We start from the raw sequence: 68,714 nt of genomic DNA, 5'->3' as shown, positions 1-68,714 counted from the left end.
ACAGTCAGGACAGCCTACTTCGCACTCCTCGAAGCACACTTAAGATATGGGATAGCAGTATAGGGTGCCACCTCAAAATCAAACATGCAAAGAGTCTTAATTCTACAAAAGAAAGCAGTCCGTATACTGGCTGGACTCAATCCAAGAGACCACTGTCGCAGAGCTTTCAAGCAAAATAAAATACTAACTGTCATTTCTCTATACATAATAGAAACAGTAATGTATGCCATCAAGCAAGAACTTGAAAGAGGTTACAATGTGCACACTCACAACACAAGAACAGCCAGCCACTATACCCTACCACAACACAGATTGGCACTATTTGAAAGGCAGCCAACTTATAAAGGGACCAAATTCTTGAACATCCTGCCTGAAAAAATAAAAAACACTAACTGTACCAAGGAGATGCGGAACTTGCTAGTCAAATGGCTCCTAGAAAGACCCTTCTACTCCATAGAAGAATTTGAGAACTGGAGAAGAGAACCCCTACAAGACAATGATATCTACGCACCATGACGGGGACGGGACAACAAGTCCAACTTCAAGGAAGGAAGACACATATGAATATGACTCATGTACTTTTCTCTATGATAATGTACACAGTTTGTAATAAATAAATAAATTATATAAGTGGCAATAGCTTGATTTAATTATCAATACACATTGAATCGCAAAAATGTTTATATATATATGTGATTAGAATATTGGTTAGTTAACTTGGAAAATAGAGTGAGAAATAAAACACAATCTTATAGACTTCTAGAATCTTCCAAGATGAATGCAGAAAGAAATTAAATAATTTGGAATAAATTTAATTTAGATAACTTTAAATAAAACAAAATAAATTATATTTAATAAGAAAAAGTATTAAATAAATTAAGAAGAACAGTACTAGACCACGTGTTGCATAATAGGCCTCACTATGGATAGAATGAGTGACATCCTATGGAAAGCCATGTTCTTTATTGAAATCGATCTTGTGAATGTAGAAATTGTTTCATACAAAATTTCATCTATAGCCTTATTCATTCTCGAGGTATCCTGTAGACTGAGACAGAAGAAAAATTTGGCAAAGCCCCTGAGTGATTCACTGACTTCGCCAACACTCAGCCAATGATGAAAACAATATATAAATATAATATAAAATGTACTGCTGACACTATAACTTAGTGGAGTAAAATTATAAAGTGTCGCTTTGGAATCAAGACGAGACATCCTCCTTTCTCTTTTGAGTACTGAAAGAGGGAACATGTGAAAACTATCTGGAGTGATATTTCTTACCAATGTCAAAGGCAAAGTCAAAACTTTATTCACAATGTTACAATTTATATCTGAATAGCCCCTTTGTTTATGTTGAACCAACCCTTCCCACCATAGCTATGTTAATTGTAGTAAACTCGGTTGCTCCACAGTACTTAGAGATCATACAAGAAACTCAAATACAATCATGTTTTAATTCAAATTTCGGGATTTAAAGTAGACTGAAACTTAAGATTTTAGAGGTTTTAAGCACCATTTAACTGGCTTTAAATTAAAAAAATAAAAGTAACAAAAATAAAGTTTAGAACGTGTCTTTATATCACAAATATTTCTTTTCTATATTTTGAACTAGTCTGTATCACTGGCTATTACAAGTGATTTAAAAACCTAAGAAGAGATCAAACTTAATTTCACTGTTTTCACACTTCCATTTCTGTTTTAGATTTTTTTCTTTGCACGTTTCTTGGCACATGCAGGAAAATTAGCCTGTACAGCGTCTTCCACTGTCAAAAGTTTTTAAATTAAAAATATGTTACATTGTGTCCTTCAATTACTTCTCTTCACTATCCGAATAAACACTGATAGTGAAGTAAACAGCAGAGCATCATGGGAAGTCATGTGACTTACCTGAGCACTGTCATTGGCAGACTTGGATGTGGCGGAGTTTGAAAACAAACATGGTTTGACTCTGGTCAGATTTGGTGGGTTTTTAAATAAGATTCGATGTGTTTAGAAAGAAAATAATTTTATTTTCAAATTCAGTATGTTTCAAACTAGAAGATTTGTAGAGGTTTGATACCACGCGTCTCTAATATATTAAAAAATATCAGCTGAAACACAATTTGTTTTTTACACTTACATTGTTGATTACTATTGAATTCAATTTAAATAACAATAATGGAAAAATAAGTTTAGTTAAACTATGTTTTAAAATACTTACACAAGAATATATATATATATAAAATATTCTCTTTGTTTCATAATGAATGGTGAGTTCTGAAACCTATCGAGCACCTTTATTTTAAAGTCATTTTTAATGTGGAAATAAGACGAATGAGGCGTAGTGGGCCTATATACTGAAGTGATAGAAACCTAGAAAATTTTACTAGAAGATGTGTGCTAACTATTCTTGACTACACATAGGTATGTATTTTTAAAGTTTTATTTTGTAAAAAAATTTAAAGCTTCTAATGAATGTAGTGCGGCAATCTGTACTGACCATACGAGTTGCAAGGATAAACTACAGCAAAAGTAACGCGATCTCTCTGCAACCTTGATGTGGACAGTGCTGCTGGCCTTTCCAGCGCAAAAGGTTAAAACTTCATTTCACAAAAACCTTTTTCTCACTATATAGAAAATTTTGCAATGCTTTTTTTGAATAAACTTTTATGTAGTGCGCTGAGTTTCAGACTGAAGAAAACAAAATAAAATAGATATTTAAGCTAGAATATTAAAATTAGTATTATTTTAAATTGCATATTGTACTATTTTAGCACTGGCTATTATAATTACAAAACACTTCAAGGCACTTGGGTATCCAAAAGGTTAAACACAACTGTCTTAAAACCCCACCTTACTATAATTGTACAGTTAACATCTACAAAAAGAAAAATATTACTGTTTTGTATCTATATGAAAGAACCACCTTGTCTGAATTGTGAGTTCTCCTAAAGAATTACTCAATATTGCAGACTATTTCTTAAACTTTGCTCTTTTATTGCTGATATTCAGTTAGGTTTCAATACACAAGTAATGTTGTGAAAGGTAAAACTAAAACATTTCTTACTTTGTAACTAATAGTCCTTCTTGCTTGTATGTCGGGCAAAGTGTCACAGATGCAGGATTCCTAATGTCAGACTATTCCTGCTCTGATTATACCAAAGTACTGTGACTAATTAGACAGATGGAATTCCTCTGTTGGCCACCAGTATTGGTCTTTCACATGCGCTACTTTTATTTAGAACCACTTTTAACACAATTTCATTGCTACATAAACCATAGTAAGTCAAATGTTGGAGGATATAAGACTGATATTAGGAATTTTGGCAGGACATGGCCCTCTAAGGAAGCACCTTATGAAGGTAGGCCTTAGCCAGAGTAACGAATGTAGACTCTATGGAGAGGAGGAGGAGTCAGCAGAGCACATTTGGTTAGATTGTTCTGCCATTGTAGAAACTCGGAAAAGATACCTGGGAGCATATCTCCTCAGCCCCAAGTACATTAGAGAACAGGAACCCTTAAATCTGATTGGTTTTTGTAAAAGCCTTGGACTTTGAGGGCACAAAATTAAAGTAAGGGAGGCGCAAAAGTCCTTTCAGGACTAAGCGCAGGGACAAACTGTCCTTTTCCCTCAAGGAAAAAAAAAGTAAAATTTTGTCTTTGATTGCTTTGTCAGTTGCATCAACTATCTGTTTGTGTTGATGTTTGGTTCATTATGTGTTGTTGTCAAGTGCAATACACATTTTTTCACTTGTACTAATATATTACAAGGAAGGAGTACACAACATCACGAGTCACGTAACAGGCTTCACTAAGGTTGCACGCAAAATTTCAGACTATGGAGTGAGATGCACCATCATCGATCTCAGTGTTTCCAATATAAAAGTGAAGCGTCATGGAAAATTCAAGTCGGTTAGTTGGTAGGTTCTTTCTTGATGTATCGTATGGATAGACAGAAATTATATTTTTCACCCTCTTGAGTAATAAGCTTAACTAATACTCAGCCAATTAACCTGTTAATTCAAACTTTTAACCTAAATAATAAGGCTAGAGATTTCTGGAGTCTAGTGGGGAAACTGGAATGAGCTTAATAACTGGTAGGTAGTATAGGCAACCAGCAATAGGCAACTCTACTGCACCATGCTGTGCTGTGTACACTCCAGAGGCTTTCACGAGCCAGGTGGTTCGGTGCCAGGAGGGTTTTGAAACGTTTTATGAACTTTAATCAAAAAATTTAATTTTGTATTTTGTAGTCAGTGAGTATAAATTTCTGGTTTCTTGTCACTAAGTGTTGTTAAAACTTTAAAAAAAAACTCGTTTTAGAATTCTTTTTTATTGTGAATGTTTTTTTTCCTCTAAAAGTGTTATAAATCAGTTCACACTTTATATTTAAATATGAATACAAAAGAAATAAAACATCTTTTATTGTGATTTCATTTTAGAATATGTCTAAAGTACTATCAATTAAGTGTCTAAGTTTAAGCTTGTGTCAATTTTAATAAAATACTTTAAAATAAGATTTTTTTTATTCCACAACAATCTATTTTTTAGTTATATAAGAAACTAACAAATCATCAGCCCTGTACAAATGAAATACTTTTTAGTCTAGACAAGCAAAATATGTCATTTTATATTTTAATTATATTAATTTGAAATAAAAAACAAATCTCAGATCATTTGAGCAGGAGAGATGATATCTTCAAGTATGACTACATCTCTTTAATCAATGTCTAAATTAATTTAAAGGAAATATATCAATCAACTTCTTACAAAAATAAAGTACTCACTTTAATGTATATCATGTAATTACAAAATATTACATACATTACACACATAAAAAACTAACTGCTATGAAATATTCTACAGCTTGCAAATAAAAATAAATTACAACAATAAAAATAACAATTCTTTCAAAGAAATTGTAAAGCTTTCCTTTGAAAAGTGATTTTATCACTTTTGAAACAACATTTAGCAAGTGACAATGAAGGACACAACCTAAGCTAAACAACACATCATGAAGGACAAGCTACAAAACACAATCCACTCGACTTCCTACTTCCGTGACATATTATATGCTAAGATTTGTGACTACTGATAAACTAAGACTAATAACAGATTTATAATGTCTGGTTTCACCAGTTTATAGCATTGTAATGAAAACTCGTTCAACAAGATTTTATTAATATTTTTTTGTTTTCGACAAAAGTATATGAGTATAGAGCCCAAAACTAGAGAGTCCTAAATAAAAGGTTTCTCACAGATCACCAAAGCACATCATTGGTATTGCTTAATTTATGATTTTAATGCATGTGAGGCTGCAATATTTACATTACAGAACTTTTATCTACATTGCCTTACAATTTTAAGTAAGAAATAACCCAATCTGCCTCATGTAGTGATTAGCATACCAGAACAACTCCAAGGACCAATATGTTTTTGATTTCAATCAGTGAAATTTAAATAAACTAAATAATAAAAATTATGAGATTATGAACATGAAAATATTTTGATTTAAATTATAACATGAAATTTAATTAATAACATAAAAAATTAACTTCATTAATCTGGCATTAATCACACTTTGGTTTTAAACACCATGTGCACAGTCTAAGACGTCAAGCTTGAATGATTCCTGGAAAAACACCACAAATTGTTCACTTAAAACATAAAAAATACATAATTTAAAGTGTTTAAAAGAAAAAATATTATTTATTAATTTGAAAGGAGTGTAAAATTCCTTTATGAATTTAAAATACTGTATAAAACGTATTAAAACATAATATTTAACCAGTAAAAACAAACTAAATTACTGATTTAAATTGGATGATTAAATTAAAGTACAAACAAAATATTGCAATTAGTACTATTGAAAAGAAAATATTTATGTTATTTTTTGTTTTAAAGTACATGGACTCAAATATCTTTAAGCCCAATAATCCATTTAATCATATAGATTGGTAATATTGCGGGATGTGGCATTCTTTGCTGCAACAAAACTTGTTTCACAGCCACTGGTATCTGTGCTCACAAACAATTTGATTTGCAATGGGTTAACAACTTCACTATTATGCTGAATTATGCAAACTTACACGTGGTATAGATAAAAGCTACGTTACATTCCCCATAACAGGTCTACATGTAAAAACTTAAAATTTCCTAGAGTATAATTTTGACTATTAATTCATTAAAAAAGCCCATTAAAACAAAAATACTTATTTACAGTACAGAATAAGTACTGCAATGGTAGATCTTTATAGAGCTTTGAGCTTTATATTCTAATACATGTGAAATTTGTATAACTTGTTGCAATAAAACAAAACAGAAAATTAAATTTCAAATTTTGTTCCGAATTGTTTAACAAGCACAACAACCAACTTAAACACAAAACTTTCAGACAAAATACAATACAATATATAAAAAACACAATTTTATACATAACATAGATCTCTGTATTTCTTTAAGAATGTTTTCATCCTCTAACAATCAACATTTCATAACATTGTCTCAAAACCAGAAGATTATCCAAGACATATACAAACAACAGTTGGTTTTCAAGGCATACTTTCTTTTTCCAACACTGATTACAACAGAGTTTATGAGACTGGAATAATAGCAACTAAAATTATTTTAGTATTAAGCTATACTAAAATAAATATATTGACATAACATTGAATGAAAACATTAAGCTATTTATTTAATAAAGTAAATATACAACACTTAATCATTCATCAATATTTACGAAAATATAAAGTAAAAGTAAAATATAAATAAGTAAAAGTATAGTTTAATGTATTCGTGGAAAAGCAGAATAGGGCTACAGTAATAAAGACAGTCTTCTAAAGTAAGTTTAAAACTTGGTAACATTTGTCTTAACCTTGCGGTTTACATTATAGAACTGCCAAGTTGGTTCATAACAAAAAATTAGGTAAAGAAACACTTGTAAAGATAGAAAAAAAAACAAGCAGGACCGATAAATAACAAATATATTTTAGCTGTAAATGCAAAAGGAAATAATTAGGCTAAATGAGTCTTCTAAAATAAAATAACATTGAAATAACAGATTTTTAGAAATAAAATGTAAACCAAGTTTATAAAAATAGTTTATATTAATGAGATGTGAAAATAAAATGTGAGTATGTTTAATTGTTTTGAACCTTATGCTAGATATTAGGTAGCATTTGAGCTTTGAGTTGAAAAATTGTGCTTTGTCCAAACAGGAACTGTGTAAACAAACACAAAACAATTAGTCAAAGCCTGTCTTGGCTAAGGCAGTACGTAATTGTGGCAGGTAAGAAGTTTAGTTAGTGCTCATGCATTTTAACTATATTTTTACTAATAATGTTTATGTAGGAAGCTTCTTTTATAGACTACCTGAAAGGAGTATACTAAGTTATCACTACTGTATTTATAATTGATTTAAAAGGCTCATATAATTATTTATTGTATAAAATAATTATGTATAGTATATCAAATAAATTGGTCTTAAAACACAACCCCAAAAAATTAATTAAAAATATTTTATGGCAACTCTTACAATTTCCATAAACAAAATAAAATGTCAAGACATAAAAAAGCCTTGTAAACAACAAACCTGTTTTTATTTAATTTTTTTTAGATTAAACTTAACTAAAAATATAATTTTACTATTGGCAAAAACTTTAATCTAGAATGTAAATTGACATGAAAGTAATTTCATATAAATCGTAAACATTCTTTTTAATTGTTTTTCATATATGATCCAAACAAATTAGTTGTCAACATAGTTGTCAAAGTCTTGTTGCACTTTCATTCTCACAGTAATTTCTTTTTATGAAACTACACAAAACGTTCTAAATGCCTGTCATTTTTCAGTTTCATAAAAGACAACATGTACTAATGATTTTAATTTTGCTATTTATACAACTTTTAATTTTTTATCTTGAAATACTTGAGATAAAGATCTTGAAAAATAAAAGGCTGTATTGCATGTGTTTATGAACTCTTTTTTACGTTAACTGATTTCTAATGATTTTTAAATACTGTGGCCTACGATTTTCAAGTTCGAGAACTTGTGAATGAACTTGTATAATGTACATACAAAATACAAAACAATAATTAAGAGAATGTTATTAAACATTTTTTTGAAAAGCTTGCAAATATATAAAAATCAGGCTGGAAATTTAATGGGGTAACATTGCAAAATAGATACAAAGGGTTAATATTGCCTTATTTAGTTTTAGGAATTCTTGCTCAGAATGCTCAATGAACAAAGATTTGCCCAATGGCGTAGTGTAGCAGGTACAATGGTTATCGCATAATAACCGGATCAAGCAACATCGTGCGTGGCTGCAGCTTGGATGGATGACCGCTGAGCGATCCTGTCCTTGCGAGCAGCCCACCTGTCCGGCCATAGGTGGTAGTTCGGAAGTCACCTTTAAACCATTAAGTGTCCCTAAGTTAAGTGTTAGAGAGACCCTATTTTACCCTAACTTCACCTGGTAAAATAAGACATCTTTACTTAACTTTAAAAAGATTTTGAATTTTACAAGAAAAATAAGAACTAATTGCCCAATTTTTGACATTATACATAACACTAATGTCAAGGGACCAGAAAAAAAAGTGCATGATAAGCCACGATTTTGAATTAAAGATTCAATTCGAACTACCCATGTTCCCTACTGTATATTTTACTAACAGTAATTATTCACAATTCACAACAAAATAAAATTCTTTACAAGTTCACACTATTTTACAATTAATTTATTGTTGTAAAAAAAAATAAATCAGGACAGATTAAATTTATAGTTGTTATAATTGAACTCATACACATGTGCATGCATGTACATGCACAACAAACACATACTTGTCTTGTATAAATTGGTTTACTTGGAGTTGGAACTTTACAGTAACATTGACAATTCTGGACATCATGGCTATTTTGGCCATGACCACAATTTTATTTTATTTTTGTATAGAAGACAACAATGATTAACAAAAAAATAACATTCGGGCAATTCATGCTTCATTAGTGAATATTAATGTAACCTTACAAAAATACTTTGTGATGTTTTAAAACTTATAAGACACATCTGATAAGTATTAACTATATATAAACAATAATACCGGTTCATTACAACATCCACAACACTAAAGCTAACTTGTTCATTTCCATAACCTAAGGTTGTGTTTATACAAATGTAAGTGCTTTAATATTTAATTTTAACAGAATTAATAATAAAACTTATCAAGGGAAATGTTTTAATCACTTACCAATTTTTAACGAATACACTTTCTAAAAAACTACAATGTTTTTGTATAATATATAGATAAATTACTATAACAAAACACTACAACAATTAGAAACATAAAATGACAAATAACTCTCTATAGATGAACATATAATTGTATATATATATTGACACTTTGGTTATTTTATTGTTTATTACTCACAAAAGGGAGCAACTGAAGTAACTTACTGGGAGACATTTTCAGTTCAATATTCCGACTAGTGTAAAATATAATACGATACTAGCCACCGGTAAGTATTACCAAACTGAAAATCTCACACTCAAATTCCTTTTTGTTAATAATAAAAATACTATTCATTGTTGTAAAATTAAATTATTTCAAAAAGTTGTGTATAAAACTAAAAGAGGTATTTGTTAAAATGTTTCTCAGACGTGAAAACAGCACAGAGATTCGGACTAGTCTGTATTCCTAAGTACAAAATCTATACAAAATCATTTTAACATTATTTGGAATTGTTCGTTAGAAACAGTCTTTTAACTGACTGTTTATGGATCCAAAATAATTAATAACTACAAAAAATCTTAAGTTAAAAATCATAACTTATACCCACTCAATAAAACATAACGTACTTACAGTTACAGTCACACACACTTTGTGCAAAATTTAACAGTGGTTTTTACACATATTATTATATTTACAGGATAAGGTCGATTATAGATTGACAATTAGGCACATATCACAATAGTTCATACTGTTGTTGGTTTATTCCACCTTTAATCTTTTACTGTACTCTTCTTGCTGTTTCTCTCTCCATTCTTTCTTTGGTTTCATCCTCTTCAGTTGGCCGTCCCTGGAAAAGAATCATAGAGATACAAAACAAATATTTATCTCAGATGAACTGTTAAATTTATGAATATCAAACATAATATAGTTAGTGGTATTGCTCTGTGGCAACTATTATTTGAGTTGATAAAATGTACCTTACCTATATTTACTCAACAAAAAAAAGTATTCAAATTTAAAAATTAACTTGACATAGCCTTAACTTTTTAGTTGGCCATAATGTCGCATATGGAAAACATTTTGAAATGTTTTTTTATTTGAAATGTTTTGATTTTATAATAAGTGCTATTTATTAAAAGAATATCACCAAGATGATAGACTTGGAACATATATGTATAATTTTCAATCAAGATTGAATCACAAACAGTACTTGCTCAGTCAGGACTTGAACCCAGGTCTCTCCAGCAAGTTATATTATGGAGTATGGAGGAATTTGTCTTTATAATAATTAGCTCATTGATATAAAATTAGAGAATATTTTAGAGGTTTTTAAGACAAAAGTAAAGGGCTATTTATTGTTAGTGTTTTTACAGTGTAAATGAATTCTTAATCGAAAAGCAATAAGCTTTTAAGCATTATTTAAATCGTGTATCTTTGTTCATGTGTGTGTTAGGGATTTTGCTGTTTGCTATTTATATATATTTAATGCTTAGTGTTTAACTATTTTAATGCCAACATCCGTACGTACGGACGCTTGAAAAACTACAGAGAAACACCCACATCTGTATATACGGACATTGCAAAAACTACCGAAAAATGCTGATGTACATATGCATATCAGCATATGTAACTAACATATCAGGTAGCTCAATATATCAGGAAGTGTAATGTATCAGGTAGCCCACGATAACTTTTTTACATATTACAAATTTGTTGATATATAAACAATCTGAATAAACCAAATTACAATAAAAAATATTTAATGCAATTTGGATGATTAATTAACTGTTTAGTTAAAATTTAGTGTAAAACAACACAAAAAGTGAAAATGTTGCTTTCTAAGACTCAACATAACTTTTACAGTTATGTTTATAGTGGAATAATTTTTCAAAGTGCTATTTCTCATGTGAAACTGAAAAAATAAATAGTCAATAAATATTTGTATTTGTTTAACTTTTAAAATTAAATTACATTTAAATATAAGATTTATTTTATAGTTTTTATCATGGGAAATTATTTTTATGCTAACTTATTTTAAGTGAAGTCTCACTAATTCAGAACTTAAAGATATCCTGTGTATGTTATAAACTACATGTTTGAATCTCATGAGTTTAGATTAGGCCTATGAGAAAAAGTGAAAATGGAGGTAGTGTACAATTTTAGTTGTTGTTTATAGTAGTAACAGTTGTTTTAAGAAAATATTTTTTCAAATGCAATTTTGGATACAAAACTAGAAAAATGTTCAAAATGTTTTTGGTACAGTACCATTTGTGTTTTTTTAATATAATAAATTTTTATATGCATGTTTTTATGCTTTTTTTAGTTAAAATACTTATCTGAACAGTAAATTAAAAAAAATGTTTTAATAAAATGTTACAAAACTGCTAAAAAGGCTTAGCAATCCTTTTTCAGTAGTACATTGAATGAAATCTTATAGGTTATGTGTTTTTAAAACTAATAGACATATCATCTACCATATGGTAATTAATTACTGTTAAATGGTGTTATATGACTTGCTTTGATTTTATGAGAAGCTGGTTCAGGGATTCTATCAAACAAAAAAGAGGCAGAGTTGGTTAAAAGTTGAACATAACATAAGTGTTAGATTTTTCTTTAAGATTGCAATATGAATACAGTTAATAAATAATTTAGATTCTTTTTACCATACCAATTAATTTTGTGAATGTAATTTTATGATAGGCAGATAAAATCAGGACATTAGAATTCAAATGTTTGAAGACATCTCTTAAAAGAGAACATAAAAGAGTTTTCCATCCGTCATTTCCAATTGAGATTTGATTGAAGTTGATGCTTCTCAAGGACAAAAAGTTTATTTTAGTTGCAGTAGTCGCAGTCGGTACAAATGCTTTACATTACATCTAATCAATGGAAATGTCTGCATTTGTAATACTTTATGATTTTAAAAAGTTAAAACTAATGAAATATGCAATGAAATTGGTTCTGTTACAATTACTTTAGGGGTTTGTGTTTGTAAGGGATGTCTTACTTTAAATAATGATAATGAAATATACTATCTTAAAATGTACAATAAGATTCAAAAAGTTGTCCAGTTAATTAATGGGTCGTAAAGTAAACATACATGATTTTAATGTACATTAGATTTTAAGATTTGAAGTAAACATCAGAGTTTAATAATAATATATGTTATTGTTTAATTGAGACATAGAAAAGTTATGTTGATCATGTATATTAAAAATATTAGATATTTAATTAACTATTATTGCCTATTGCCTAACTTGGCAAACCTTCCTGTCTAAAGAAAAAAAAATTAAAAGCCTATCTATAATATATCTTATTAGTACAATTTTGATAACATAAACCATGTTCAACTTTTAACCAACTCTGCCCCTTTTTTTGTTTGATAGAAAACAAAACGTTATTTGTAAACAGAATAAAAATTTAACAAAATGTTAATTGAAAGGTGAATGAGACTCAGAATTCCCAAAAAAATTGCTGTAACTCAGTAATAAAATATTGAATGACAGTATTATAGGTATTGCTGGCAAATTTTTATAATCATTTTATCGTTTCAAAACATCCATCATCAATAGTGGGCTTTATGGACAATGGCGTCATTCATGGCTTTCAAATATCAGATTTTTTCTTACATCCTTGATTCCATGTACAATGTTTATGTGCTGTTTACAATTTTCTAAATTGTTAATATTATTTTTTATTGAGTACAACAAACTGTTAACCTGTAAAATGGCTGATGCAGCCTCATGTAATCAGGAGCTGTACTGCCGAACAGCTAAATTATAAAAGTATAAGTGGCCTTGAAACAATGTTAGAATACAACCACAAGCTTTACAATAGGAACATGCTCCTTAACTACCTTCCAAAGAAATATACATGTGTTTATGCGCTGTATTATGTATTCATAAAGTATAAAATTGTGAGTTTATTTAACCACAAAGAAGGCACTACAGATGTGGCATTGTTGACAGCACTATTTACTATTTTTGAGAAAAAAACTTTCTCTTCTGTCTTTTTGTGCTGTTAAACACACTACTAAAAAAAGTGGTTAGCATTATTTCATAAAGTTTAAAATTGCATTAGTCTTTTTTATTGACACACTAGTTATGTATAACGTCACACAAAATCGTCCACAATGACATCATCTCACATACTTACCACATGAGGTCGACGAGGCCACCCTGTCGAGCAATGACAGCTTTCACCCTGTTTGCAAAGTCAATGGCTGTCTCATCCTTCTCTTGGTACATGGGTGGTAGGTACCACACGTCACATACGATCGCCCACGATGACATCATTAAGTACAGGTAGTGCATCATCGAAGAACGTGAACTATTCCAGAACGCGTCTCCGAACCGAGGGTCGTACTAAAAGCAGAGAAGAACCTTCAATCAGTTTTCCTCATAGTTCTTTTACAGTTTTGTATGTTTTGAGATTAATTACCAATAAATTATTTTATCTCCTATTACTTATTAGTAACCTAATATGTGTGATTATATACTTACATTTTTTAAAGAGTACTAATTTAATAACTGTTTGTGAAAATAAATAGGAAACATTCATTGTTACTAAATTATAACAAGAATGTGAAATTTCTAAAAAAATTTCCCACATGTGATTAAAATATTTGGTATTCACTGATTACTCAATCTAGTATTACCTATTTCAATAACCAAAATTGGACTATGAATCATTATAAATAAAGAAAACTTTATATGAAACTCATGTTGTCACTATATAAATATCATAAATTTTGATAAGGTTTAGCTATTTAATAATAATTCACGCTCTATTTCCTATATCACTAATAGCCCTAATAAGTTATGTTAAAAATACTTTAATAAAACATTATATAATTGGCTCTACAAATATTCAAATGATAGGAGAGAATAACACTGTCCATTTATTACAGGGTGATTCAAAACTAAACGGCAATCTCTCGGGAGCTTATTCTATAGCTAAAAACAAATAAAAAAGTTCATATAACCATATGCCCGGAAACGCTTCGTTAGCGAGTTACGCCTAGCGAAAGATTTCGCCTCCGGATTTCAGAACCCTTGGTGAAATCAGGCTGTATAAAAATGGTAAAGGTAGTTACAAAGATACAAATACGATTGTTTTTTATGTTTTTTTATCTGACAAATTTATTAAAATTCGTCCCAGAGCTGTAAATGCAATACTTTCAGAGATATCTTACGTAAAACACAAGAATTGGTGCAAAGAAATAACACATTTTTGTGTTTAACGTAAGATTACTTCCATAAATGTTAAATAAAGGTCATTTTTTCTTAAACAGATTTGTAGAACATTTAATTCTGAAAAGATTCATGTGAATTACTTATGAAAAAAATTAATAATAGGTATTGAAATTTTAGCTTTATTTAAAAATAAAACAGACGCACAAAAAATGCATATTCTTATATCTGCATAAAATATTAACTAATGTTTAGGTTGTGAGTAACAGCTGATCATTTATTCAAACACTTTTTAATCGTCATATTTTCTTTGCAAAGGTTGGCAATATCAGCTGATCAACAATTAAGTTCATGAAGTAATATTTGAAATAACCTTTATGGAGGTTTTTGGTATTGTGGCGTGTGAAGATTGTATTTTGTGAGATCCTGTGATTATTTGGAAATATTTTATACAAGTGTATAAAAATATTTTATTAAATATTTATTTTTTAAAATATTTTTATTAAATATTTATTTTTAAAATATTTTATTAAATATTTTTATAAAAGTGTATGTAATTATCTTAGTAAATAATGGCAGATAATGTAAATGGTATGTATTCGTTTGAAGAGTATACGGACATGATACTGATTTTACGGCAAAGTTAACAAGAATGGTTTTAGCTGGCAGTTCAGGAATATCGTGATACTTTTTCCACATCGAAGAACACCTGATCGCAAAACATTTGAAGCTGTGGAGAGACGACTTAGAGAAACTGGTTAGCTTTAAACCGAAGCGAATAGATACTGGTCGTCAACGTAGCGCAAGGAACTATAATAAAGAACAAGCAATAATAAATGCTGTAAGAATTATCACCAACCACAAGCACCAGACGATTATCACGTCAGTTAAATATTTGCCAGTCAAGCGTATTGGCGGACACTTCATGAAGCACAGTTGTACCCATTCCATATAACACGTGATTCAAGACTTATTTACCGCAAGATCTTAATAAACGGAAGATATGTTCTTGCCGCTGGTTAAGAAGAAATTGTTTACGACATCAGATATTTTCTTCGGCGTATTCTCGTTACTGATTGAATCCTGTTTTACTAGAAATGGAATTGTAAAATTTTCGTAATACCCATTACTTGGGCGTTACGACAACCCACATGAAACTGCGACGAAGCATTTTCAACATACATTTTCAGTCAATGTATGGCTTGGTGTTCTGGGTGATAATTTGATTGGTCCATTTTTCCTCCACTAATCTCGACTTAATGGAGTAGCGTACTTAAATTTTTTATAAGAACAAACCTGCCTACCCTCTTGGAAGATATTCCTGTTCAAAAATAGAATAAATGCATGGTTTATGCACGACGGGAGCACCTCCACACATTTTTCTAATGATGTGAAAAAACTATTTAAATTGATACATACGGTAGACAATGGATTGGTCCGAAATGGACCAGTAAAATGGCCACCACGTTCTCCTGACCTCACGCCACAGCAGACTTTTTCTTATGGGGTTGGATGAAGTCAATTGTTTATTCAAAAACGGATTAACACCATAGAGGAGTTACGTAATCGCAATTATCAGAGGCGGCAGAAACTATCAAGAATGCTCCAAACGTTTATGAAACGCGCTAGAAAAGAGTGGATTCGTCGTTGCGAAAACGTGCATTGCTAACAACGGAGGACACTTTGAGCAACTATTATAGATGATTATTACAGTTTTTATAAAGGTAAATACATTTTATGTTAATGTTCAGTCTAGAATAAATGATCAGCTGTTACTCACAACCTAAACATTAGTTAATATTTTATGCAGATAAGAATATGCATTTTTGTGCGTCTGTTTTATTTTTAAATAAAGCTAAATTTTAATACCTATTATTAATTTTTTTCATAAGTAATTCACATGAATCTTTTCAGAATTAAATGTTCTACAAATCTGTTTAAGAAAAAAATGACCTTTATTTTAACATTTTATGGAAGTAATCTTACGTTAAACACAAAAATGTGTTATTTTCATTGCACCAAATTCTTGTGTTTTACGTAAGATATCTCTGAAAGTATTGCATTTATACAGCTCTGGGACGAATTTTAATAAATTTGTCAGATATAAAAACATAAAAAAACAATCGTATTTGTATCTTTGTAACTACCTTTTACCATTTTTATACGGCCTGATTTCACCAAGGGTTCTGAAATCCGGGCGAAATCTTTCGCTAGGCGTAAACTCGCTAACGAAGTGTTTCCGGGGCATATGGTTATATGGTTTTTTATAACTTTTTTTACTTGTTTTTTAGCTATAGAATAAGCTCCCGAGAGATTGCTGTTTAGTTTTGAATCACCCTGTATATTGTACATATGACATTGATAGATTCAGAAACTATTTGACTGATCATTATGAAAATTTGTATGTATTTTTCCATGGAGAAGGTTTTATAATGCTATGCCAACTGATGTAACTCCCCACCAGGCAGCATTGCGAAAGATAAAAGTTTTAAATGTGCCTGCACATTTAAAAAGTTATGATGTGTATTTGTCTTTAAAATAAATTTCTGGTTGAACTTAAAGCGTTGAGTGGTTAGACCACTTTATAATAAAGTACATGTAGGTGTACAATGGCTATAAATACACTTTTGACAGATTCTCTAAATCGTGGCAACAAGGCAAACTCTACATCGGTGTTGGAAATATAATTCACTTGAACTAGAAGTGCTCATACAAAGGCAAATTGGGGGGTGGGGGGGGGGGGGGGTGGGGGGGGGGGGGGGTGGGGGGGGGGGGGGGTGGGGGGGGGGGGGGGTGGGGGGGGGGGGGGGTGGGGGGGGGGGGGATAATGAAATAAGTTATAACAGAAAATTATGTCTAGTTATTTTCAGAATCTAAATTGGAGTGAAAGTTTCAAATAGTCAAAAGCTCACAATTTCCAAGATCAACCAGAGACCGGAAGATCCCATTATCCTCGTTTTTTCATGTACGGAGATTTTCATAATGACCGGGAATACACAGAGACAAGGAATGTTACCAGTGAGAGACACTACTTCCTGTCCCGTACTGAGATCTCACAGAAAGAAACCTCCAGAAGCCAAAAACTATTAACTTGAGAGCGCCAATTCAAGGGTATTCAAAAAATATTCAAGCCAGTACAGGAATTCAAGAAAAAAAAGTTCAAGAAAAGCGGTTTCGATAAACTGGAAACTTTTAGACGCAAGAAGTTCTTATAGAGTAAGAACCTGGTTTTTAGAGGCTGAAGCCAGCAGCTTAGCAGTAGAATAAATAAATAAATAAAAATGCCTTTATAATAATCCTTCCTCAGTTACAAACAGGTTTTCAGGACAAATCAAGTCAAATCTTAACTTCTCACTGTGTATTTTACATTCTTTTTAAAACAACTAATGCAAAGAGACTTCAGGAAACCAGGGTGGTCGTTTTACAATATTGGTCCCAAAATATAAAAATCTGTTTTGGCCTTATTCAAGCCTCGCTATGGAAGTGAAGCTTTCGGTCGTGGCTGACATATTTCAACACCTCTTCCCGATACCGCAGTATCTCACTCAGTTACTGGGGCTCCTTAATAGGAGGACTTTGTGAGTCATGCAGATTGCCAACAGCTTGAAGAAGTCCCCCATGCGAAGCATGTTAACATCATCCTAATACTGTGACACATGATCATTCCGTCTCTGAGAGAACACAAATCTATCTCAGCGTTGTGTTATGAAGTTTGTGAATTCTCTGAGCGTCGTGCATCGCGATACTGTTCCCATAGGCAGGGTAAAAATAATAGAAATATTATCATACTAAATACTGGATGAGCTGGAGTTTTAAAGGCTCAGGCAACAAACCTCTAAACTGATACAAACCCTTCAGCCTCCCATTGGTGCGATGGATGTCTACATACATGTGGTCTGTAAAAGAGAGGTCACTGTCTAAAACGAATCCGAGAGTTTTGACCTAATCACAAATTGACAGGTTCTCGCCGCCAAGAGTGATGCCTAAACCCTCTCACTAAGGTTTATATGTGGTTTTGTGGTACTATATGTAACACAGAACACCCTATGTTTAATTTAAGGCCATTTTTGGAGGACCAAGACAAAATCTTTTCAAGATCACCCTGAAATAACTCAGGATTATAGGACAAGTGCAGCTGACAATCATCACCGTATAAATGTGGCGTGCAGCTCTAGACACAAGGTGTAAAATCTAATGTGTGAAAAGTATAAGCCCCAAGCAGCTCCCCTGAGGCACACCTCGCTCACTCTTAAGAGCAGTTGATATCTGACCCTTAAATTTCGTGACTTGTGTTCTGTGTGTTAAGTATGATTGTACGCACTCAATTGCTCTCGCTCCAAAGCCCCAATAACTCATGGTTGCGAGCAGTAATTTCTGGTTAATTGAACCAAAAGCCAGCGAATAGTCTAGGAGGGCCATCGGTGAAGATATCTTGTAGGCAATTCAGAAAGATTAGAAACTCGGATTATCTGAATTTCATGATAAAAGGAAGCTCACACTGCCAAGAAATATCCATCCATAGATTTCAAAACATTTTTAACAAGCATACATTTTCTATAATCTGGAAGCTTCTTGAAGCATGGGATTTCCATAGGCAAAGTATTTTTAAAGGATCATGATTCCTAGATTGACAACTTCCAGATGCAGGGATCTCCCGTAGCATGTAAGCTATCTGAAGTTGAGACACATTAAAGATAAAAACCTTGTGTCAGGAGCTCAATAGAAGGCTTCATGTGATCTATTGGAACCAGGTTTCTGGCCATTTTCTCCAGAGATAAGTAGCTATTATAGAGTGAGTGAAAACGTAATCAGTCCTAGATACTGGAGAGTTATAGAGCTTAGATAGAACAGTACTTCATTGATCGTAATAACAATAGGAGGTATAGGCTTTGGAGTATCAGGGGCTAGATTATTTCACAAGTGCCAAATAACCAGAGGTTTTCAGGAACTAGGAGGATCTATACGAATGTGAGTTATGAACTACGACAAAAATCTGTCTCAAGTTGTTGCCAGTAAGGTTAAGAGTAATTCTTATTGTTTCTTAGAGAAAATAATAGCTACTTTTTATAGCAGCATTCATCAGTTTACGTTTTGTTTCAATTATTTGTATGTATGTATTGATGTAAACAAATACAAATATAGCTTAATTTTAAATTTCCATTTAAATTGGCACGTATAAATTGGCAGGTTATAGACCTGAAACATAACAACCTGTTAATTATTAATCACTGTTTAAGTATTAGAGATTACTTAAGAAGAGCAGACTGAGCATAATTCAAGCTATGGGCGAACTGTTGTATTAAGTTTCAGTTGGCTCTGCGGTGTAAGTGAGAAATCTTCAGGTTGAAAATGTTCTTCTAACTTTTGTATGAACAGGTTACGTCTATTTCAGCCTGTTTAAGGCGAGAATATAACACAGAGGACAAGAGATAAGCTACTACAGCAGCGGTCCTGAGGGATACATAAAACATCTCACCGGACAAAATGTCTCAACATGATGTGTTTATATAGCTCTTAGAGTCCCGCAGACTATAAAGTCAGGCCAGAACTCTAAGGCATTATCTTGAGTACGATGTATGTTAAGTAAACCGCTGATATTTTCCTTTATAAGTTAAAATGCAACTAAATACATTACGTTGATAAACAAATAATAAGTAAGTAAAGTTACCTTATCATACATACTTAAGAAGAGAAGAAATGAAATACAAGTGACAAAACAGGAGAAAAATAATATCAGTAGCATGTAGCAAAAACTTAAAAGAAACTTTCTGCCGAATATGGTGATCTCCTAAAATAACACTGGTATACAGTATGATTCTTACATGTCATGGATTATTATTTAAAAAAGAAAGAAATAGAACTTTTCCAAAAAGCAAATCTTGCTTATCTGTTTCTTATAATTTAATGAGATATAAAATATTTATAAATAAAATATAATATAAAATTTTCAATAGAAAACATATTATAAATAACTATTAAAGGTAATACAATTTATGGCTTCATCTATAGAAAAGGTAGCAATATGTTTATGTTGAAAAAAGGTTAAAACATTTGACAAGTTTAAAAGTTCAAACAAAAGTTTGAACAAATGTTAAACATACTTATTATTAATGGTAGGTACATTTGTACATTACATATTAAGAAGACAACCATATGATGAAGAAGAAATATATAAAATTCTTTCACGTGTATTTCCTTATGAATTTATTGATAGTATTGAAATACTTGATTATACTGAAGAAATAAAAGTTCAAGATTTCTATTCAATTTTAACAGATTAGAAAATTTCTGAAAAATAGCATCAACATTAATTGAGTGTATGGATCAAATTAAAAGTTAATAATCAAGAAAACTATTTAGACTTGTACCGTATTCAAGATGTTATATACTTGAAATCCTTGGAGGTACAATTGAAAACTTTACATCAAATGTTTTCTTGGGATACATTGTAAAAATAACATAAATTAAATTACGATTGATTCATAATTACAGCATGTATTCAATGATTAAAAAAGGATTATAGGTAGAAATTCTCAATGTATTTAAAGATACTCGTATGTTAAAGCAAATAATAATATTTAATATATTTTGATTATAAGAACCAGAACATTTCTTATTATGTATTGATCTTTATGGCTGGGACCTTTCACTAAATTTACGTTATGATATAATTTGGATGAGTCCAAAACTTACACTGATGAAGAATCGAAAGAAATTATATTAAAACTTACTGTTGATGAATTATGTGATATATCCTTGAAGTTAAAAACATCCAAAAAAATGTAAAAGCATTGCGTGAAGGTCTACCTATTGCTCCATATATATAATAAAAAATAAAAAAAACAGACAAATTCAGATAAATAATGTACAACTACCTTAATGAAACTGAATAAGTCATTCATTCAAGAAATTTAAAGCGTTCAAATAATTTTGAAAATGTTTCAAACTTCCTTGTTAATACAAGGAAGTTTGAAACATTTTATTAGAGTTATTACCTTTTATCTAACTACATCTATGAAAGAATGTGTAGATTTTAGTACAAATATAAGAATTCTAGCTACAATTGATTTTGAACAAGTTAATAAACAGATCAGTTTTTGGAAAACCAATGGAAATTTTTTTAAATTACATGTGATATTAAACTAGGAAATGAAGAATTTTTAATTTGTCAATGTAAAAAATCAAATTTTTTAATGAAAATTGTTTATTGTCACACAAGTACAAACAAAAAGTGAAATGTAACAAACCAATATATTTTGTAATTTTAGTTTTACATCTTTATAAACTTCTTATTGTAGTTGGTTGTAATAAAACTAAAATTAAAGGTTCCTTTATCTGAGTATAAAGAATAATTGCATTAGGAAGTCTCAATGAATTTATATACGGCACTTCCAAATTAAGTTTTTTCAGAATATGTAACGACAATTCTGCCAGTCAACCTCAACCATGAGTTCCTTCCATTGATAAATCCTTAAATTTTCCTGAATTAATAATCAAGATAAATAATTATTTTAAACTATCAATATTATTAATTTTCAGTAATCTAGGAAGAAATAATATTATTTAAACGGTAAGAAATACATATACATTCTCAATAATTAATACCCCAATATCAATGGCTACTAAGGAAGTACTAAAAATTAGGATATGGTTGTTAGAATAATAATCATGCCGATCCTGGATATTGTCGCTAAGCTGTTGAAAAACAGTGTTCAATGCAAAAATTCCAGCCTAATGAAAGTATTCAGTTTTCTAATCATCTGTGGTTCGTGCTGATAGGTGAAAATGTTTAGTACAATCCTTACAAAATAATAATTGTTAATTATAATGAATTAATGATTTACATAAACGTCAACTATACAGTTTTAAAGACAACTTGATATTCAGCTTTGTCAGTTCAAGATAACAGTTAGTTTAAGTGGATGCACAGACAGAGACAGCTGCTAATTGACGCTGTCACAGATAGTTTATTACTTTATAATCGTGTAGCTGTGTCACGTGACTTATATTGTACAGCTGACTGACAGCTGACACTGGAGAGCTTTCTCTTGTTGTGAAACCCTCTCACTAGGTTTACATAATATAAGAGGAAACCATCGAATTATAATAATGGAACGCGCTCTGGGCCGGAGAAACCGAGCCGAAATCCTGGGCTGCGTTCCGAGTCTGCAGGCGCTGGAAATGGGCAAGAACTAACTCCGCCCATATGGCAGGCATTATAGTAATGATCTAACATCACTTTAAAACGCCTTCTATACTTAATACAATTGTTAGATACTACAATTTATTTATTATTACAAATGTTAGTAGCTGCTTTTCACCGTGGATTTTTATTTTTAGTTAAAAAAAAAACGGACTTTTGTACAATATTAAAATAACTGAGATTTTGACTTTTATTTTTCTTACAAAGTCGGAAACAAAGATTACAGGCATTAAAATATTTCCCAGATGAAAAAAAAACAACTTTTTATTCACAGTATTTTATTTCAAAGTAAACTACATAAAATTTACAAACATGACACACTTAATCTACGTGTTAGAAAATAAAATTATTTTGACCAATTTTTGCTTTATTTCTAAGTTGGATTTCTTATAATGTCAAAAGTTTTCTGTTTTTTGGATGTGATGAGATATAATTTAAAATAATAGTTTAGTCACAGTTTTAATTAAAAATAACTCGTGGCTTTCAGTGAATTCGTCAACTTAGAAGTGGTCGCATTTGTTTGAGATAACTAGAGCAAATAAGAATATTTTACAATTTTTAATACCGTACATCATCACTTGATCTACTTAATTTACCCTTAGATTTAAAATCAATAAAAAGTTAATGTGTTCTAAGATCAGCATCATTGGTATGGAGTACAGAACTCAGTGAGTTCTTGCCCACTTTAAGCGCCTGCAAATCCATGGATACACCAGTAACGCACAGCTGTGTGCGACCGGAAAACACAACATGTGGCTTATGGGCAGTGCGCGTTCCAGTAGTATAGTTCGTTGGAGGAAACTTCTCACAGAGTTTAGTATTAGCTAGCCTACCCTATTTTGTCACATTAAAATTGAATAACTAACTCCAAAGTCTGTAGCCTACATCAAAGTTATTACAAAATATTAAAATGGTGTGTATAGTTGTTTGTTGAGTATTTTAGAAGTATTAAACAGTTGTTATATTGAATGTATACAAAAATAGTAAAATATGAATAAAACACTATGGAAATATAAATAAGACTATAAATTTAATATTTTAAAAACACGTTTCTCTGTTAATATGTTTTTCTGTTGTTTTTAATCAAGATTTAATAAACTTATACCAAAACTGCTATTCCAAAATAGTTGGATTTTGATTATTTCAAGTCCTCTTTTATCAAGGCGATACTAATAGGATATTAAACATTTATAATTATTGTATGTCAAAAAACGGAAAGCTGTGCTTAGACTGGTGAATTAATCATATTTGGTATACACAAAAACTACCTAAAACAAATATCAGTCTATTACAGTTATATTATTGTAGCAATATTATCTTGAGGAAACGATAATTGTCCCAAAAAGTCAAAATTTTGATAACTATGACCTATTGATACGTGTTTATTTTAATATTAAATTAAATATGAACACATATTTGCAACAAATGTCCAATTTTGTAAATATTATTTCTAATTACTCGAATTCCAGTTAGAAAAATATAAAATAACCCTATAATCTTGATTATAAGATTATTTTTATTGAAGATAAATATACAAGTCATGATATACAAAATAAAAAATAAAAGTTATTTGATAATAAACGTCGAGTATCACGTTTTTTGTAATCTACACCATTCTCTAATTATATGTTTTGAAATATTTTTATAAATCAAGCAATAAATATTCAATAACCATCTGTACAATACTTAAAACTATAAGTTTTGAGTTTGAACTGCGCTAGTTGTCTAGATATATCGGTCGTCCCTTACACCCCAATACCTCTATAAAGTCATCCATAAGGTTGCTCAGATTTAAGTCACCTATTGCCAACTTTAGAACATTTTGAAATTTACAAAAGTGCCAAATATAATCCTAATGTATATTAAATAAATAAAGATTTCTTAACAAAATATTCATTATTTGATAGACTTGTAAAAGATATAAATTGATCACGTATATAAATTAAATACAAAGCTTAGCCACCAAGGCAGTTATAACATATGTCAATTTGGTCTTTATTTATTTACCTTAACTTAAAAGTACCTGAAGATGGATTCTTCGAATCCGAAATGTACATTGTATCAATAAAAAATACGAAAGAGTAGAAATGTGTATTTTTGTTAGTTATAAGTGAACCTTTCTTCTGGGGCACTATTCTTACGTAATACAATTTTCTTATTGCGGCTGAGTAATAAAGATAAGAACGCCAAAGATTATATAACGCACTAGACAATATGCACCTGTCTTCATATTTCACCTTAATTATAAAAAAAAAAAAACACAGTGTAATGTAATGCAAGAGAAATATGGTAATAACGTTACTAGATTATTGTATTTATATACTGGATTCATATTTTCCACAGAAAAAGATCAAATGCAAAGCAGACATCAGTAAAGCTTGCCACATAAAAGCTACCATATTTAATATCAGTTAGGGGCCACCCATAATACCAGCCAGTAATAAAGTATAGTGATGTCAGTAAATGAAATTTGCTAAGACCAAAAACATTTATGTGATCATACAAGATCACATGGTACAGAGTATGATAGTTTCAGATATTAAATATTTTACGGTTAACTGTTTATTGGAATCATTAAAAGGATTTTCAAAGACGCACAATGAGATAGAATAAACACCAGCGCTGCGAGAGATGTGTAATCCTTTCCTCTCATGTTCTTCTTCTCTCTTTTATTTTACTTTCTTTCGTTGGCAATGAATAAAAAATGTTGTATGTATATATATCACTTCATTGCCCGTGGTTCTGCTACTTAACTGAAAAACTACTTTTAACTATCATCATACAATCATATCCAATCTCAATCGTTGAATCCATCAGCCATTTTAGTAATTTTATGAAATTTTGCTCTTTGAGAAAATGTACGTATAATTCGACAAAGGTTACACAAACCATCCCTAACATTATGTAATGCTCGTGGAAAATTTAAAATGAGAACGTTTCACGCCAGGAGACATTTGGAAAGGTTAATTTAAACCTCTCTAGTGTCAGTCAGCTGTCTGTCTTGTGTACAGTATAAGTCACGTGACACAAACTCACGCAAGCTGTAATGTCACTTAGGCGAGCGCTGTCTCACTGCCTACTCAGTTCAATATTCACTGTAAGTTGGATTAAATAGTCAGTAGTGTATTGTATATGGCAAGTGTTGCGTAACAAAACAAAAAACTGATAGATACATGGAAGATCACTTATTATTTAACTACTACCGTCTAATTCGTATTAGAATAGACTATATGACAACAAACTTTTTAAATAGTTTTTTTGCGTAGCCTATTATGCCTGACTATAATAAAGAGAAATAAATAATAAATAATAATAGTAAAGAATATTAATATGAATAGAAATCGTGAATTTTGTGCAAGCTACAATTTCTGGAATAAATTAATATATGAATAATATAATATGAGTATTATATATAATAAATGAATACTTATTGCTTAGCAAACTATTCAATCAGATTAGGGCTACATGTATATTTAACATTACATGTAACAATACATGACAATACATTCTCAATACCAACAACAATACAAAGATTTATTTGTTAGTAATTTTTTTCATCAAATTGATGGTAAATGTTTATTTATTTGGATATGTCTTAAATAAAAAAATTAAGGTTCAATAAATCAAATCTTTAATAATATATATTTGCACTATAGATTTGTACAGTTTTGCCGACAGTTTGTCTTGTTTGTAACAGAGACAGAGACAAGAAAAGTTGGTTTTTGTTGTTTGCACGTTTTAATACCTGTCACCGCAAGTAACTCTGTCCACAGTTAGGTTGGAGTGATATAGTTAAATAGTAGTATTTACACACTCCCTAGTGTAACGGGTATAAAGAAATATTTATTACATTATGTTTTATAACAGTTGAATTGTGTTAAAATAATAAAATCTTAACCGATCCGTAAATATAACATCAGTTAAAGGTAAGTTCCTTATCAAATATTGCGGTATCATAGAAAGTGTCAAACCAAATCTAATAATTTTTATGGAAAATGGCAATATTTTATAATTTCATTGGAAAAATCAATTAATTTTATTCTAAAATTTTACACATTCAACCCACATCAAAGAGAAGTACCCTCATTTAGAAATACAGTTTTACAAACACACTTCCTTTATTTCTTGCAAGTGTAACTCACTTTATAAACAGTAGAATCGGTCATTCCAATTGGGCGGTCTCCTATTCGAATTCCAAAAACTCGTCCGCATTGTAAAATGTTAAGAACATTAACACCTACCTGCGAGGGGAAGTGTTCATGAAGCACGGTAATGCTGCTCGTCTTGTACGGTAGTTATCTCTGCCTCGTGTCTCATGCATGTGTATGTCTTGGCTTCTGATTAAGGCGGATTTGTACTTATAAAACAAAGTTGTTTCCAAAATGTAGAGACAAGGCAGAGTAAAAAGTTGCAAATACTATGTCATATGCAGACAATATTTAAAATGGTTTTAGTGAAGAACATATTTCTTTCTATAACCTCTACAAGCATACGCCATCCAGAATGTAAGCAATTACAGCATCCAATAATTTCAATCCATTTTAAAATCCAAAAAAATAAATAAGGTACAACTTAATGTACTGATAAAAATTTGAAGTTCACATAAATATGCAAAACATAAAGTAACTTACAATTAGTTGAGTAAAAAATAGAATTGTATCCTAAAAAAAGTTTTATACAATTTCAGGTAGCTCAAAAAGAAATGAACACTTTTGAGCACATAACGTAGCTATGGTGAGAAGGGTTTAATCAAAGTGAATAATGAGTTTACGCTCCAGATCATCTTTTTCTTAGTGCAGCGTCTAAAATCTGACGCTTCAGCAAACTTGACTCCTGGAACCTGGAGTCATGTTCGTCTGAAGGAATCTAAAAAAGTCTATACAGATTTGTAGAAAATATGGTATGAATTCATATGATGATTCGCGTGAATAATCTCACAAGTTTACTATGTTTAAATATAATAAAATTACTATATGGATTTTTAACATAAAAGCTTGTTGTTGTTTCCTCAAAGATGTTATGAATATAATCGAGATAAAAAAAAAACAAAAGCTTTTACCTAGAATACTTTATATTATTATATTTTATTGAATATATATAATATTATATTATTATATATACGTGTGACCGGTTTAACTGTCTCAATGAAGCTGAAATTTCCATTTTCTTATTATTGCTTCTTATAATGTTTTAATACTATAAAATATATTACAATACAAAAGGATACACAGGTAATAACAATAACGAATGCCAACTGTAAGATTTCTAGATTGTAACAAATAATAAACAATAATTAGGTATATTAATACTTCAAATATATCGAAGGATAACCGTATTCAAGAACAAATATAAAATCTCCGTTAATTATGTTTAAAAATGTATAGTTCCCTCAGTAGTAACAATAGAAATGTGAGTAATATTTTGAATAAAATGTTCAACATTTAAGACTACATAGAATTAAACATGAAGATCCGAAGTCTCAAAATGTATTTCGATTTAAAGCAACAGTTATGTATATGTTATGTTTTTACCCATCGCAATAGTAAGCCATATTGCTAGTTCAGGTTTGTATCAATAATAATAAAAAAGTAATCAATTTACCAGACACAATCGCACAGTCTTTCCTGTTCGAATTGATGTTTGGAAACTGCTGATTAGAAGATAATCCGTTTTATAAAGAAAATATAACTGTACCACCCCCCGCCCCAGGAATTTAGATCGGTAAACCAAACCCATAATGTTATACTATGTTTACACACACAAGAAACATATTAGCCTGCTGTAATAATGTCGCTAGAGCTTCTCAACTATGTTGGTGACAATATGTGACAAAGCACAAGCTTATGGAGGAGGCCAGGATATTGTAGGGGCTCACAATATCCGTGCATGTCACTCGTGTTGTTGTCATTGTGTCCCTTATCTTGACTCTCTCTGACATGAAAGTCATGTTTAAGGGACAAATATTTAGGTTTATAATATGCAAATTTGTAAACTAATTTCTACGATTTGTACCGTAAAATTGCTCCTTTACATTTAAGTAACCTGCTGCTATTATTACAACTATATTAAATAAACAGCTATAATAAATATCTAAACTATTAATACAATAAAATAGGAGAAAGTATTTTAAGTATTTGAAACCCATTATAGCGATTAATCTGAAGAGAACAAGAACACAACATATACTTCTCCACAGTTAGTTTGTGACGATGGAAGAATTATGAGTGAAACATGACTGTTTGAACCTCTGTAATCTTTCAGTGACAAAAGAAATCAGTAACACTGCGTTTCGTGACTTGCAATCTGATCCCTTCCTCAGGTGGTTGACTAACCTAATACATAAATACAATAGCCTATATGTTAAAATTTAAAACATCATGTCAATACGTTGTGATACACATGTCAGGATACACAACAGCCATATGTCAAATAAACGTATTTAATAAATACAAAAAAAAAACTAATTATTGAATCCAAACTAAAGAATGCAGGTGACTAATTAGAACTACTGAGGAAACTGTAAAACATTTTTAATGACATAATATGATAAACTTGTGTGCGGCATTGTTTAGTCGGATGATTTCAGTCTAACAAAGGCTTATCGTCGGTAAATTTTAATTTTAAAAATACAGCTAAGACTTATGACTGGCATATATGAAACAATGATGCCATACGCCACAACTCCACATGTTCAATAACAATCTATGTCAGTCTATAACAATGTCTTGCAAGTAATGACGTTAGCAACGTGAGTAAATTATCTATAACATACTCGAGTAATTCAGTTTATTTAAAAAATTATTTATAGCTATAAAGATATATCAGTTAGACCATGTAACAAGAAAGAAAAAGTTTCTTATGGATATTCTTGTAATATTAAAATAATTGATGTATAAGTCAACAGGATTTAACTCACTTTTATGCTACAAAGAACAAAACAAAGCGAGAAAGACAGGAAATTGCCTCACATTGGTAACTTTATTAACCTCAAAGAGCCTGGAGTATTTTAAAGAAGTTTATACATAATGTCATTTAATACGGTTTACTTTGATAAAATAAGAATTTCCGAAACAAAAATATATGTTTCTAAATTTCACGTAAATGACACAAACATGAAATAATAAACTGAAATAAAAAAAGAAATTAATTAATCTTCTAACATGCTAATTTTGGTGGTGGTCGAAATTGGAAGGGGACTTTTGAGTTAAAAATATGCAACTCTATTGTTTTCCTAGATTTAGTTTAGTATAGCTCAATAAACTTAAAACCAATCGTCACCAATATAAATAGTTGGTGGAGCTTTAGAAAAGAAAGAGAGCCTGGAAATATTTCATTTCTGTCTGTCTAATCGCGCGAAATTTCAAAAAATAAAAAACTACAGTCATGAAATTTTGCAAGAAGCTTTATTTTTAAATGAGCAACACTCAGTTTAATGATGGTACATGACACTCCACGAGGTTTGACTGAGCGTTAGCGAATAGCTTTACATTGGTCTATAGGTAATCGTGATGGCAATGATAAAGCAGCCAGACAAATAAAATTCTAAAAACTAAAATCGTCATTTAGATATGTTACATGTTTATTAACAAAGAAAAATAATAGAATGGGACTCTAATATTCAGTCGGTGATCAGATCTGATTTCTAGCCACTTTTGCGTTTTAGTACTTGTCTTAGGTCACCGGCACTTTAATTAATTGGACACTGCTATCCAACATAACTTAATGGACAAAAAATTGAATGTTTTGTGTGTCAAGATATCTTGAGAAATATTTTACCCGTAGATTTGAATTTGAATGAAGGTTCATTTCAACCCAGACAATAAAATGTGTTTTGTGATCAATCGTATTCAATCATGGAATTATGCTGGACGTATTTTTGTGATAATTTGTTTTCTGTATTATCGTCAGCCTGACCATCTTCTAACATGATATTTCATGAATTAAATGAGTTACAGGCTAAAAAGTTTACATGCAACCTCAGCGAAGACTGTTACGCAACGAATGATGTGGTGTACTCCTACCCTGTAACTATATATATCTGAAATGTATAACTATATCACGTTCAAAGAACTAGATAAAGACTGAAATTCACCCTTTAAAGTTCTGTATATGGTTATTTGACGATGATTTAACGTTTATTTACGTACTTTAAGGGTGTTTTAAGTGTGTAAAACTATCGAAAATATAATCAGAGATAAAATGATCATTTAATATTTTTAACCCTTTTTTGACCCTCCTATTTTGATCTTCACAAAAATAGCCTGATCGGTCATCAATTTCATTCTTGGGAGAAATTCTTCTATAGATTTCAAGAAAGTCCAGATTGTGTGCAAATTGGCCCTTGGCTTGTAGACTAATAGTGGTGTTACACTCTAAGAGGTTTATTTGAATCGGAACACCCTTACTTGTGACAATATACCATCAGATGATGAGTTAGAACACTTCAAAGTTTCAATTAAGGAAACATCCTATGTCTCCGTCCCAACCGCATAGTATTAGATATTGATAAAATTGCAGTTACTGAAAAGCTAAATGTGATAAACGTGTCCAATAAGGAATTTATGTGTTTCTGTTAGAATCCAAGGCTGTGTGTACTAGTTAATGAACTACCTAATAACAATAATAGAAACAACAGTGCCGATAATTGTTGAACCAGTTGCTGTGTATCAGAATATGATTTACCAATTCAGAAGTTGTCACTAAATTCATTACGATCTTATGAAACGTTATGAATCTGATACATCAAGAAGGCTGCAGTTTCATCTGAATTTAGTTTATAATTAAATACGGTGGTTTCCTTTAGTTTTACTGTATATAAATTTAGGTTTTGATATATTATTTGTTTAGATTTATGTACACTGAAAATATATTGTATATTTAGTTGTCAGATTCCACAGAGATCGAATTTGTATTTGTTCCGATGGATTCGATTTCAAGATGCTTTTATTTTATTTAGAGTTTTCAGTTTCCCGCACTTACTATTAAAACCGCCTAACTTATTTTCAAAATTGTTATTCAAATATTTGTAAATATGTTTCACCTTAGAATGAAATTTCACTATTTATATTTTTGTGTTATATCTTAGCGATCGATCCATCAACCTTGAATATAAGCCAATACATCAAGACACAGTTACTTTTTCACTTTTATTCCATACCTAATCCACCTCACTTCCCTCGTGAACTTCTTCTGAGACGGTGCCACGCCCAAAACATGACATCGACAAAGAGAAGGAGATCAACTCACATCAAACACAACGTATACCTCTCACCCCAACGGTGCATTACGTGTCTCTACTTCCTTTATAAGTTCCCTTCAAGTAATTCCTCTGTCCAAAGCTGACTTCTCAACCACAAACCACAATAAACGTATTATGTCCAGCTAATCTACCTTAATTACATTGTCAACGTCAACGCTGCAAACAACGGGACATCATCCTAATCCTTTCCCACTACTATTAATCAAGTGACTCTAATTCCCACTTCACCTGCAAGTTCATATCTCGTCTTATTATTTACTGTGATGTAAATCACCTTACGGCGAAAGACTAAGTTGAAAAGAATTTATCACACTTCCCCTGATTAAGACTTCTTTCTTACTTTAACATAAGTGTTTCTTAGAACCCAGTCACTATTTTCAGGTGATAATTTCAAGCATATTAATGAGTAATACAAATAAATAATATACAGATTTATGAAAAGTTTGAATGCCATATAATACACACAATGTGCTACACCTCTACATAAGCGCCTGCCTCCATTGACTGTGCACTTCCTCAAACTTTTTCAACAATGCTGAGTTGATTTACGAAGAAACCTATATGTATATTACTAATAACAAATCTTACGACAAGCTCTAACTCTTGAATCGAAGTTTTCCTTTTGCTATAAAATTCTTCTATAGACCATCCCCATAAAAATAAATAGCATGGGTAACGAAGGTACCAGGGCTTCAAGTGGGCCAAGGGTGCGGGCCACATCGATGAATCCACTTTTGGAGAAACTTTCCAGGAGCGATTCGTTATAACCAGCGTAGAGTTTGAAGTTTCCATTCTGCATGTACTTTATTTTTTTAATAATTATTCGAAGATAACTATTATTACCATATAAATGCTTGATCAACTGTCTGAAATTTTTCAGGGTAGCATGAAGAGTGTAACCTTCGCAGCATTAGATGAATTACAACCTTAAGCCTAACTTGCATTCTTTCAAAGCAAAATGACATCCAGTTTTTATGATACCCAGTAATAACAATTTCGTATATTTACAACCATTATTCACAGCTTACTCTGATCAAAAAATATTCTTGAAGAGATTTGGACATTCTTCCATCCTGTCTAACATGACCAAAGAGAACTTCACGCAAACTTTATACGCCTCATTAAATAATACCTGCACAAAGGTCATCGTCCAATCTAAGGTAGACTGAGATTTTTTCAAAACTTTATTCGCCATATAGTGGCTAAGTCCATATTCCCTTGCTAAATGTTTGATTTATATCTATTGATTTTGTCTGCTCCACATGTTGTGTGCTATAATCGCCGTTTGTAATCTATGATCTTCGGGATCTAGTTTTCCACTTTAACTACAAGTCAACTTTAACAACTGTGTATGACAATTATTTTCATCTAGTGACGTGAGTCTTTCATTTTCTGCCTTGTACTGTTTCTGTACTAGCAACAGCATGTCAAAATTTATATCTAGTGGCTATTTTATCCATTTCTTTTTAATACTTAGTACACCAAAAATAATATAACACATGTTAAAAATATTGATAGACTTTTCAGCTAACATTTTTTTTTTTTTTTTCAAAATATCACTGTCATTCAAAGTACGAAACTTTGTCTTTTCACTAACAAAACTGCCAAATAACAATAGTCAATAAGCAAATCCACATACCCTAACTTTTAGACAGCATCTAACATCTACGTGTGTACTTATATACAGTACTTCCGTTACTCTGTCGTCATACGATCACCTCCATAGATAATACCATGCTGCTACTAGCCGACAGCAGACCTTTCACTTTCAACACTTTCTTTAGATCGATTCTGCGAGCCTCATTCTGCTCACAAATATTTAAAACCCCTTTTAGAACCAACATTGTTTTACAAGTTTTAGGGTGAGATTTCTTCATTAGTGAGTAATATGGAAAATTGTACTATGAGAAAATATCCTGGCAAAAATGAGTATTTGGTGTCATACTTAATACATTATAGTATAATTATATACGGAGTGCCAGAAAAACGAGTAAAAATCGTTCGCTTGGTCTTGAAAGTGTCATAAAACTCAGGTTTTCGCCATATCTAAACTAAAACCTCCTTAAATCATACATTGATAAACTCGAATAATCATTGCACTCTAATCGAAAGAGAAGTTCTAGGGCATATTTCACATGTAACTCAGTAAACTTATAAGAAAAGTTCTAAACTTCCTTATGATCATTTCAGAAATGTAATAGCTATTGGAAGCATCTAATGATTAACATAAATTTATTTTTGCAAACTACTCCGTTTTAATTTTCTAAAACATGCAACAGGATTGTTTATTGTGTTTACAAACACGCTCATTTAACACCATCAAGCCTAGGTTTTCAGGTGGTAATGTTAACAATCTTGGGATAAAGTGATACAATACTAAGTACAAGTCTTACAAAAAACAGTTGAACGTTTTGTAATTTATTCTATTTGAAATTTCTACAAACAAGTTGAAAAATATACAGTACACACGCACTCACGTACAGACATGAGGTAATTCTTGGCACTGATTAGTTTGTTCAACAATAGTAAAAAAACGTTTAGTAATTTAATAATGTCAAACTTTCCATGGATGGCAGGAGAAAAGCTGTTTGTTTAATCCCGAGTGTTGGGCAAAACACCAACTAATCCCAATCGGGCGGCTTAAATCTGTCAACTTGATTTGTGACGTCACTGACAACAGTGAAATATTGCGGGATTACAGGGCAAGCCTTGCTGATATCGTTGGCTCTGCTCTTGACCTCTTGAAAAAATATATGCTATTGATCATACAAATAACATTTATCCAGCGAAATTCTACGTTTCGCTAAAAAATTTTAATTAAATCACAGTGTCACAAGAGATGTAATCAAACCATTTGGCTTGTAGGATACTAATAATGATGTAAAACTCAATATTTACATTCTGTACGATCTCTTGGTGTGGAATTTGAATTCTTCTGAGCGATTTGTCCTTGATTCGGCCTTTTTATATTGGCTGCTTATCAAGAGCATAAATAATCACAACTAGCAAAGATTCCGAGGCTGCACGGAATTAGCTAGCTCCTCTCTTATCCCTCGCAAGGGAATTAAGTATATTCAAGTATATCCTATAGTATGGGTACCATAGTTATTAATACTACCTATCTGATCGTGTTTACATCCTATTATATTGCCGGTAAAATAATAAAGAGAAAGGTTTCATTCACATTATATTGAATTCTGTATATTGAGGCCAATATAGGGAACACTCGCCGTACATTCCAAATCTGAGTGTTATAAATTAACAACTAAACCCACTTTCAAGGATCGAAAGCAATTTCCATGCAAATACTCAGAGCTTAATGGGTAGAATAGTGTACCATACCTGTAATACAGTATTTTATACTCGCTTTTTTTATCTCTTCGCATAATGAGTTATTACAGAAGCGAACTCTTTATGTTACACCTATAATTACATGAAACTTAATTATTTTTCAATCAATTACAATCAATTTTAATATATCCTAAATGTACTATTTTTAGAATAGAATGCATTATCTATTGTTTACGTAGTCGTAAAAGATTATTCGTTCATATTTTAAAATCGATACGGTCATAAATCATGGAATATAACACAGGAAATTATCTGTACGGAAAATCTCTTCTGTCCCGAAGCTCTAATATTTTTCATCCGAAAGCGTCTGTAAATTTTTCAACATTAATATACCGTTTTTTAAAACAGTAAATAAATGTTTATCTAAAAGCCATAAGACCTAAGTTCGTGTTGTATCGACTAAACAAAATCGAGAAAACAATTCTGGAACTGTAATTAGAAGTTATCCTGCAAAGGCTTTAAAGTTTGAATCTCGATCATTGTATTGCTATATAATAACTTGCATTGGCCTATATTTGTTAATGATTATTAATTTCGATGTCAATGTCAGTAAAATTGTATGACTAAACAAGAGTTAATGGGTGGTTAAAGAGAAATTACTTTTTATCTTGCAACTCCGTTTTCCTCTAAAGATGTCTTTGAAAAATATTCTCAAGCATTTCTCTCTTACAAGTTTTTTAATTAGAACTTCAATTGCTCTTTAACTAATTACGTAAAAGCTGTTTTTACCGTAGGCATAATTATTATATTTTTACTATTTCTTAAAATTAGAGATGATTTTCTCAAAGTTTTGTTGTTATTTGTTTGTAAACCTATATGCAGTCGATAAAGTAATTTTCATTAATAAAAATCAGAACAGTGATTTGCTTTGTCAAAGAACGGTTTATGAATAAGTTTTAATTTGACCACGCTTGAGTGATAAGATTACGGTACAAAACCTCTGTATTTCGATTAAAATAACTATTTATAATTTTCTGATCGTTTATTGACCGAAGGTGTTTCATTGTTTAATATATATAGTAGAGACCCAATTTATAAAAATTATAAAGTCCAGCGTTATATAAACACAATTTCAATTAGTGAGAAAAATATATTAGGTTTTTGGTTGAATAATTTTAGAACGATGAACATATATATTCCAGTAAATTAGAGTAAATTTATTTGCTCTAAAATAAATTTACGAAACCTCAGAGATCCAGTGATGATAAGAGATCAAAGTATAACCTATGCTGAAGTTTAGATAATTTGTTTCAATATGTATATAAGTACTATAGTTCCGTGTTGGATTACTATTATTCATTACTAGTATTACTATGGATTACTAGTATCCAAATTGGATAAACATCAAAAACCAATGTTTGTTCAATTTGAATCCAATAGGTTAGTCCAGTTAAACTAACAAGTTATCAGCAAGCATAAATCAACTATGAACAAAGCGAAATGTAGTACACATTTTTGTCGCAGCCCAAAAGTGCTAGGTAGTTTCAGGCCCGTGCCAGGTACCTCGAGAGGGCCAGGAACACAACAGTGGCTAGGGTGAATGTTGGTTTACGTGGTTAAAGGATTGTGATTTTGAAATGAAGGTATAAAGAATGTAAAGGAAGGCGAGAAACTTTTAAAGATGAAGATTTGGAGAACATGCCGGAAGAAGACTCTTGCCAAACACAAGAAGAACTTTCAGCAACATTGGGAGTAACTCAAAAAACCATTTCGGTACTTCAGAACAAGGAAATTAGGTACTACAGTGTAAAAGCCAAGAAGTTTTGAAAGGCGAGTTTTCACGTGGAAAAAACTGCTCCCAAAGCAAAAAAGAAAAATGTTTTTCGCATGTCATAGTTATTTGATATGAAATGTGGAGTCATAAAAAGTGAAAAAATCATGGGAAAGATCGGGCCACGCATCAACATCCTCTGCAAAGAAACACATTCTTGGACCAAAAGTGATGCTCAGTAGTTGGTAGGAATAGGTAGGAGTAGTGTATTGAGAACTAAAGCTTATTTGCTTGTTTGCTGAATTCTAATTTTCATTTGATCCATTTCAAATATTTGCAACCTCTTGGGTCAAAATAAAAGGCAAAGAAGTAGTTGAAATATAATTAATTAGTGTAAGATTATTAATTAAACTAACACATATATGTGTTTATATAATGTTATATAACATTAAGACAAAATAATTTTACATTACATAAATTCCCAAAACATTTACCAGCGTTTATTACTTAGCTCCTTAAGGAATAATAACTAACAAAAACAAATATCTTCACAAATGCTAAGATTTTTTAGTGAATTTACAAACTAAAATGACAATAAGCACCAAAGTCTGAGGGTCAAATATCACAAGCTAGATACATACTACACATACTAAGAACTTAAATACACAAAAACAAGAAGGTAAGGTGAATTGCCTGGTATCACCTTGGAATTTGGGTACCACAAAAAGACATCTAATGTACAAAAAAATAATAGTTTTTTTTTATCTTACGGTTATATAAAATATTTTTATTTAGCTATATTTTAAAATGTCCAAAACATAAAAAATTCTTATTAGTCGAAAGTTTTTTAACTAAATTTTGGAATTTTGACTTTGGGTAGCATTTGGAGTTTCATTTCTTTACTAATGAAGTATCAATATAAAACCCTGAAAAAAGTACATTTAGGACTTTTGTACAATTAAAATGTACATTTACATGACAAGTAAATTGAAAACATTTGTTTGATGATCTGTGTCAACAAACCACTTAAATGAGGTACCAAACTCTCTATATTTACGCTGGAAAATTTTCTCAAAACAATTCTCCATCCCCCAAGAATATCTCTTACGGATATTTTTCAGGTACAAATTATTATCGAATATGTTGTGGGGAGGGGGGTTGAATTACAGTTCAAACTATGTCTATCTTTACTTGTTATACCACTATAATCAGTGGCTCGAATTGCTTATACTTAATTTTTAAAAGATTATGATACATAATTATAATATTATAAATAAATATAAAATGTTTTAAGGCAACTGTCTTGTCTAGAACGTTATTAATTATTACTACGTATTTTATTACCATAAAATGATATGACATTAATACTAATATAATATAAACGAATACTGTATTTCTTGCTCATCTCCTTGTGAGCTAGAGCATGAGAAATAAAGCTATTTTTGACGTGTTCACTCAGCCTATTACATAAAGAATGAACTTTTAGTGTTCAGTCTTACAAGGACGATTTAGCATGGAGGAACTTACTCTTTCTAGTTAGTCATTAAAACATTCATGTCCTCTTGAATGATCTTTACTTAATTCGGGATAGTTTCAAATATTGTATTCATTCCAATGTTTTGATTGAGTTGATGTACATAGTAGACCAAATTTTATAATTTATCCAGTGCGTACTGACAAACATTTATTATTGTGAGGAAGTAATGGACATTTTGGTCCTTTTAAAGGAATACGTAACCTAATTCAAATACGGATTCATATGTTCCAATATATGTCAGTTGTACAGAAAATTTCGAACTGCTAAATAATTTTATTGTTACTCAGATGAGCGGTACATTTTAGTGTGATATTGTATATAAATTTATTGTATTACATAATAAAGCTAAGTTCATTTTCCATTTAAAAAACGATTTATTTATCATAAAAACTCAAGTAATTTCAGTGTCTCACAGCGTATGGATTGCTTGTCGCTAGCTATTCTTGTCCCCACTATGTGTTTTGGGATACAACAAAACTGCTAAATATCGCAGGTTACACTCGCAGATTGTCACTTCTGTGTAAATGAAAGACACTCGAGAAAAAGCGAGACATTCTGTTGATATTATTCAAAAGGAAATATCTCATTCGGAAAATGAAAGCACGCTCTACACGCTCTACACCAGGCGGCGTCTTGACTTGATGAAAAGCTCTGGTTGCTCAACGAAATCTGTTTCGTTTGGATTGTGCAAGAGGTTATTTTTTCAACCCTAATGTTTTTTATGTTTAAATATGAAATGTTCATTTGTTTTAATCGTTTCATCTTTCGTTTCATCGTTTCATTTCCATGTGACTAAAAATAGTCTTTTATATAATTTTAGGAGAGTGTTTATAGTATTTTTGGAGGAACTTCTTTAATTACTTCTTAATGAAAATAACAAACAGTAAAGCTGAAATCATTAGCTTTCCTAAAATTTTTAAAATATTTACAAGAATATAGGAGTAAATAAGAAATGTTACTTGTAATTGAAAATATTTAGTACATACAACTATTATAATAGATATTTAAAAATAAAAGTTTCAAAAACAAAAAGTATCTGTTTTGCCATAATTTGTCTCCTATTTTTAGTGATAATTAACACGTTCTATCGTTAAAGTCTACTTTCATAAGTATTCATTATTTATTTTTTAATATGCATTTGCTGGTTAAAAATTCTATTTATCTCTTAATCAACACTATCTGTATTTGATAAATTATCAAGAAATTCCTTTTGTCAAGTAGGCACCAAGTACAATTGCACCAGTTATGTAGATTCGTACTATTATAACAACGTTAGTTCTAAGGCAATGTGAGGGTGGTTCCATGACTAGTTCCATGTTTTCCACTTCAGACCGCTTCCTAACATTGCTAATACTTATAACTCAACGTCATTGCTGCAAGCGATTAATCAATATAAGCTAAACAGAAACATACAAATAAGTGGACGCACACATGTGGACACGCAAATACCATATGAGTATATAAATTTTATAATTCTAAAATATTGGGAAGCAAATCATTTTATGCAAATCTGCGTTTATTAAAGTAGAATGTTCTTGTCAATCGATTTGATAAACGGAGCAATTACGAAGGGGCAGCAATTAATAACTTTTAGTTTCGAAGTTTGTGGACACTATCTGATATTGACTAGTTTGAGAATTGCCTTGAAGCGTTTGTCAATAGACTGTGTCTGACAGAATAGCTGAGTTAAGAAGAGAAATATCATCACTGATTATAACTTAATACTCATATGAGTATTAGAATTAGTATAATGAGTAGGTGAATTAGATATTACTTATTATCTCAATATATCTCAATTGTACGTAGTATTAGCTATATGATACATTAATATTTGTTTTTAGAACAAGAATATCTTGAGCGTAGTAAAATGTTTTAAAATGTTACAATATGTGCTCAACACATCGCGACCTGAGGTTAACCCATTCATCCATTCAGTACCGCAGTGAAAACTCCATATATATATATAGATATGGAGTTTTTACTTGAAAGTTAAAACTTTCAATACTATAAATAATAATCAAGGGTCGTTATTCTGCACACTATGTGACGAGTGGGTGGAATCCAAGGTCAAATCCACAACATGTAGGGTTAACCTACAATATTGTGGATTTGATAGATCAATATAATTGTTTTTGGGGAGGGCTTTAGACAAAATAGACATATATTCCACAGAACAAGTAATAACGAAGGAACTAAATCTATCCATGGAGTCAGCCATCTTTGGAGCTAAATAGCCGGAGCCTTCAGGCCGAAAGGTGGCAGAAGCCGAGAGCAACCAGAGGTCGAGGTTTGCTATGGGCCAGGGCCTGCGAGTAACTGGGGTCTGCCAGATGCCTGGAGATCCTAAAGGCCAGGAACTTCCAAAGGTCCAGGGGGGCCCGAAAGCCGGGACATGCCAGGTGATGGGGGAATCTAGAGGCTGAGAGTGCCTAAAGAACAAGAGGTGCCAGAGTACGAGGTCAAAAAACGAGAGTTCAGAGTATTTAAAGCTAGCTTAATGTAAATCCTTGTGGTAACAGGTGGTTCAGTGGCTTAAGTTTCAATGCACCAGGCTTAGGAGCTGCAACGGAAATGTACTCGTACTTAAATTGTGTAGTTGGTTAGACAAATGGTCTTTCTTTTCATACAGTCCAATTTCGACCTATAAAAAAAAATTAGTATAGCTGACGATCATTTTTGTTCTTAGTGCAAATTTCTATATAGATTTCGAATAAAAAAAGACATTGTGTACATATACTACATTAACTCTCCGCTCATGGGCTATTAGAAGTTCAAAATGCTTGATTAAGGAAATAAAACAAATATGATGTACTTTTTTCGATTACTATAGATTATCTCACACATTGGTCGAATATACGTTTATTGTTATTAACTTCCTCAAATATATTTCTATGGTACTAAACGTAATGCAACTTTACTCTACTATATATTATTCATATTTTATTACACAAATGAATTTTATTAGAGTTATAAAACAGATTTTCTTAACGTCTTGTTTATTAAAAAATAAAGCTGAATTTTTAAACAAAATATTAGATTTTGGTAGTACATTTATCAAATAATAATGTTATACTTACATTTCGGATTGCTTGACCTGTAAGTAATAAATGCGCGCATAGAGGTGGTATTTATGGGCCCTTTGAGATCTCAGTGGTGTAAAGCCTCCCTTTACAACAAAGATAAGCAACAATACCAGCCTACACAAACAACCAACGCGTCTACCTTATTCCACTACTGAATGTAGATAAAACCGAAATCATTCATTTGGGTATGTGGATGAGTAGAATATGCCAAATTGTATGCTGCTACGCCCTCTAATTTAAAATTACATTTTAAAAGTCAATGTTACTATTCTGAGATATAATAAAACATCAATAAAAACTAACATTAATATAATTTTATGAAATAACAATATTTATTCTCACCTACTTTATAATAAGGTTTGAGTACGCCTGGTTGCACGCAAAGTCTATTTTATTCTCGGAATGTCCTGGGGACAAATAGAGAGACAAGCAATCTTAAGAAAAAAAACAATTTTCAAATATTTTAATCACAAAGAACAATTTTGTCAAACTACTAAGCGATATGCTTTAATGGAGCTCAGCTAAATTCCTTGGTGTGGAAGAACTCAATCCTGTCTTTGTAGAAAATAGATTTAGTCCAAAATTTAAGTTTGCATATCCAATTTTTCTCGAGAAATACTGTTCCGGGTTACATTAACGTTTTTGGTCACTGATTTAGGTTCAATAACATTGTTAAAATAATGCTCTGGTGAGCTAGAGAGGGTAATACACTTCAAGAGTACACTGAAATCAAGCCTTGTCAGCGACCTTGAACATTGACTATCCGCTCTATTAATTTTTCACTCTATGAATACAAGTTTAAATACAAAGTCACCAATAGGTGCTTGGATAGGTATGATGCATGTATTAATCTGCCATATGTTAAAATATAATACGATTGTACTCAGTTTGTTTGGAAATTTATTTATTACGCTACTTTCTAGTTTCCATCATAGTTTCCCATAAAACCAATGTAAACATATTCCTAAGGCTCAACTATGTGCTATGGAGTGACTTGCACGCTCAGCCTATTAATATTGTTCAAAGCGCAAATAGTGTACAAATTCATCTAATATGATTATCAAAAATTGTGAACTAGATTGTATACAAATTTCAAACAGTTAACATGACCCTCTAACAGACCTTAAACCATCCCCATTCAAAAACTAGTGCACCTATCAATAATTTGGTGGCCAAGATAATTTCTGTAATTTATAACTAATTGAAATTAACTTGAATTGAATTAAAATTAAACTTTATATGGAAATAGTACATATACGTGCCTTTGTTTGCTAGCCTCATTCTATACAAATTGTAAAGATTGGGGAAGATCGTTTGGTTTTGAGGAAAACGTTTATGTCGCTCATTAGTATTATTAAACCTTAAAATAAAATTAAAACACTTTTATATTTGCACTTTTGTTATGTGTCTTAACTATTGATGCACGCTAAGGGTTCAAACTTCCCACTGAGAATCATTATACCTCAGTTAAACATCATAGAGCAAGTGGAAGAGAGCTTTGTAAGTCTCAGATTACAAGACACGTAGAGCTAAAAAATTCATACAATTTTTTTAATTTTTAATTTATAAAACTATTTATTGATACCTCATTTCAATTTTTATATACGGTATTCAGTTTCAATCTATAAAACATGTAACTAAAACATTATTAAAGAAGATTGCATTAGAATTTTCGCCAAAAATTCACACCAGTCCTAAAGTAACATCCATTCAAAAATCGATATTCATAATAATAATTTATGATGTTATGCAGGATGATGCGGGGTTGTGACCACTTTACAAGCTGTAATAATTAACTGATTCGATAGAAATATTATGATGAAAGAATTAATCTACATGTTTTTGAGAAGTTTGTTGGCCTTCCTCATTCATGCACAATGGGAGACGGTTGCATTTAAGGAAAATCTGGTTGCAGCAGTTAATAGAAAAAAATTTAAGTTCTTTAGACAAAATTAGTTTAATGAGAGCCTTAGAAGTTTTACAATCAATTTTGCTATTATAAGTATTACGTCTTATAGGATAGCGGCAGTTCAAATAATTGAGAAGTGTACGATTATATAATCTGGCAATTGTTAAACCTCATACCTCTGTCAAATTTTAGATTTTACATTACTATACAATGATAGATGTATTAATATTATGATGGGCCTGAGTTCCAAAAGACGTGTGAAACTTAATCCAAAATAATTGTTTTAGATTAAAACCAATTTCGGTTGAATGTCAAATGTAGACGTATTCATGTGCCGTCTGTTTGGATAAAATTGGCAACAGAATTTAAGAAAATGTCTCTACTACATGCTACGTTGCACAGCCCTTCACCATCAAAGTGAGTTATTGGATTTCTTGATTTATGTTCACGCTTCCTTTTATTATATTTGTGTGAGTATGCTGAAAGCGTGTTTCTTAGTTCTTACACCTTCAATATAATCAAGAATGTTATTGCATATTTTTTATCAACATTTAATAAATCACTAATTAATTTCAATAAATAATTTACATTCAAGTTTTCAGGCTTTTAGCACATACTCATTTGATTCTAATGTGAGATATCTATAATAATGTTACAAAAACATTTTTTTCATTTTCAAACTCTGACTAAATAAATTGGAAAATTAGTTATTTCTAAAACAATGCCTACAACACTGAAAGCTTTATTTAGTAAAATATTTTAAACCCTACACCTATAAGAGGGTAAACCATTAAAATGTACATTTTTGATAATATATTACCTTCACCTGGTACTCTTGAATACTATAACAGATAACTCAAATGAGACTTGATATCTGCAACAATTAATAAAATAGCAGCGGTTGGTGAGGGATAACTTATGATTATATTATGTGATGTTGAACTCATGTTTCAGGTTTCGTCTCCATCAGAAAGTTTCTGGCTAAAGCTACTCTGAACCTGAAAGAAAGAGCAAGTGAAATATTAAACTTTTACAACTCTGCAGTGGTAGTTTCTTCTATCTGAGACTTGTTGACATATGTGATTCCACTTCAGATATCGAAATACTTTGCTAAATTTTTACAACTATTTTCTTATAATATCTTACATTGGCCAACTATATCATTTAATTATTAGTCAGTTTCATCAGTGTGGAATGTTTTTTGAAAATTATACAAAACTAAAATAATTAGAATACACAATTTGGGTTAATAATTACAATAAACTTACAAGCGTGTTGCGTAACAAGCTTCACTAAGGTTCCCAAGCAAATCTCAATTATGTTGCATTCTTGAGATGCTCTGTGGACAGACAGACAGTTAAATGAAACATAAACTTGTAACATCACCTTGGCAGCTACAATATAAATTGTGCCATTCTATTGAGTTGACGTCAATGACACCCAACCAAATCTTGGACGGAAATATACTATACAAAAAACTATTTATTTTATTACACAAATTAAGTTTTATTCAATATTTAAAGTCTGCATAATAAATATTTTTCGTGATACTTAAGGTGTAATTTTCTTATAAATTTAAAACCACTGAGACGGTTGAATAATATTCGCTAACGCACAGGCTAACCCCCTAGCGTGACATGTAGTATCATATGACTCAATGTTGCATTATTGAAATAAAGCTTCATTTAAAATTTGAACTTTTTTTGTTTATCGTCGGTCCGTGGAAGAAATTTTCGATTGATTTATTATACATATATCTTTAACGGAACGAATACTAAGTTTTTTAGAATATTTGGTACATTAAACCGAGATATATAATTATGTATATTCAATTAAGCCCATTTCAATCTAAAACTACCTGATAGAGTGATAATTTATTATATAAGAAACATTTGTAGCATTAACATTAATAAATCATAAATATTTTTAAAACGAATATTGTTAAATAATACTATGTATAAAACACGTTTTATTTTTAATCTGTAATGAGTAATGAGCTAAACATTATTTTAAAAAATCGTATAACCCTCCAATTTGAATTAATAAAATAAGTCTCGACGGCGCATTTTATCCCATTTCCCATTCCATGGTTTGCTTTAAAACCAGTTATATACAGGGTTATCATAAAAACAATGGTGCGGTTTAAAATATGGTTTAAAGAAAACCTGAATTACTTACAGTTAATGCTGTTTTATTCATATAATTTTTCATCACAAACAGTTTTTGTTATTAAATTATTAAATTTCAATATGTGCACCCTTAGGCGATCAACAAATTCCCAAAATGATACGCAACCTTCTCTCCAAACATTTGTTAACATTTCTTAGGTTATTGTTTGCATTGCTTCATTATTCCTGTGTTTTAAGTGGTTAAGATCGCGAAGATTTTGTGGATAAACGACGCTTTTGATGCATCCTTCAAGAAAAAAACACAAGGTGTCAGGACTGGGACTCCTTGGAGGCCACAGCATAGGTTCTTGGCGGCCTATCCATCGATATCCACATATTTTGTTTAAAAACATCCGTGACCAATGTACTGAAGTGTGGGAGAGCACCATCTTGTTAGAAGTTCATGAATATTTCAAGTGCATCTAGCTGAGGAAAGCAATAATTGGTTGACATGTCAAGATACACAACTTCATTAACTGTTTTTTTTTTTTTCAGCAAATAAGTAAGGCACTATTAAGCGATTGTTCATCACACAGTACACCAAACATTAACAATTAATTGTTGTTTTCCAACAAGTACATGTGGGTTTTCAGAGCTCCATATTCGTGAATTGTATCTGGTAACGCATCCATTTACATGGAAAGTAGCGTAGTCTGTGAAAATTATATCATCGAAAAATGATGATATAATTGATATAATAATATAATGATAGGTGACATAACAATAGGTGAAAACAAAAAATTGTTTTCACCTATTCTTTCAACAAGCGAAATTGTAATGGTTTATACAATAATTGAGGTTTAATACTTGCAGTATCTGGATTTTTATAATCCTGTAGTTTAATTTGTTTGTTTTTTTACCTTTGTGAATTGCTTGTTTTTAGAATACCTAATTCAACGCTTGGACGAGGGATGTAATTCACAGGACTTCTAATTGCTGATTGTTTGTTAGTTTCGTCTGGAATCTGCTTCTTAACTGTTCCAGTTTCTTCGAACTGTTTAAGCCAATGTGTTATGTTATTTTTGTGCGGTGGATCTCTTCCTAATTCACGTTTGAACGCGTGTTGAACTAAAATTGCGGATTTTAATTCAGCCAACAATACATAAAAACATACTTTATTTCATCTTTATTCGAGAACATAGTAACTCACTAGACACACCACAACAACGACAAAAAAACTGATTTTGAAGTTAGAACAGCTTATAAACAAAATTTTGTGTTGGAGGCTTACAGAGATACCAATAGAACATCTAGAAATTTCCATACTATCTTCCTACGAAATACTTTTTATGATAACCCTGCATTATTGAGCAAACTTAGTGATCTGCTGCTGATATGCAAAAGTCAACGGCCACCATTTAATACATCTAACTGGATAACCAACCATTTGATTCAATATTCCGAGGAGATTTGATATTTTAAAGAGAGGCACTTGAAGCTCAAACTTGCTTAATGTTCTTCAATCTCAATACTTGTACGTATAAATACATCTTAAAGACATGCTAATATACACGTATATAAGAGTTTTTTAAGTTCTGCTCATAGCCCCAGTGTACTTTAAATGAAGTATGATGTGATACAAAACCCATAACTTAACATATTACAGTTTTTTTTTTCTGATAAATTTTACAACATAATACTATTACCAAAATAATATAAATTATTTTTTCAGTATAGAGTTTATATTATGTTTAAACATTGCCAGTTTCAGACCAGGTATAACAATCAAAACTTACCGTGTTAAAATACAATAAGCCGAAAATTACTGTCTTAAAAAATATTTTATATTGAAATATGTATTTATATAATACTAACAATTAGAAGATTATATAATATTCGGAATATGAAGGCAGCAATGACAATATGATTCATAAAGATCAGATTATAGTTTACACTGACAACATTGAGTATTAAGAGATCTTTACTATTGTTCCCTATATATGTTAACTTTATTGAAACTTTTCTTGGTAAGCCAAACTATATATTTGTCAATAATAGTTCGTTTTGCTTGTTTTAGACTGACTAATGGCTCTTATTTTGTTTATAAAGTGGAAATAAACCTTAAGCTGATAAGATTGAACGATGTTTTCTTTATAAAACAGCTGTTTTATGTTCTCACGAGCAATTTACAAAAAGATTCGTGATCCTTGACAGTGTTATAGAGGCATTTCAGATTAAGCTGCCATAAATAAAGATTCCGCTAGATCCTCTTTTCCCATTCGGGCGGGCTTTCTGTATTTTATTTTTCTCATTTTCTGTTTAGTGAAATATCTTGTACCAATGCATTTTTATTTAATACCTATACATTAGCTATTAAACCTATGCATTAGCTTTTGATTTTTTTTACGAATTGATTATTTTAAATGGTACCAGTAAGATGTCTGAACAGTTCCAATCTTGATAACTAAGGAGATATCTTAAATTTAATAGTTTTATTGTACCTGAAGATGAGGGAGTTCCATAATTAGTATAGTAAAATTCTTCTATCATACTGTTTGGATAATATGATTCCAGTTCTTCGAATACGTAATTATTAAATTTAATGTACTAAAAATAAACACACAATATTTAAGGAACTTAATTATTCTAAATTTAAATACTAAGCTTTTATCTACTATTTGAGATAGGATTAAAACGTTGTTTTAAGGCTTTCAAGCACAACACTTTTTGGAATATAGATGGATAAAAACTTTCATATGTTTTTTTTACATGGATGGATAAAATATTTCATATGTTTCATCTATGAGTACTTCTAGATTGATAAGTAAGATGTTAAGATGTCAAATGGAATAATCAAGTTTTAACTATTTTTCGGTTTTCCATGGCAAACGTTTTTTGCTCATCATCGGTCCGTGGAAGAAATGCATTTTTCGATTGATTTATTACACATATATCTTTAACGGAACGAATATTAAGTTTTGTAGAATATTTGGTACATTTTGAACTTAAGACCTAATGTCAAACAGCTTATAATTTTATTGTGATCCTGCGAAAGATTTTGGTTTTTTTCAAGTAATTAGCTATGATTAATTATTTTTAAAATATAATAATTTGATCAATGAAACTGATAGTAAAAATTAATTAAATTAAAAAATATCAATAGCCATTATTATCTCTTTAAGTAAAATCTTTACCAAAATTTACAAAATAACGTCCTTGTAAGGTACTTGGGATTTTAATAGACATCATTTATTATCACGCAGTTATAAAGTTAAAATAAATATTTTTTATTCCTGTTTATGTTCAAACATCTCATGAAAACAATAAAATAACCGATACCTAGGTGCTTTTTAGTTGTAATGGAGACTATTTTAATGTATGTTGATCCCTTAAAAATCACATTTGTATGTTTATGTATTACTCAATATTGAATTTTAACACACTTCTTCCAAAATGTAGAATATTTTTTGCGAGTCTAAAGATTTGCAAACATTTATAAATGAAAATATATTTTGAGTTTCTAGCACACAGTTATGCTTAGTCAAATGAAAATCAAATTTGTCTCAATACGCATCACATTATATTACACTCTATATACTATAAATAATTGTTTTATGCGATTGATCTTTAGATATTTATTTATTTGTAAAGAAAGTTATTTACCTATTCTTATTACAATATAATGACGAAATAAAAGAAATACCTACGTATTTTCTTTCTTTATTCTAATTTATTAGGGAAATTGACCTAATAAATCTTATTAATTGGTTAATCTTGGTTGTGTAATAGTTGTGTACAATTGACCGGTTCATATCATACTTGAGGTTATCATATAAAAGTCTACTCTTGTGTGAGATCGGGTCACATTGCACAGCGAGTTGGATAGGTCACGTGATCACAAAGGCGGGACCTTAAATAACCTCAAGCCACTTGACATTTTTCACCGGTGACAATTTTCCACTCCATGTACCACATCCTGCTATATACAGATATTGTCCGTCCTCTCACTTTATAGCGAAGATACCGCCTGGTCTAAGTTTACAACCGCGTGGGTCTACTGATTCACATCCGCAATTATGTGCGTCATACACTGCGCCATAAAATCGGACAACTGAAACATTTTCGAGTGATATTGACTTTGATATTTTATCACGTACTCAATTCTTCATGAATTAATTTTATTTCGATATATTTTGTGTCATTTAAATACAACCATATAATTCCATAGATTATGTTCCTCTTACTGGAGAATTTTTCTCCTTTCCTGTAAGATTAATAATTTTTCTTAAAACGCTGCAGCAAAAAAATATTCAAATTACTACCGTGATCGATTGACTTATAAATTTGTTAGCATTATGTGTGTGCTATAAAAAATATTGCAAATTAAAGTATGTTACTCTAAATTAAACATACATACAAACAAACGAAGAAGTTTGTATCGTTATTAAGAAAATATATGTTATTAGTTAGAAAATATTCCCTTTACAGAAAGAGAAAGCCTTAAATCCTTATTATTCTCACATTTACAACAGTTTTTACTAAATCTATTAAACTAAATATAATTTGTGATTAACAAAATCACACGTGTATGTATTGAAAAACATAAACAACTCAGTTTTCCCCAGTCTAACAGTGTTGTATAATGGTATTTGAGAGCGTAAAACATTTATTGTTTATAGCAGTAACAGACCAATACACTGTTGAACTTACAAAATATACACTTTAACCCGTAACTGTTGTTGAAACCTTTTCTCTCTACTGATAAATGTTAATCAAAGCCATTGAATAGTAAGAAACTACAATGTGGTGTATTGACTTATACTTTAACTTTATCGAGTGATGCATTTTAAGAGCCGTACATATTGGCAACTTATCAAAATTCAAGCTAAACTACCTATAAGAACAGTGCCATTTTATATGAGATGTGTTATTTTAAAGGTAAGATAAATACACGTCCTATATATTTTAGTTTTTTGTTAATATGTGTATATGTAATTTAGAAACAAAGTTTGAAAGTGTGTTGTATTTTGTATGAAACATCCTCCATAGTTCTAAGACAAAAATAAACAATTAAAAGGGTTTAAAGTTTAAACTTTTTCTTAGGAGGTAAAACTAAAGGTTATTTCACTACAACCGACTGATAATAATACATTTAAAATTCATTAAATAACGTCGTTTGTTGATTTAAATAATTATACAACTAATAGCATTTTGTAGATCATATAATCTCATTTCACTAATATGCAAAAGTAATGTGTAAATCTTTACGTGATGATCAGAGTTAGACTATACCTAAGTATCATATTGGTTCAACAAGTCGATCATTCATAAATAAGTGAACTTTAAAGTCAAAGTCAAAAAATGCCTTATTTGACCAGTCAATGTTAGGGCTAAGAAGCTCTCTCTGGCAGCACAATGGGTTTTATTTTTGTAACCGAACTTAAAAAGTACAAACATTTTACTTTCCTTGACATATTGTTTGTTTTTTAGAATATTTCCGATGTAAGCACTAGGCAACATAATAGAATATGGTATGAATTGGTTTTTTAACATTTTCATTTTCCTCCGTCTGCATGTTTTATTATTTTTCACTATTTTGTGTCTCTTTCTGGTTTCATTAACACAAAGTATAAAAGACAAAAATCTTAAGTAAGAAGAATGAACGACATTTTATCAATTTATTTTTTTACAATGTATTCTGCTTAGTTATATTACACACTTTTCGGGTCTACATTAATAACAAACAATACGTTTCTTATAAGCCAATTTTAGGTATTAGATGTTACATACCATCAACCATAGATTGTTGATTTGAGGATATATCCCCCAGAACATGTTCTGTAGTACTTCCTTCTCTGTCTAGCATGGAGCATGATCTTCTATGTTAGAATGTGTTTGTTAGGTCTTCCAAGAAATCGTGAGAGGCAGATCAGATGGTGTTCCATTAAAACGGGGTAAGCGTGCAGGGAATTTTCTTACAAAAGACGGATGCAGATTTTTATATCTGGTAAACCCTTTTGTTTCTTCCTTGAGAAATACAATTTCCATTCCATTGCCGGAAGTATATGGCCGCACTCGGTACTACGGTTGTGGACTTGGGCACAAGACTTATCATTTGCTAATTCTAAGGCACGTCTTAGAGCCCATGCTGAAGGAAAATCAGGACCATTATTGGAGAGCACACCGATACGCTGATAGCAGTCATTATTGTCTAAATTTATCTAATTAATTGAGGAACTACGGGCACGTACCCATTTCCAAGACGGGAATATAAATATATAACAAATGAACACAGAATTCTTTTCAGAGTGTTCCTTATTGTAAAGACATTGATACTGTGTAATCTTTATATTTGTCGATCAAGTTTAATGTTCACCTTTTAATTAATATTTATAAAAATACTGGTACCATCATATTATTTTGTAGAATTTTGAATAATTTTGAATGTGCGATCTTTGATCATACTATTCATATATATTCTACGATCAGTAGCTCAATTCTGAATCAAATTGTTAATAGTTCACTATTGTAGTAAATGTTTTATTGAATTTATAACAATACTTCATCCACATAATGTTATGTATGATTCACATCTATGGATCAATGAAACACACATTTGGCTGTAAATATTCATGACCAATCGTTTTTTGAACCAAAATAACGAACTGACATCCATTTACACGAAATGTGTGATAACTGCTAGTGGCTAATAGGCTATTGATGACGAATGCCCAACATTGACAGTAAGGACCAGAGTTATGGTTGGTGTGTGGAGAGTATAGATTATTGTGATAACTGAGCTGCCAACTCTGGAACATCCATCTTGTAATTTTCACCCAAACTCCGTGTGGAACAAAATGTATTAGTTGACACATCAGTGGATAAAAATACATCTGTTTTTTTTTATTTTTCATACTAGTAGAGCACGAGATATCCTATTGGTCCATTCTGCCATCCAGCGCTATAACTTGTTGTGTTCCTGTCATGAGCAACTCCCGAAATGTTACACAATTGGGAATAAGAACATTTTGAACTACCAATCATCACTTTTAACTAATTAGTGACTAGGTAAGGGTACTTTGGCAGATACTTTCATTAATTCTGTCGGTTCTTTCCATATTCCACTCTATATGTTTTAGTTTTATTTGGGATAGTTAAATCATCATAATACAGTTCCTGGATGTACTTCTACAATTCTGAAAACATTGTTAAATGTCATTTCCATCCTTATCAAAGCTTTCAATGAATTGGACACTTCTACAAAGTTCCACGTAATTTAAGGTCTGATAAGGACGTTAGGTAATTCTAAAAATAATAATTGAAGTTTGTACAGACTTTAGAATTTACAAAGACGGAAAAATTGTCGTTTTAATGGAAATTGATATATGGCTGGATGATATATGGCTTTGTCAGCTTAAGATAACAGCTATTTCACGTCAAGAAAATGTTATTTTCAGTATGAAAAAGAGAGAAATACTAATTAAATAAATATACTAATTTGCTTATGTAAATATTACTGTCGAAAATGGGTGATTTGGAATTGGTGCTTCAGAAGTATATGAATTTACGCTACACTTTGAATAAATATTAATAATTGTTAATAAATACCAATATAAACTTTAAAATATCGTCATACCATGAAGGAAACAGGATTTTTCCGGACATTTGCCATCGTTCAGTGAAACAAGAAATCAGTAACACTACGTTTCGAGATCTGCAATCTGATCTCTTCTTCAGGTAAAAGAACTAACCTAATACATAATTACAAACTAGGTTAAAATAAACAAATCTTACCAAAGCGTTGTGGCACGCCTTAGTCAGGAATCGCAACCTACATGTTGTTTGTCATATTCACTAACTCTATAAACATGCACTTAATAAAAAAACTATACAAAACACTAATCATTAAAACTGAACTACGGAATACAGGTCACAATACGTCGGAGTTAGTGAATATGACAAACAACATGTAGGTTGCGATTCCTGACTAAGGCGTGCCACAACGCTTTGGTAAGATTTGTTTATTTTAACCTAGTTTGTAATTATTTATTAGGTTAGTTCTTTTACCTGAAGAAGAGATCAGATTGCAGATCTCGAAACGTAGTGTTACTGATTTCTTGTTTCACTGAACGATGGCAAATGTCCGGAAACATCCTGTTTCCTTCACAATCCTTCCATCGTCAAAAATAACCTTCAAACAAAGAATCGTCATACCATGTTACGACAAATCGATACGATAAATAAAAAAAATAACCACATCAGTCCAGTAACTCAGACTACCAAAGCTATTTCGCCCACGCACTTCCAGTTTTAATTTCAAAGCCTGTCAGCCTCACCGAGCTGTTTGGCGGGTTTAATTAAATTTCTCCAGCAATGCCTTCTATCGTTTGGTGATTGTATTAGAATAACTAGCTTTAATACTAGTGTTCAATACGAACGTCTTACCATAACATATAGCACAGCACTAATAAAATGATTATAAGTCGGGTACGAGTTATCAATATAAAATTTTAATTCGTAATTAAAACTAACACGTTTATCCAATAGGTCAAAGTTGTCTCATGCATTCAAACGCTCTCCGGAGGCACATTTTATGGAAAAATACAAGTTTGTCATTAACACGTCTACAATTAGGGTTTCTAACCCAGACAGCGGTGTCAAGGTAGGCTTCGGACAAGTAAAACACATCAAACATCAAACAAAATCATCTAACAGCAATATTTGTTGTTTAAGTATAAAAATAGGTGTCTCCTAGATTTTGAGACGACACTGTTACTTGTTTACTTTGAAACAGATTTTGTTGGGTTTATGTGAATCAAATTAATTAAATTTGTAAATAAAAACCACGTTTTAGAATTTACAAAGAAAAAGCTGGCCGGTATGGTTTATTGCCGTGAATGTTTATGAAACCAAACCATAGAGTCAGCTTTTCCTTATTGTGGTAAATATTACTTGACAGATTAATTGGTCAAATCTGTTATAAGTAAGACCGTTAAGACGGTCAGTCTTAGACGTACTTTAACTAATTAAAAGTAATATTAATTTCTTTAAATGTACATTACTAATGATTCTTCCGATAGTTTTAAACATTTTGATTTTTTCAATTGCTCAATTACTAGCACATTTATAAACTGCATTTCTCGTCGTATTTAAGGGTAATACGATAACCACACAATAACATTCACAAAGGATGGTCGTTATAAATCATTTCTACTACAATTATATAACCATGATAAGCGTATAATTCCAGTTGGACATTAGTTTAAAACCATATGTAATTAAGTCTTCTGCTACGCTCAAACAATTAATTTTATATTAAAGCATACATTCATTGCCTCATCACGGGACCATAAACAAAGGTCTCTTTGTTAGGTCACAATGGTATCATTTTCGGTGTTCTGATGCGTAAAGCTAAACCCGTCATTGCGGTAGGTTACCTTTTTATGAGAGCTGCCATTTATACTGTTACGAGTTCTCTGTTAGCCTACCCTTTCGTAATGTGTGGATAATGTCAACCTATTTGAATATTCAAAATTCAGATCTTTATTTCTCTGTATTGGCTTAGCGTTAGCGAAGCATATCACTCTAGAGTCTGTCTGTCTGCCTATCTACCCTAAGGAATTATTAAGCCTAAATTACATATTAATACGTGGTAATTTTCAGTAGCTGGTCTATATTACAGTTCACTAAAAATGCCAATCATTTATAATCCTAATACATGTTATAAATAGTGGACCACTATAATTAAAACAGTGTAAATTTCATGATAGTGTCCTTTGGTGGAGGCAGTAGCACTACGGTAGCTCGATGAATTTGACCCAACGGATAAATAAAGAGAACGTCCGTGTTTTCCTTGCTGGTCATCGGGTGTTATCTAATAGATACCGGATGATAAACAGTAGAAGACACGGAGGGTGATCCTAGAGATTCGGTTGACAGTAGAAATATTAGACAGACAGACAATCAAACAAAAAAGAAGTTACCTCGAAAATGAAGTATCATAGAACTTAGTCGTGTAGAAATGAAGTTTCCAGGAAACTTTAAAGCAATGCGAAACACATATCTCAGCTGACCCGATTCAACCGCGCAAGTTTTAAGTAATATTTTGTTTACTAGTACCTTAAACTATTATTACGGTTTTATTATAGATATGAGCCCTTGGTAAACGTAAGCAAATGCGTTCCCAGTTATCTGTTATTCAATGTTATCTAAAAATAACATAATATAACATGTTATTTCCTCGGAGTTAATAGAAAACCAAGATAGAAATACGTAACACCACGTGTCGTGGTGACTTCGATGAGGTTGCATGCAAAATTTCAAATCTACAGATTATGTTAACAGTCGGAATGTCATACATACACACAATCAAACAAAAAAGAAGTTATCTCGAAAATGAAGTATCATAGAAATTATTCGTGTAGAAATAAAGTCACAAGGAAACTTTAAAGTCCACATACTTAGTCTTTCTCGACATTTCTTGTCAAATGAAGCATTGTAGATTTTTGTACAATAATTGAGTTTCATATCAGTCTTTAAATCATTTTAGTCTATACACAGTCACTATAAACTGAGGCTGTATGTGTTGGGATAGTTAGGCTATGTGTAAATAATATGTCACATTTTTTAGCCTCTTACGGGTGTATTTTGTTGCTCACTATTTTACTGCTATTTTCTCGATGCAATTGCAATTATCTTTAAGACCAATGTAAAATATTCTCTAACGCTCAGCTTAATCTCATTGAGTGACATGAATCATCATCAAGCTCAGTGTTCCTCGAATAGACATGATGCTTGATGCACGATTTCAAGTCTATAGGTCAGTTTGTTTTCTAGATATCGTGCGGACAGACAGACAGACTGACAGCTATACAGACGAACAGAAATGATACTTTTCTAGTGCCAAGGTGTTAGTCTTTGCTAATGTTCATCTAAAACGTAGGAATTTGAATAAGGAATATACATGCCTGAAAATATATCGTATCGTATATATTTGGTGGATATTTTAGAATATTTATTCAGTCCCTTTAATGTTAAAATATAAAATCATAATTTTTTGATATTTTTCATATACTTTTTAACATAAATATAAAATATCTAATTCACAAAATATTTTGATTCTCTGGTTAACTTAACAAACAACCACATAGTATGCATTTTCATAACGTGTTGTTAGACAAACATGGAATTATATTAATAAAACACAAATACTGCAAACCATTAGTAACAAGAACAAGGTAAGAAAACGAATATTCAAAGCGCAGAGAATGTAATTAACACCCAGAATGTACAGAACCTTGTGAGAGCTGTTTTGCATAAAGAAAATATTATTTTCGGTAGTACAAGGGAGAAATACTAATGAAGAAAATGTACTAAATTCCTAACTGAGGATTCCTAAAGGTTAATTCCTAAGGGTATTGCTTAGATTTGGAAGCATTACGTCACAAATATATGTGTTTACGTTACGCTTTGAATAAATATTAATAATAAATACAAAATTTAAAATATTCTATCATGAAAATGAGAAATTTGTAATTTATTTTAGTAAAAAAAGATAAATATATACAAGAAATAGAATGTATTTAAATCAGGGAAATAATACAACATATCAAGTAGGTATCCTTCAGCTTCAGCAGAATTCCTACCAACCAAAACGCTTCCATGAAAAGGCGCGTATCAGGAGTTGCTTCCTCAACAATACTGTTCTGCATGAATGAACTTATGAACTGCAAGTCACTGAATACATTAGAAACTAGACACCAATTCTCACTGCGTTCAATGATGATGAGTATCACTCCACGGTATTTTGTTGAACGTCATGGAAAGCACTTTATAGGCCGACACAATTGTTCTTTTGTCTGCTGGAGTGAAATAAAGATTTATTTTCTGTATTATTGTGTTTCTATAATTTATTCTCTGTTATATTGTTTAGCTATAGTTTATTTTTGTACTATTGTATATTTATAATTTATTTTATGTTTTAGTGTGTATCTATTTATTTGTTCGCAGGACATCTCGAGAGTGAAATGAAATACAGGATCGATATGTTCAGCGAAGCCTAATATGCGACACGTAATGTTGCTTAATCCTACCAATCTATTAAAAGTGAACATAAAGATTTTTTAACTTTACATTTGAATGCAAAAGCCCTTTGGTTTTATCTTATTATAAAAATATGTAATACATAAAAACTAAGCATAAAAACTGCATATAGCCCAAATATCACTCGCTAGTATTATTCATAATCTAAGATCAGATTCGTCTCTACTGGTGCGTACTCTCTAAGATACAGTTTTGATATTACACTTTACAAAAAAGCTGGCCCACAAAAAATGCGCACAATTTCTTTAATCACAACATGATTTCAAATATAGCGAGCAGATATTTTGTTTAAACTTTGTTCATAATTAATTCGATATAGGTAGTTTTGAAACAATTTGCATTTTAACCAAAATAATTAGGCAACCGCAACGCCTTGGAATGTAATAATAACGCTAAACTAATTAGTAGTCTACAGTAACTATTGAGTATTTATAAACATAGGATACACGTAAATGTTATCTCTTTAGTTTTCCAATAAGAAATGATTTTGCTTTATAATATCTCAAGTCTAAATTCTCCACCTTTATTGGTCTTAATATTTTCATAGTTTTAATCTTAAGGCAATAATCATTCTAAAGTTTCTCTACTAAGTGCATATAGTTGTCAAATATCCAACTCACGTTATTACGAATGTTTTCCAAGTAGTAGCGGTTAGCATTATGGAAAATGCAATAAATATAATAAAAAATCAATGCTATATTATGTTTCAAAACTTTTAAACGTAATGCTGTTACAGATCAACTAGAAGTATACCGAAATGAAGCGAGCTATAACAATTTCCGCAGCCAATAGTAACGATGATACGTATTGGTATAAAAGAATTAATTTACATGATTAACATTGTGTATTTTCTTCTTCAAATTCACGTAATCTTTGATATAGATACAAGAGCACAGGTAACAGTCTATAAGAGATATTTATGTGATCTTAAATAGTTGTATAACTTTCCTGGATAACCCGATACAGCGCAGTATAGAAGAACCGGACAAAACATAAAGAATGATTACCAACAAATGAAATAAAGTAACTTCATCACATATTATGTTGGTAATGCACTGAACCAACTTTTTGTAGTGTGCTGCCTGTTTTTATGAATTATTCTAAAAGAGTATCGTTATCTTACACGTAATAGCAACGTAAAAACTTCAAAACCCAAACCTCAATAGGGTTATTATTTGGACAAGAGGAATGTATATTCCAAATTTCAAAACACTAGGGCTCTTCTATAAAGAGTTATTACACAGAATAAGATATATTGACAGAAAATGTCAAATTATAAAAATGACTGTTGAATCCTAAATAATATATAAATAATAATTCTTTACGTATCAGATATTTAAATAGCTTGTGTCATTGACATAATAAGCGTATTATTCCAGTTGAACGTGAATTCAAAACCAATAATAATTAAGTCTTCTGCTACGCTCCACCAATTAATTATATAGCAACGCGTACACCCATTGCCTCATAACGGAACCATAAACAAAGGCCTCTTTGTTTGGTCACAATAATATAATTGTCGGTGTTCTGATGCGTAAAGCTAAACCCGTCATTGCGGTAGGTTACCTTTTGATGAGAGCTGCCATTTATACTGTTACTAGTTCTCCATTAGCCTGCCCTTTCATAATCTGTGGAAAATGTCAACCTATTTTAATGCGTATTTAAAATTCAGATCTTCATTTCGCTTTATGTGCTGAGGGTTATCAAAGTTATTACAACTAAGAATATACTATAAAATAAATATACATCAATATAAATATAAATCTATATCAAAGGAATACTCGAAACTAAATATATAACGTTAAAATTAAGTGATTATCGTTAATAACAAATTCCAACCTAAAAGTAAAAATAGTAAATATAAAAATATTAAAAAGTAAAAAGGGACATTCGTTGTACATTAACCACATGATACAACATAATAACATAACCACTCAATGGAAATTTCAATTACTTCAGATATGTTACAACTGATACTTCGTTATACTAACGAATACAAAGTGTTATATAAACTTTTATAAAACTTCACTTCTCTGCTCGATGTGAATTTAGAATATACGAATTACAGGAACCATAAAATGTATTTATAAACTCATTTTATATCATTAATCTTAGATCAAGCATTAATCTATAATTTAAGCATAACTCTTTTAGCAAATCCTCAATAAATTATCATTTATAACAAGCAATCTTTTCAAATTAATGAACTGGTTTTAAAGTGGTACAAAACTGGTTTACGGACAACATGTGCCTTAGAGTGGTTGGTGATGGTCGTATACAAGTGGAATATGGTTAACCGTGAACCGTATCATTCTGACAGACACTTACAAACACCTGAGCTGAGAAACTTGTATTCTCGTATAACTTAAGTGGAAAGTTTGAGAACACCTCTCAGTTCATTTTATACAAGTATACATTCAAATGTATCAGTTTTGAAATACTTCCGTAATTGTTATTGGCTTGTAATTCTTTAATATTGTTATTCTTACTGGAAAATCAAATATTAAGAATGCGTAACGGACGCTTCTACCAAATAACTTGATTCCATTTAACTTGGCCTGCAGAATCAATATGAATAACACAAATATTAATCGTAGTATGGATATGAATATCTATTTAAAATTGGTTTGCACTATTTTTACGTGTACTTTTGATTAAATTTTAAAACGAATCTATACCAAAAGAATACTTAAAACAAAATATGTAACGATACAATTAAGAGATTTCCATTAGTAATAAATTACAATGTTATAGGATAGAGTTGAAAATAATTTTTTAATAATTCATATTAAAATATTTAGAGCTTGTTTGAGAATTAGAATGTGTATTATTAATTGTGTAAATTATCAGTATAATCCACGATACCACCGATAGATTTTTATAAACACCATATAATTCAGGAATTGGAGTACCAGAAGTACATTCTTTATTTTCCTATTTCCTCTAGATAAGTATACACTCTCCACAGGTTATGTGTATGTTTGTTATAACATGTCTATCTACACCCATGTTAATCACTAAAACCACGTAGTGATAGTTCAACATTTGTCTGACCTGAGACAACAGATGTCCCACAGCCCGGACTGAGGCACGTCCGTACTGTTTACACTTCATTCCCACACAACACGAATCACTGTACTTCTACAACGCGAAGGTTTTAGACGTATACACAGTTACAGTGGTTCGTTATGGGTTTAATTCCTGAACTACTGTGCTAGATGATTATTACATCGAAATCACATGTTATGAAACCCTCAATAAAATATTTACAAATAAATACAGGTTAAACTTATATAAAACAAAAGATTTCCAATAAATTGATAAATATTTTGTCTGATTTAGACATTTTCTCCATAAAAAGGCATTTTATTTGAATCGGTTCTACAATTAAGACGGTGCATGAAACTCATTGTTCCGCTGTGGTTTGGGATCGTGTCTAAAACATCCCTGTGCACTCAGTTATGCATCTGGTGAGAATGTGTGACTCAAGTAGTAGTCAAGAGTGTTCAATCAAATTAATTAATCTTATTTAAAACCCCCATAAAATATAAACAAATTGAACTATTCGTTTTCATAAAAGAAAGGTAATTTTAATATGATTAGTAAATAATTTGGTTTGATTTTGACTTTTTTTATATCAATAGACATTTTATCCAAGCCCGTTTCCACACAGTATAAGGCGTAGGCCTGAGTACCTAACTCAGAGAAACCACTATGTTTTTCACCTTATGGCTTTGTTTATGCACACTTGATATTGTTACATTTTAATAGTGATCCTCCTCATTATTATATTTGAAAAGGACCTGACACAAGCCTCTACACTACTTCCATTGGCAGAAGAAAGTCAAATAATTGGATTTTTCTGTTTTATGACAAGTGAAAAAGGAATATTAAGCTCAAAAACTTACGTGGAGCTTACGCGTAATGTAACGTGACCCCTTACACCGACTGTTCGGAATAAATGTAAATATCATATGAAGATACAATAATGGTTACTCGTTGTATATTAAGGGCTTTGAAGAGGACTTTAAATTCCGATTCAAAATTTTTTCTTCACTATAAATCATGGACAAAACATTTAACAACTTTTTTTTAAATATTTATATAAATAAACATTTATTTTAAATAAATTTGAAGGTTACTTTTAATAACACTCAATCGTTTTTTTTTTTTTTTTTATAGAAGTTCTTCAGCTAAATATTTACATTTATTCTGTGCTATATCATTGTAAAAACTATAGAATCTATAAGGAAATTCAATTCATTGGAAAATTTCCATAAGAAAATAATGGAATTGTATTTAAAAATAGCTCAATCGTACTATATGGAGAATGGATGCACTTAATTAGTTGAGCGTTAGTCAAGGTGCTGGAAAAATTGTATTTCTGTCTGGCTCTCTATCCGTCTGTCTGTCAGTGCGATATCCAGAAAACGAACTAAGCTATGGACTTGAAATTGAGCATGAAGCTCATTTCTATTTGAAGAACACTAAGCTCGATGATGGATGAAGTGTAGACTTTGAAGTTGAGATTCAAATTTCATTTTTACATTGACAAGATAGAGTTATATGGTGTTGCATATCTCACCTTGGAATTTCGTTGAGCTTTGTTGAAACGTATGACTCAGTAGGCTGATAAAATTTCTCTTTTGCTTGACAGGGGTTGAATACATGTCTTATCAGTATGGCTGTCTTTCGTTTTATCGGTCACTAATGAAATGAGCTAGAACTAACATTTTTCATTGAACTTCAGCGAACCCTGTTATGAGACACGTAGTGTTGCGTAGTCCTACCTTGTAAATAAGTAAATACAAAGAAATAATCCTGGAACATGTAGTGAAAAAATGTGCGCTCACATATCAGTGAGAGAAGTTTAGGTTTTAATCTCTATTTTGCTTTGATAATACTAATACGAAAGTAACTTGTAACGACTTGGATTGTTGATATTAATATTCCAGAGTATTAATATTTAAATCATCAATAATACATCCAAGACGATATAAAATATTTTTTGATTAGTTAAGATTCTAGTGAATATTAAAGTACAATGTATTACTAAATTTGCTAACTATTAAATATTATCTGGTTTGTCTAAAATAAAAATCACAGTTCTAAATAAAAACAATGGATTTATTTTTAACTGGCAAAATAATAAGTTCAACGTTTCAGAATTTGTATCACTCTATTTTCCACAAAGAATTGACAAACCTTTTCGTAAATTTAAAAATTCCTTTTTCAAGAAATAAAAATATTAATCAAATATATCAAACTAAAAATCAGAGCTCTCTTCTAAAATAAAATAATAAAGTTTTAAAATAAGAATTAAATACCACTTGGAAATAATAAAAATAAAAATGTTCACTTCTAAGTTCATTCAAAATTCAAAATAAAAATTTCAACTTCTCTTTACACTATTTGAACCTTAACTTTCAAAAGTCTCTGCAATTCAGATTTCAAGTCTCTCTCTAACAATTATTAAAGTTCAATTAATTTTCAATTAATAATTCACAATAAAACAGTTCCATTTAAATATTAATAGATTACTACCTTTTCAAATCTCAATTAAAGTTATTAACAAAGTTCAATTTTAATTCACTTCTCTTGCAAGCATGAACCAAATGTAACTTGTATGATTCTATTATGCTCTATTGTTCTTCGAGAATAAGTTATTCAGATTGCTCTGTAGTTTCTATGAATTTAATTTTTTCCTATAAAAAAGACAACAAAATTAATTTAAAATCAGATCAGGATGACTATTTCAATAAAACGTACAATAAAGTGGTGCTTACCTCAAAATCACTCGCGGAAAAAAATTTAAGAAAAACGGCGCACTGCAATTAAACTTTACTCACGAAAATAACCAAAAGAAGGGCGAAAATTATGAGCGGGCGCTTAAATACTTCCCTTTCCAATCACCTTTGCAGGACATCCGTGGAGCTCTCTCATTGGTCCATCTGTATCAAAACCAGGAGAAAAATACTCACAATAAGACAAGTTCTAATCAATTCAAGGCAGTCAACCTGCCTTCCTAACAATTTAAAACTACCAGTGCTAACTTGCCAAAGGATTACATGTTCGATTTTACCCTGACATTTCACAATCTAATCTAAAATTAACTCCTAATATTTCGATCCCAAAATTGTTATTTAATTTAAGTTTTAATTAAAAAAATATATCAATGTAGCTTTAAAAACGCTACATAACTTTATTAGTTTATTTGCCTAATAAAACTACTCTTTGGCTGTATATTTTATTACTTATACGAGATCTACACTACGCTGAACCAAGAAAGACAGTTTCATTAGAACTCATACTTGAATAACCTGTTGATAAAATAAAACTCCAATACCAACACCACTATATTTAACTATAAAATTGAAGAATATTAATAGTACTACTGCAATAATTCTACATTTTTCATTCACAAAATTTCTTTGAGTTGTTATGAATAATTACTTAACCACTTAATCGGTAATAGCACAGACAATAAAATGAACCTCAAAGTTTTGCCTCTAAGGTATTTAAATTTAAAGAATTACAATGATAAAACCGACTGAAATATAATTCCAATAACATATTTAGTGCTAGTAAATTAGCAAATAAAAGATCGTTAATTGTGATAAGTGTACTGAATATTACTTCCACTTGAAATTTGCACAACAGTTTATTTACTTTTCTCATCCGATTGTTTAATTTTAAGACACTACGAACACAGTTTTCGTCCAGAAGTGAACCCCTCTTATCTGGTGCTTCTCTCATCCTGGCGTTTAATTAAACTCCCTTCACTTGAAACATCTTACCTCCCACCATTCTTCCTCCTGTGTACAGCTTTACTCATTTTACCTGGAACTGCATTGTGTCCTTTATAAAAGTCGCTTATAATTTATTTCAGCTTACTTTAACTCTCAAAACGTATTTCCATCTAACTTATGGAAAAATTGAAAAAGCATTCTAGATAATACGCTACAAGTGTACAGTTACGTGTATTAGTAGTATGAGTACTCGTTAAGTCGATAACTCCTGAAATATATATATATATATATATATATATATATATATATATATATATATATATATATATGATTTACTTAATTTAAAATATATAAAAGAAAATTATGTATTTCTAATGCTACATTATTTACCACAATTCATTTACAACAATTTTGAATTTTTTATCGACATTGGAGAGTATTTCTATCTAGTCCCATCACTATTACTTATTACGTTGCACCATACAATAACGAATCTTTCATAAAAGTGAGGAAGCCCACTCCAGATGTTTTATTATAGAAATTCAATTATATAATAAACATGAAAAAAGTAACCGTATTTTGGATAAAAAAATAAAACCTCTTGAAGGGTATTTATAATGACAGAGTAAATATTGCATTAGGTATATAAAGTTCGTGTAACAAACCTTTTCACCTAAATATTAATTTATTGATATCACAATATATAAGCTATTACCGTTAAACTAGAATAATGTAAATTTAGTAATATTGCTCAGGGAAAATTATAAATGGATACAAACACAAATACTTGAATGAATTATCGGAGTTCACCAAAATGTATTCACCGTCACACAGCCGCTCTTAATGATCGCTTGTTTCATTTTCTCGCTATGTCCATTTACATAACTCACTGCACTTGTTTGTATAAATAACCGTTTTAAATACAATATTTTGTTCCAATATTACGTGAGACTATTTTACTCTTAAATTTATGGAAATAAATTTTATGTTAAACTCCGGCAATATTAACTGTCATTACATTTAGTCAGTGATGTAGTGTAATTAAATTAAAAACAGGTCAGGCGTTCCCTGTCCTGTAAAAGAATAAAATGAAATGCTTATTTTAGTAGGTACTCTAGCTCAATAGCTATTTAGAATTAAAGAGAATAAATGTTTTTACATTTTCTTTCAATTTCCAAGATTAGGGCAGAATTCATTATAGTACAACATAAGAGGAGTACGCCACGCCGGGTAACACTGGGAAACAACATTAACTCCCGTACGTATGTAGAACGTTGTAGGCACATTGCTACCCAATCGAGTGTATGGACAATCAGAGGAAATGGCGGTACGAGAACTGCTGGCAGTTACTACACATTTCCGCTATTTTTCCCTAATTCTATACACAGTTCTTTTATTCTGGAATTGCTGTGATGTGAATTATACTGAAGTTATTGCCCTTAACTGAAGTTATCCTGGGAATTGCCTGTAACTTTTCTATTATGGGCGTCACTTTTTGATATTGCTTTGGTTAATTTACGATTATATAGTAGGATTTATATAATTATGTAAATATTATTTCGAAATTTTTGTAGAGTGGCCCTATAGCAATGGTAGTGCAAAAATTCAATAGCACTCTTTCTACCATGAAGACTAACGTGCATACTTATTTCAACAGTTTTTATTATTTCATTTACTAGTCTGTTTTTAACTATTATCATTCTACTATCTGGTTTAAACCAACTTCATCTAGCTTAAGATTTAAAAATGTTGACCATAGTTCAGAACTAAATGACATTGTGATAATGCTCACTCTTAAATAAAAGCCTTATATACTCATATGAATTTTGTAATGTTATGTCTAACATTTGCGCCGACCAGATGTAATACTTAATTAATTTAATTGTTACGGTAAGGTTATTTAGTAGTTTATGTAGGAAATCGGACAATTTACGAATGTGGCCAACAAAATAACGAACAATAGATGTCATGGTCTAGCCCTATTCATAGAATACTCGGCACCTTATGACACAATTGAGTAAAACGAAAATAGCGAGTTCCCTGTACAAGATAGGGTTCCCTAATAGATTTAAAATATATTTAGTTAATAGTTAATTTGTTGTTAAAGTATCAAATTCAATAAGTTAAGGAAAAGGGTAAGTTAAAATACGGTACTTCTCAAAGGAGTTAGATAGGGCCAGTTCTATTTTTAATATACTTGTATAAAGTTCTTGAGGAATACAAACTGTAACGTTTTTGCATATGCAGATAATATTTTTCTCCTAGCTGAAAATAAAGATTTAAGAACATACAAATAAAACCTTCAATTTGATTGTAAGAAGTTAAGTGGTCCCACGACAATGGCTTAGTTATAAACTATGAACAGATGTGTCTGGTGCATATCTGTCCAAATAAACATAAAGAAAGAAATATCAAATACCATATTTGCGAATGTTTACATGGCCTTGCTCAGTGACAATATGAAAAAGTTAAACATACCAAATATTTAGTACTCACTGTGGACATCAAATTGATTTGGATAGAATACATAAACTCACTTCATAAAAAAAAACTTTGCCCATCTGTTGCTATAATGCACAGCTTACTAACAAACATACTAGAAAGGTGAAACTGACTGTGTACAAAGGTCTGTTCCAATCCATTGCCAAATATAGAATTTTAATATGTGAGAGTGCTGCTAATACACAAACTTTATTACTTGGTTATAGAGAAGGTGTTTGTACTATTATTATTATTATTAAATATGATAAACCTGAAATTAGAACAGTGTGAGAAATTATTACCATACTATATAGTTCCTTACTTGTTTAATCAGATTCCCAGTAATATACGCATTGAAATAGGTTGTCATTCTTTAAACATTATGAAAGGGCGTAATAAAGGAAAGATCATTAACAGTATAAATTGCGCTCTCATCAAAAGGTAACCTACCGCAATAAGGGTTTTAGCTTTACGCATCAGAACACCGAAAATGATACCATTGTAACCAAACAAAGAGACCTTTGTTTATGGTCCCGTGATAAGGCAATGGATGCAGGCGTTACTATATAATTAATTGTTGGAGCGTAGCAGATGACTTAATTACATTTATGGTTTTAAACTCATGTTCAACTGGATGTATACGCTCATCGTGGTTATATAATTTTTATAGATGTTTTATAACGACTACCCCTTGTGAGAATTATTGTGTGATCCATTGTCATTACCCTTAAAATACGATAAAACTGAAGGTTATATATGCTATTAATTAAACAATTAAACACAATCAGAATTGTTTTAATGACCGGAAAAAGCGTTTGTAATCCACATTTAAAGTAATTAATATTTTCAATGTCAGACGGCTATTTCTTTGAATATTCTAAACGGGTATAGTATTTAAGATTCTAATGTGGTTCACTCTTTAACTTTTCAACAAAATCTATTTCAAAGTAAACAAGTAACAGTGTTGCCTCAAAATCTAGGAGAAACCTTTTTTATATCCGAACATCAATATTGCTGTTTGATTATGCAACATATTTCATGTCCAAAGCTACCTTGATTGTGACAGACACCGCTGTCTTGATTAGAAACCCAAATTATAGACGTGGTAATTGTAGATGGTGTACGTAAATCATTTAAGGTCTGGTGGACTTTATAAATTTAGATAGAGTGGATTTGTAAAATAAACTTCTAAATTATGCTTTTTTCAACTCTTAATACTATGGCTAACTGGTATGTTTCTATAAAATATACCTCCGGCAATCGTTAGGGCACATGAGGCAACTTTGACCTATTGAATAACGTGTTACTTTTAATTCTGAATAACATATTTCATGTCGCCAACTCGCACTCGAAATCTTTTTAATTAGCGCTGTGCTATAATGGAGTAGGCTTACTAATGTAATCATCATTAATCAGATATGTTCATGTTTTTTTTTTTTTTTAATTAACAAGCAAACTGATGTGAGGCAAAGTGGATGAGTTGATAGCGTTGCAAAATACCGGACTGATGTAGTTATTGTATGATTTATAGTTTGTGACTTTTATTTCTCTAATTAATAGCAAACAAATGCCATATAAAATAATGTTTTATCGATTCATAATTATAATGTAATGATCTTCGTCAGGGTTGATGGAGCATGTCAGTGAAAAAAATACACGCAAATAAAGATTAACAATATATTAAACGATTCAAAAAGAAACAATTAAATTGTATAAATATATATAAATTTATATATATATATATGTTTTATATATATAAATATATATATATATATATAAATATATATATATATATAAATATATATATATATATAAAACA

General features: G+C 30.8%; 1 protein-coding gene across 1 annotated transcript; it reads right to left on the bottom strand.

The window, feature by feature from the left end:
* Positions 1–8,876: 8,876 nt before the first annotated feature.
* On the bottom strand, positions 8,877–64,500 carry LOC124354347. The gene is made up of 4 exons (XM_046804731.1): positions 64,463–64,500; positions 40,649–40,892; positions 13,366–13,574; positions 8,877–10,057 (listed from the first exon to the last, which is right to left on the bottom strand). Exons 1-4 carry the CDS (start codon positions 64,498–64,500, stop codon positions 9,970–9,972), a joined length of 579 nt encoding a protein of 192 aa, XP_046660687.1. The 3' UTR covers positions 8,877–9,969.
* Between the last annotated feature and the right edge of the window lie 4,214 nt (positions 64,501–68,714).

Source organism: Homalodisca vitripennis, chromosome 1, assembly GCF_021130785.1.
Source record: "Homalodisca vitripennis isolate AUS2020 chromosome 1, UT_GWSS_2.1, whole genome shotgun sequence".
Lineage (NCBI taxonomy): Eukaryota > Metazoa > Arthropoda > Insecta > Hemiptera > Cicadellidae > Homalodisca > Homalodisca vitripennis.
The sequence above is the reverse complement of the archived record's forward strand: the minus strand, read 5'-3'. Positions and strand labels throughout refer to the sequence as shown.

What these genes read in the sequence shown, in the direction of transcription:
- LOC124354347 (XM_046804731.1), bottom strand. Translation starts at nt 64,500, where the DNA reads ATGAGTAAAGCTGTACACAGGAGGAAGAATGGTGGGAG. An exon ending in TGGATAGATTTAGTTCCTTC is followed by an intron (nt 13,575 to 40,648) that starts GTTATTACTTGT and finishes CTCTGCTTTTAG; the next exon opens with TACGACCCTCGGTTCGGAGA. An exon ending in GGCCTCGTCGACCTCATGTG is followed by an intron (nt 10,058 to 13,365) that starts GTAAGTATGTGA and finishes ATTCTTTTCCAG; the next exon opens with GGACGGCCAACTGAAGAGGA.